Source organism: Dermacentor variabilis, chromosome 9 (genome assembly GCF_050947875.1).
Source record: "Dermacentor variabilis isolate Ectoservices chromosome 9, ASM5094787v1, whole genome shotgun sequence".
Lineage (NCBI taxonomy): Eukaryota > Metazoa > Arthropoda > Arachnida > Ixodida > Ixodidae > Dermacentor > Dermacentor variabilis.
Window position 1 is genome coordinate 94,822,970 of NC_134576.1, and position 71,502 is coordinate 94,894,471.

General features: G+C 47.6%; 3 protein-coding genes across 8 annotated transcripts in view; all 3 read right to left on the reverse strand.

Annotated features, from left to right (window-relative positions):
• Positions 1 to 315: 315 nt before the first annotated feature.
• Strip (striatin interacting protein) lies at positions 316 to 27,844 on the reverse strand. Of its 6 annotated transcripts, none has more exons than XM_075668822.1 (17): positions 27,745 to 27,844; positions 27,298 to 27,367; positions 27,149 to 27,223; positions 26,254 to 26,509; positions 24,319 to 24,494; positions 23,011 to 23,138; positions 22,744 to 22,932; positions 21,513 to 21,623; positions 19,093 to 19,455; positions 17,481 to 17,552; positions 17,284 to 17,358; positions 14,590 to 14,687; positions 13,900 to 14,127; positions 12,657 to 12,723; positions 10,987 to 11,091; positions 8,344 to 8,548; positions 316 to 7,727 (listed from the first exon to the last, which is right to left on the reverse strand). In XM_075668822.1, exons 1-17 carry the CDS (start codon positions 27,748 to 27,750, stop codon positions 7,429 to 7,431), a joined length of 2,523 nt encoding a protein of 840 aa, XP_075524937.1. In that variant the 5' UTR covers positions 27,751 to 27,844; the 3' UTR covers positions 316 to 7,428. The 6 variants fall into 6 exon arrangements, with proteins under 6 accessions (XP_075524937.1, XP_075524938.1, XP_075524935.1 ...); XM_075668823.1 differs by having other exon boundaries at positions 27,298 to 27,364; positions 27,745 to 27,838; XM_075668820.1 differs by having other exon boundaries at positions 21,513 to 21,620; positions 27,298 to 27,388; positions 27,745 to 27,838.
• An 18,630-nt stretch (positions 27,845 to 46,474) lies between these two features.
• On the reverse strand, positions 46,475 to 56,888 carry LOC142557164 (neprilysin-1-like). Its single transcript, XM_075668828.1, has 5 exons — positions 56,283 to 56,888; positions 54,702 to 55,274; positions 53,103 to 53,680; positions 49,022 to 49,337; positions 46,475 to 47,101 (listed from the first exon to the last, which is right to left on the reverse strand). The coding sequence occupies exons 1-5, from the start codon at positions 56,526 to 56,528 to the stop codon at positions 46,694 to 46,696; spliced, it is 2,121 nt and encodes a 706-aa protein (XP_075524943.1). The 5' UTR covers positions 56,529 to 56,888; the 3' UTR covers positions 46,475 to 46,693.
• Positions 56,889 to 62,023: 5,135 nt separating this feature from the next.
• The window catches only part of LOC142558460 (ATP-binding cassette sub-family A member 17-like), a 44,262-nt gene continuing 34,783 nt past the window's right edge, over positions 62,024 to 71,502 (reverse strand). Inside the window, exons 14-17 of the mRNA XM_075670592.1 lie at positions 69,918 to 70,099; positions 69,026 to 69,199; positions 66,573 to 66,795; positions 62,024 to 62,429 (exon numbers count right to left, since the gene is read on the reverse strand). Coding sequence (XP_075526707.1) covers positions 62,187 to 62,429; positions 66,573 to 66,795; positions 69,026 to 69,199; positions 69,918 to 70,099 — 822 coding nt within the window. The 3' untranslated portion in view covers positions 62,024 to 62,186. The remainder of the gene's footprint in view (positions 62,430 to 66,572; positions 66,796 to 69,025; positions 69,200 to 69,917; positions 70,100 to 71,502) is intronic.

Genomic DNA, 71,502 nt, shown 5'->3' on the forward strand with positions numbered 1-71,502 from the left:
TCTCACATTGTGTGAATCCTGCTTAACACGCACTCATCCCTCCTACTGGTCCGTGCTGTGGAGGAGTCAAGGATTGCTTTCGACGGGCAGAAGGTCGAGGGGTGCAAAAGCGTAACAAATGCACCGTATGCTCTACCTGTGGTGTGTTGGCTTCTTGTGCCTGTAAAATTGCACTTCTTGAAGGCAAGTGGCCTGTAGGAACACTTGTGGCTGTTAGCAACCATTCCTGTGTGAGTTAAACTCCTTACCTTTTCCTCTAACTCATTCCATTCGGAGGTGGACAGTCGGAGGCACGCAGACAAGAAAAACGACACGTAAGGCAGGGCCAATCTGGCGAGCAGTTTTATTGACACACGACACTAGGATCTGCATTTTTACAGAGCGCACAACACCGATTCTATGTACAGAAAGCAAGGGGAAATGATGTTGAACACGCATGTCCAAATAAATATCCTAAACCTCTGCTGCGGCAGCGGCACACGAAAATGCCCGACCTCATAGTTGTCTGCACTGGAGGCCACAGTTATCTATTTGCTAACTGCATCTAAGCCTTGAAGCAAATGTCATTAAAATGTTGTTGGCCACTGAGTGAACGGCCACGTCAGAGCACGGCCAGCAGAGGCGTGCTTATGGAAGTTGTTCTCGACATCCCATGGTTTTCTGTAATCCTCTAGGCTGGTGGGGAGGCTTGTGCTATGACACCCTCTTGAATATGCTAAGTCGACTTTCCGACAATGCCTCATTGCATCAATTAGACTCGTGGTGAATTAAAGAACCCACGCAACGAATTTCACCAAATCGTCAATCAGCATATCACTTAGTGCATGGCCATACTTTTACACCTGTGTATACTGTAGGCCACAGCCACAGCCACTGTATACAGCCACAGTTTTTAGACTAGCCATGATGCATCATACCATTGTTAAGATAAGTATTGTGTTTGGCACATTTCAGCCACACATGGCCCTCGTGTCATAAACTTGTCACTGAATTTTGTGGGTCAATCTGCAGCAGGCTTTCCAATAACTAATCCCATGGCGAGTTCTGCCTGCCAAGAGGACATCTCCGCCTGGTCTTAGCACGTCACACAAACATAGGCAGGCAACATTGTGCTCTTTTCCTTGCATTTTCAGCCAACACGGGACGCGATTAGCATTTTGAACATAACAGACAGCCATAACGACATGTGCACATTTATTTGTCAGAAATTAAAATAATCTTTCTGGGACAGGCTGCATCTGTAACTTGTTGCTGCGGTCAACCACGTATACAGTGCACCTGCTTCTTTTCCACTGTCCGATTTGATTTTGTGAAAATTCAGCGCTTGCTTTAATTCAGCAGGCCGCTCAATACCGACTGTTAAAACTCGCCGTCGAACAGCTTGGCAAGCTCATTGTTGAAGTGACAACTACACGTGCAGGCTTGTGCATTACGTTATCTCCAGAGTTTAATGCGTATGAAATTGAACTTCGTGCACTTTTTAGTGTGCACTCATGGTTTGGACGAGTGTTGCTTACACATTTAAGGCAATCATTCAAGGCAATTCAGCCAAATTAGAAAGCCGACTTAACATTCTTGGGGGGAGTCCACTGGGCAGGGCTTTTATTTGGGGGGAACTGCAATAAGTATAGAAGGCAGACCCTTGCAAGCAAACCCAAGTGACTGTGAACGACACCAGCAACAAAAACGTCTCTGGCTGGGACATGTGACAATACCATGACAACATGGGCATGCTAACCGCGGTTATGCTCAAGTAGAAGCTAGTCGCACGTATAGAGAAAATTTTGCATTTACTGAACCATATTAAAAATAATGCTCGCGACAGGTATCGCGGATTTGTATTTTAGCACCAACTGTCTCCAAATAATTATTGGAACACATGCCCTGATGTATAACTTAAAAAAAGTAATTAAAAATTGTGGTGTTCTGTTAACAACCAAATTTAACATTGCAGTCGCAACATCACAAGCTTGCGAATGCTAACAGCATGACGTAATGCTGCCTCCTAGTTTCTTTCCTACCTCCATGACAAAACTGCATCATCTGCTGCAGGCAACTTTAAAGAAATATATATGGTACACTTAATTTATAGCTCGCTCTTATAAGCAGTCACCATGGTTAACTGAATAACTGCAGCTAGTAAAATTCCTGTGCAGCAGGTCTTTACTGAGCTTCAACCATGGCTAGCATGCTCATGTAACAGCGGCGGAATCAGTGCTATCATCGGCACTAGGTACTAAGAGAAAGCTTTGACTTAGGCCCTGTTCATATACACAAGGTATGTCTCCACCAGGAAACTGCTGAAACAACCTGAAAAAGAATTGTTCCATGAACAAGATTACTGATGGTCATAGAACTTTTTTGCGGGCCTTCAGAAGTTATGAGTGAACATTAATAAATATGTAAAAAATTTTGAAGAAATGACTCGGAAATATTAAAACTTCAATAACTCCACAACGAAAACATGCATGCAAACAAGAGCATTTGAAAATGAGAAGTAATGACATACTGAAGTGCGACTTGCAAGCATCGGTTGTGTTTGTCATGCAACGTTTATAGATATCACGTTTACAGAACGCAGACACAGCTTACGGCTGCGTGTAATCTATCAAATTTGCTCACTTTAAGTGTTGTCTGCTGTTTTCAGAATTATAGTATTCTTTTTCGCCATGAAGTTGCAGTGTTATGAAAACTGCACCTGAATTTCTTAATATTAAATTTTTTATCAAATTTTGTTAAATTTTCGAGTGTCCTAATGAAGCTCGGTGACCACCAAAAACAAGAACTTGACTTCATCATTCAAACACAACAGTCTTGTTTTAAAGTGGCTGAGCAGCTACCAAACGATACTTTATCTGCACTTCACATTGCATATTTGCATAAAAATTTTGGGCGTTGGGGCTGCAAGCTGAAGCTTTGCCTTAAACGATGCAAGACAGTGGCAACCAGGCAACCAAGTGGAGTCATTTGTTGTAATAGACAATCTTTTCACTTGCACTGAGAAACTAAAGAAAAAAATATGCAGTGGCACGTTTAGGGATGATGCCGTGTGGCATCTTCTTGGACGTACAGTGAAATCCCAATAATTCAAAATCTCTTAATTCAAATTGACGGATAATTCGAGCTACTCTGTTAGTCCCTGCAAAGTCCTACATAGTACTTGAATAGAGAAAAATTCCTGCGAATTCAAACTCCCTCCAGAAAAACGGTGCAAAGTTCGTTATTTCGAACAAAATTTCTCACTCCCACGGAGCGCATTTTGGACAAACCCGAGCCAAAGGCCGAGGTTCGATGCGTTGCTAGCTGCTGTAATCTCGTGTGCCGTAAAAATGGTGAGGAATGAAACGCGGGATGCCGAGGCCGGACCCGAGCAAGCAGAGCGACGCGTGCCCTCCTTTCCCGCAAAAGGAGCAGAAAGGATCACGTTGCTACGTGCTCGGTCACGTCGTCTCCAACGTTGGACATGTGGGAGGGCACCACACATCGAGCCACCATCCTTCTCAGCTCACCCTAACACGTTTTCCCCTTGCATCCACAGAATGCGGACTTTACAATGGAACCTAGGTTTCTTCCAGCACATGTCGCTCGCTGATGGAGGAAAGATGAGACTTTCAATGCGAGCCCAGTGATGATTCTGGCTTTATGCACTGCATCGCACAATCGACTGGGCATTATACTTAAAGGTGCTATCCTTAGTTCAAACTCTGCCTTATTCGAACAAATTTCCAATCCCCTTGGAGTAAGAATTAACGAGATTCTACTGTATCACCAAGACCAAGTAAAGAAGGCAATACTCAAGCAGTATGCAGTAAACAATACTGGAACAAACACGGCCTCAGTGTGCAGCTAGCGGCAATTGAACTGTGCAGTCTGCCATGCGTGAGCCTGCATTAACAACTCAGCCTCTCGCTTACAAGAAGTTAACACGTGTAACATAAGGGCAACAGAGGCTCACTGCAGTGACACCTTGCAGCAGAAAGCTGGCGGAGCTCTTTACTAGCTAGCAGAGCGCTTTGGCCTGGAAACTTTTTGTGAAAATGCAGTGTGATGCGGCACAAGTGGCACTGGGGGTCACAAAGTCACTGTTGACACTAGCTAGCCACTAGCTAGCGACCGGGCTACTAGCTCACTAGTGAGCTAGTGTCAAGGTGCGATACAGCGGCTTCAGCTGGCAAGTGAGATTGGCCAGTCACAGCAGCGAGCTGGCATGCTATGCAGGTGTAATAAACAACCCCTTCACTGCTCCCCATTGAAAATTTTGGCTGTACACTGTGCTCCATTTCATACGTAGCAGGCAAAGCCACAAAGGCTAGTGAGACTTTTCTCATTGCTTGCATTTGCGACCTAAAAGTGGAGCATCAGATACGAAATAAAGGCAAAATTACGCGTCATGTAATTTGATGTACCATTAAGTCAGATACTTTTGTTACAAGTATGCTTAAATATATACACAAAAGGCGTCGCATATGTGAACATATTTACCACCGAGCAAGTGAAGTGACACGTTTATGTGACTAGTGGCTATAGTGCACCGCTTGTTCTTGCAATCAAAACGTATGCTATGCTGCACACTTGAAGTATAAAAGTACACAAATAATGTGTGATTTGACATAACCTTAAGTTTACAAGTTGCAGCTGTAATAAATGAGGCAGCACTACTTGTGTAGCTTTTGCAGCCTGCCAAGTATGAAATGGTGCATAGAAGTTGGGACCGCATATAAAACTTATTTTAAGACAGCGCAAAATTTTATGTGCGAGTTATGAGGGGATGCGTTATGAATAGCAGATCGAAAGTAGATATTTTTAATACCTAAACTGAGAAAAAAAAAACACGCAAGAACGAGGCCATTACCGCTTGCCAGAAGTGAGCCATGTTTCAGAATGTGCGGCTTCTTGGCATGATCCCCAAAATTAGATGCTGGGGGTGGCACCCAATTTTGGGCATGCAATGCAGTGCACTGAAATATCTTGGAGGCGGTGTGTTCGGATTTACATCACATCTGCTAACCACCACGCGCATGTGACGTCAGCTTAGGCGCTATTCAAAGGCTGCTAGCAAGAAAACTAGACAATTACCAGCCCTGCAGCTTTGCTAAGATTGCTTCAGTAGTGTGTACTGCAGTCAACGTCTGATTTTTCGGACTCCCTAGGTAGGGGCTGTGAAAGCGTATGAAAAAATGAACGTGTGCTTTTTACTGCCCTCAAGGGCTCAAAACACCACAGGCATGTCTGAAATAGCTCTAGAAGGCTGCTAGTACACTTTTTGAGAGGTACTATCAGTGGTCGTACTGTGATAGGAGATGGCGGGTACACGCGTGTAAAGCAGGGTGTCGGAATGAAATTTTTGTTTTTCCTTCTGGTTTTAGTTTCATTCCCCTGAAAAACGTTCCATTCTGGTTCTGCTCTAGAATGGAAAAAAAAGAAAAAGAAAATGATCCGTAACAGTTCATAACGGTTTTGCTTCACATGCAAAAATTTTTGAAGCAAAGTAACGATAAAAACATCACATTTATTTTTTCCGAAGAAGTGAAGATGAATTCTGCGATCATGCTCAGTGCCTTGACTCAAGGCACTGCAGCATAATCTCAGAAGCAGCACGCCATCCAATGTACTCGCCGCACTGCAAGACCGCGGTTCCGACGAAACGAACTTAAGCGAACATAAATGAAGGGTAAAACTTCGGTAACAAAGCGTTGTACCTGTAGAGAACAAAACGATAAGCTTTTCAGCGTGCAATCCCTGGGTTTTGCTAGGACGCTGATTTGCTAGTGCACCAAGCAACAGGCTTAGATTAGTGGAGCGCTCGACCGGCTGTCGTTCGCACTATCCCTGACTGAGATATGCGCTCGAATTCGCACGTAGCCTGAAGTCGGTTGTTTTGGATTGAAGACTTTCCCCTCAAACCGAAAACCGATAAATATATTTTGGTTTCAATCCGAAACAAAATAATAAATAACGTTTCGGTTACGTTTCCGTTCCGGGCAAACTATCGTTTCTTGTTTCGTTTTAATTTTCGTTATGTTCCGACACAGTAAAGTAAGGAATACATGCCGTGTCCCATGAGAATTGCGCCTTCCCACTCGTGGTATGCTTCACCGCAATACTTCGCTTATGCTACACCACTTAAAGTGCTGTATTGAGGCAAAGCTGACTTTCAAGAACTGGCATTATTCAACGCGCCGTGCTCTTTGAGCTCCGAAGCCATCGGAGCGAAGATTAAAAAGTCGGAGTCGGCGCCATTGCTAATAGCCGTCTAATTGTTGCAATAAAAAACACGCCACCGAACAGCAAGAAATTTGGTAGCGAACGTCGAAATAGCTAGGCCTGGCGTAACCGAGGTGGTGGCTACAGATGCCAGCGGTTCTACGTGCGGGAGTGCCGGTTCGAGGCGGCGAGATAATCAAAATGGCGGCGGTGGTGGCTTCAATTAATGCAGTTTCGGACCTGTGGTCATGACAAAAAGTCCAAAAAATCGGACGACGAAGGTTCTTCTTTTGCGTCCGAAATTTCGGACGTTCTTATACATTGACTCTATGGGGCTCGTGGCGGTGCCGCGAAGACGTCCGAATTATCGGGCATGGCCGAAAAATCGGTCGTTGACTGTACTCGTATGTAACCGATATATATAGCCAAAATGAAATTTTGTTGCAGCTGGCCTTTACAGCAGGACAAAACCATAGCAAGCCATAATGAACCTTGTGCAATTCATAGTATACCAAGTGTCCATATAGATGCGGAGCAGCGCAATATGACCGGGACCAAGAAGAAGAAATAACATGTGTGATCAAATAAAATGTTGCTGAAAGTTAGTGATGTTTATATGTCTTTCTTATTCTTGGTCTCTGTCATATTGCACCGCTCCGTGTCTATTATTAATCCAAACCAGCTATCTCACCAACGCGCCCTAGCCAATACCAAAAGTGTGTGTGTGTGTGTGGTGGTGGTAGGGGTTGAGAACTGCCCAACAATACCCACCATTTCAGCGCTTCTCCTACATTCTTTTTGGACTAGAGATAAAGATGACAGCACACAAGTACCAATGTGACTGTTTTTCTAGTATGTTTGTTGTGCACACAGTACGATGAACGGTACCGATGAAGCTTATGCTCCAACTGCCTACAATACCCACATGTAGGCCAGAGAACTCTCGCACGTGACACATGGGTTTGCATGCCACAAGGGGCTGTGTTTGTTTCAGCTTGTTTAACCTTCACTGGGCGCTTCTGGTGAGATGCACAGAATGTCCAATGGAAACAATGCCAGAGACTAAAATACTAAAAACAATACACCTGCACGTTTTGCTTCACTGCAAGACAGGTAAAAAAGCCAATGAGTGATGCTTGGGTTGAGCAGAATGACCAATCAAAGTATCACGATGATGAGTGTAAAGGAAAAAGGAAAGTGGACGACGCTAAAGAGCAAGCACATTCACAGGTATCCTGGGCACAGCAGCAGGTCCCAGTCGACGTTGGTGCGGAACACGTCACCTTGCAGCCACTGCTGATAGTGGAGCTTGAACTCGGGGCTCAGCTCCACCTCCCGCCCGAGCACCGAGAGGAAGCTGTTGTCCACAGGCTGGAAGTCGCCGATGAGGTCCTGTTGTTGCTGCTGTTGCTGCTGGTGGGAGGCAGAAGAGGGCTTGTCGTAGCGGCGGGTGTGGAAGTTGTTGATGTTGGCCTGGAGCGAAAACTCCTCGGCTTGGAAGTCCCATGGGCGCGCGTCGAGGTCTGAAATAAGAAACAAGACTGTGGGGTTTAACATCCAAAGCACACAGGCTGTTCTTGTTATGCGAAATATGCAGGCTGATGAATTAAAAGGCTTTGGCAGCAAATCACACACAGTGAAGCAAGATCAAAGAGGCTAACTGCAATGAAATTTTATTTTGGCTGAATTGGGTGTAATGGAGTAGTGTATATGTTACTATTGAAGGGCTGGTAAATGTCTAATTTTCTTGTTAACAGACTTTAAATAGCACCTAAGCAGACAACAAATGCAGCAGGTGGTTAGCAGATATGATGCAAATATACCAGCACATTGTCTTCAAGATTTCCAGTGCACCATAAGCACAGCCCTACCTGAAAGGCCATGCAGAGGCACTGTACCAGTTCTCAAACGTTCTGGGTTCTTTGTCAATTCCAGCGAGCCATAACGGCGGCGCTTTCTTTAGATTTGGTATCGAAGACATTTGATTTTGCTAGCTTTCCATAATGCATCCACTCGCACTTAAACATTTGGATAGAGGGTGCTCTACATCAACATTGCCTGGAACAAGGCTCTTTACACGATCCAAAATTTCACAGCAGTTGGCCTTCAAAAAGTGGAGACAGAGGGAGCGGCACGAACCATTTCCATAAGCCCAGTCGTCGTTGAGGCGGTGCCTGACTTTCTGGTAGATGGCAGACATGGTCTTCATGTTGGACTTGCGCCACTGGCGACCCAGGTACTTGGTCTGCATCTTGAGCAGCTTGAGTACGTACAGTTGCAGGGTCGCGTGGCGCACCTTCAGCGCCCGCTTCAGGATGGGCGCCGACTTGAACACCACCAGCATCTGGAAATGAAGCGGGTCAAGAGAGTCGTGTACGGTCCTGTCTGCTCTCAAGTGTCGAATCGAACTTGTAGGAGTGCGCCGTGCCATAGGTGGTGCTTGTTTGTTTTGTTAAAGCACTGCAGCAAAGTTGGCACATGTGCGCGTGTGGTGAATGGGGGCTGCATGCCACTTCGGGGGAGCATTCCCATCGTTTCCAGCTGAGGTAGCAGCCAGCCACACCCCGATGGTGCCTTACACGTTTTGCTGTTGATAGAGCGTGGGTTGTTTGTAGTGTTCACAGTCTGCATTTGTCTTGCATGGGTCTTTGCATTTGCCTTTGCCGGAACAGAAATTAAAGTTGTAAATAATGAAACGATGAAACTTGCCAGATGTGATGTCGGTATTTTATACACAATGATAGGGATAATGTGATGGTGGCTGATGTGGAGAACCCTTTCGCCAAAGTCGGTTAACCTGGTTGTGAATGCAAGCCTCGCACTCACTCCAGAGCTGCGTCTGCTGGCCTGAACGTGAATGGATGCCAGGGGATGTGCGTGGTTGTGAGTGTGAAACTGAGCAAGTATGAGTGCTCTGGTAACGGCTATTTCAAGTGCCAGGACTTGGCACACTCACTTACACATACTGCATATTGGTGGCATACTGCTGGTGAATGCCAGCGAGTGTGTGGGAGTGTGACTGTGGCTACGTGGATATATACCGTATAGACTCGTGTAAAAGCTGCACCCGTGTAAGCGCCACACCGCCAACTTAGCAGCCGAAAATTTTGAAGGGAAAAAAGAAAAGAAAAAAAGACCTTCAATTGGACAGGCAACTGCGTTCGGTGACCTGATGGCACATGTGTGCGTCGGCAAATTTTCACGCACTGTGTGCCTATACTAGATGGCAAGAGCTGCATGTTGAACTCTGATGCAATGGTACATTCGGGGATCCGGGGTGTGGAGTAGTCGCCGGCTGCGCCGGCACCATTTTGACCAAAATGTTCAGTCCCATGTGAGAGTTGCACCTCATCAAAATTCTGAAAAAGAAAGTCTGGCTCTTACACGAGTCTATACGGCACGTGAATAAAAAGAGTTGATAAGTGAGTGTCATCAAACGTTCACATGGTGTGCCTTCACACACATTCTGTGTGCAAGATAAATTAGGGAGTTACTGTGGTCTTAGCAACTGCTGCGTATGGAAGGCTACATTGGCATATAATTAATTATGTAATGCTGAAAATTTGTAGAAGAGGTTCCATGGTTTTTCTTCATGCTCTCTGAATGGAAGCTGCATATAGACAAGCAATTACTACCTTAATGTGAAAAGCAAACTCTAACGGGATTGTCAGTTTGATATCTGCAAAACTAAGTTTACAATAGAGATTAAAATATACACTCTAACCTCATTATAATGAAATTGAAAAGGAAGCCGAAATTACTTTGTTATACTGACTATTGCCCTTTACTGCAGTATATACCCACTTTTGTGTACAACATTTAACATGCAAAGAAGACTACGGCTCTGACCTGCCGAACCGCTACACCGTTGCACCTGACACGACAGCCTTTACAATAGCATCCTTATGTTCCAATGTGATGGTCTGTCGCTTTCGCTTTCCACTTGGCTCGCTCATACTGTTGTGAAACTGGCGAAACAACGACGCGGTCGACAGGAAGAGCTAACACGGTGTGACGTGAATGAAGTCTGTTGTGGTCGAGCAGAACTTGGCACATATCATGGTGCCCTAAGCGCGCAGCTAAGGCGGTATTCTCGGGCGACCTAAGTGACTTTCGGAGATAGTTTCACTTTTGCGTGATGTTGCGAACCCGTGATGTGCTGCCGACAGAGCACCAGAAGCACAGCACAGCACCAGAAGCACTTTCGGCCTGTGAAAGCGAAACTTTCGGATATGCCCCTCTCTCATGGCCTCGCCACTGTCGCGGCTTCGCTGTCAGAGTTTACTCCATGTCTGCTGTGTCGGGTGGCTCTACTGCTCTGTGTGCACACCTACTTGGCTTGGCGGGCTCATGCTGGTTTCGCACAATTTAGGAGGTCACGCCTAGCAGTGTCAGCCAGCGTGGTGCGCCATAGCGAGACAAAGAGAAGCGAAAATGCTGCTTTTTTTTTTTGCATGCCGTGTGTAATCATCATCATGGATATGCGGCATTTGAACTGCTGCGCCAAACGGGTCCAGAATGGGCCGGAAATTGATCTGCTCAATGCACCAAGGTCGGCACTTTTGGTTTCTGAGACAAATCTAGTTTGTTATATCCATTGGCAGAACCATTTTACTTTGCTAAAACGAGGCTTTAAATAACATGGGTGTCTACGGGGATTTCAAGGGGAATTACATTAACTTTGTTAGTATATCTATTATTTTGTTATTCCCTGTCTTGTTACAGTGAGGTTCAAGTGTAACTGCACACAGCAACACAGACAACCGTGACTTGGCAACTGACCATGATTCGCGAGTGCTTCCACTTGGTCAACTTGTTGAGCACTCGCAGGAGGTTGATGCAGGAGAACATGTTGCGCCAACAGTATGGCTGCTGCTCACCAATCTCCTGCGCAAGACCGTGACAGGAAACATGCCATGTCAAATACAAACAAGACACAAATGCTGCGGCCACATGAGAAAAGGAAGAAATGTGAAACTGATATTGTGTCGGATTCTCTATTTTCAGTTTTGTTATAGTAGAACACATTAAAATAAACACTGAAGAATGACCCACCAAATTTTAGATTTACTTCCTTACATCTGATAATTTCCAATTTCCGTGTCAACTGTAGGTTTGACTGCAGTAGTGAGCATTGTCAGCAACACAGTCCCTGTGAGCTGTCATGCCAAATGTGCGCAAGAGTCTGAAGCCCAAGTTAACCAGCTGCGATAAAGTTCCACAGTGATGCCTCTCACAACAACAGAGATTTTGTTTTCTTCCAAACCTGCAAAGGACGAGTGTAACAAAATAAACCGTCTTGAAGGAAAACTATGCTGCATTAATTTGGGTAGCATTCATTTTCTTGTTTTTCTTTAGCTTTATCTTTCGTGGCGGACCAACTCAGGGCTGTCCAGAGGGCCCGTGTGCTGGCAGAGGGGCTCGGCCTCTCTGTACCGACGTGGGAGCGGCCCGCATCAGTCCCAGACTGATCCCTCAGGACCTAAATAAAGTTATTCATACCATACCATACCACAAGAAACATCAGTAAGGTTCTACTGTATACAGGCTGAGGTTCCATAACATAACGGCAGAGTGGGACCTTATGAGCAACTTGTACGAATACCGTATTTACTTGTGTAAGGCCCGCACCTCTTTTCCAGATATTTGACAGGGTGTAGGCCTTGCACGAGGCAAGCGTATGGCTACTCACTGAAGCCTCGAACTGTGGTCAGACTGCTGCGTAGAATAGTGCAACTACTAGCGGCCAACTATGAAAACATTTATTCACTCATCCTTGTCATTTGCGCTACCATCCCAGCATGGCGAACTCATGTCACTGGTGCCCTTGCAAAGCAAGGCACACATTTTTCGCCCACTTTCAGCTTCTGTCCAGCTGCACATTTATCATGTTGTTCTCTGAATGTAATCCCCTAGAGTCATAAGGCCGCAGCATACGCTAAGGTGCTTCTCTATTTTCACCAGCAGAATGTGCCTGAAAGCAAAATGCCGCTAAACAATGCGCTACAGCACAGCCGATACCATTGAATGAAGTGCACTGGATCTATGCTCTATGATCTGGCGGGATACAGTGGTTGTGATGATGCCATTGTTGGCAGCACAGTAACCGTGCCATTTAGTGGTGAATTGTGGAAATTAACCAGCATGTGTGTGATGCTCAGTGAAACTGTTTTTTTTTCTTCAGCTCTTAAGTGGGGTTGCAGGCGTTGCACTAGAGTGTACCTTACATGAGTTTAATGCAGTACGTTCAGAAGGACAAGCAATAGTTCGATACAAGCACACAAACAGAATGATACTGCGCAAATCTCACGACAATGCTGCTACAGGTATTAACTGTGAATCCAGCAGGTTACCGATTTTTACTATGTAGCAACACCATGTATTCTTCTTGTTATAAATGTCATAAACTGATATGTTTATGCAGATTTCAAAGGTTAAGGATGAGTACAAACCAGTGTCTCTGCTGTCAACTCTGGCTGTTCCCCGATTACACATGCTGCAAAGTCGATCACGGACACCCTGTTCAAAGAAAGAAAGGATGGCGGAGAGGGGACCATCAGCGTTTCTGGTGCTTCTTGGTAATAGCTTTTGAGATGGCTTGGGTTTTGTATAATCTAATAATATCACAAAAACAATTTAGCATAATAAGAAGCCAATCTGGCAATGCCATCATTCATACATCTCGACTACCATGACTATGAGAGCCACCAAGACAATGACAGGAAGCTGAAAGTGCGGGTGTTTAGGTTAACTTCGCCTTCACCTGTGATGTAGAGAATAAATGAAACAAAATTTCCTGGTTATGGCTTTTGTGATGACTTGGGTTTTGCATATATTCATGTATGACATCCTATGATATTTCTAAAGGCTTGTTAGGTATTTCATCCCCCTGTCATGTATATCACTGCTTTGGTATGCAAATATCAATGAGTGTTGTAAAGTTTGTTCTTGCCATGTCAGAACTCTGAGGAGAAAAACTTTGTGAAGCTTTGTGCTTTTGTGATAAATGTCAGTTAAATATACTCCACATCTCTGATGGCAAGCTGGTGACGACTGCAGCATGCCAAAATCATGGCCTCGGAGACCATTTCACGTCACATGTTCTACAGACAACAGAGCAGTGTGATCTCAGAGGCTGTGCAAAATCACTGCCAGTGCAGTACTTGCGGCCTGATGCGTCATAGTACACTACTAGGTTCATGCCAAGCCAGCGTACTCAGCATGACATGCCCTATGGCTATTGTCACGGAAGCAACTGCTCACAACTTGACATCCTACAGATGTTTCTAGCAAAAGGTTCTGTGCACTGACCCCAATTTACAGGAAAAATAAAAGCAACACTTCACAGAAAGTTTGCTGCTCTTGTTTCCACAGGAAAACTTATTTAGCCAATGATAGTGTTGGACAAGCCAAGTCAATGTATAACAGCATCGCATGAGGTGCTTCAAGCACCAGAAACAAGACAATGAAAGAAATGTTAACTCAACCATCACGCGTGCACAGATTTTGTGTTTTCTTTCACGAGTGATTGGTACACATCGCCTTTGAGAAGAAAAAGGATAACATTCAAATTTTGCATCCAACAAATCTTTCAAGTTTAGATGTTAAAAATAAGCAGAAAGGGCAAAAAAAAAAAGAAAGAAAAAAGCCACACCACAGTCGGGAACGCAAGGGCAGCAGCAACGTTATGCGTACGTGTTCTTTGCCGCAATGTAGGAGTTGATGTTCTGGTTGAAGAATTTCAGCACCAGGGGAATGCAGTTGGCAAACATGAGCTGCTGGCCCATGTACTCAAACTGGAGCACATGGTTGATCTTGAGGTGCTTGAACAGGAGCAGCAGGATGGCCGAGATGGCCTTGATGATGATCTCCTTGTGTCGGTTCACATCTATGCCCAGCTTCATTGACTGCAGAACAGTGACGCTGCAAAAGGGGCCGAAAAAAACAAAAACATTCGTGCAGGAACCATCGAAGGTGACAGTCAAAGTCGGCGATGGCTTTCCGGTTAACCTGCTGGCGTTTCTCATGTGGAGAGGATGCAGCCTGGCGCTCACACCTCTCTCCTCCTCCTTCGTGTGCGACATCATTACCTGCACCAACCAATCCCATACTTCCCTCTATCTGATCTTCTGCACACGCACTTTCTTTTCAATTCTTTGCTCTCCTCATTCTTGTTACTCTCTATCATGTTAGACTGCCATCTGCCATCCAAAGAAACCTAAGGAAATAGCCAATGAAAGTTATTGCCTTAAAAATTGAGAGCTTCCTTGCAATTCACGGGAGCTGACATAGTAATATGTAAGCACTGTGCTTGTTATGAGCTGCTTTTGTCAGCACACTTGGTAACTATTGCCTCGTGGGAATGCCAAGTACTGGGACCCTTACGGCATTTCTTCGGGCAGCACGTCAGACATGATGTTCACAGATTCTGTCTTGGCCTTGGATGTCGGTGCGGCGGCGAGAAGGATCTTCAGCAGCGCAATCTGGACAGGTAATGAGAGCACAAGGCTGTGAAGAAAATTCTGTGCCATTCAAAAGTCAAGCAGTGCCTTACGCAGTTCAACTTTGTTATAGTGAATGTCGATATAAGACTTCTTGAATATGATGTAAGGAAAAAAAAAAATTGCCTTCTATCTGTATCTATACAGTGAAATGAAAGAAACTGCAAATTTACATGCAACCTATTTGAAAAATCTATGTGTATAGCTTTTAGCAGTTTATGTTGTCAGTTAATTCAACCTCATTCTGCCGTCTGCTAGCCTTGTCGTTAGTGATGGTAGTGTAATTGCCTTGGCAAGTGAGTGGCCCCACATTCAATTCACAAACAAATGGCCACATTCTGTAAGTATTATTTTCATTTCTTATCGTTTGTCCTGCCACTTCTAGTGAACCAATCCTAGTGACTGTGGGGTCGTGGCTTCCTGTGAAAATAATGTTTACAAAATATGGCCTTCGGTTACATTTTCTTCAAAGTGTGCTTTTTGAAGGCATTCAAACGGGTCCTCTGGCAGCATTTCGCTACAGTCGGGTTTATTGCAATATCTCCTTTTGTAGAAGTTGCTCTGCCCCCATTGAAGGCTTTGCAGCGCCTACTTGAACAAAACAAGGCATACGTCAAAACTTTAGGTCGGTCATGCATTGCTGAAGTGGTAGTTCTACTAACTATGATGCAATAGCTCAACCTTTATTAGAGATTTATAACCAAACGTGCAGATTTTGCAGCAGCTCTGGTTATAATATAGTAAAACGAAGTTTTTATGTCTGCACAGTTTGAATATGTAATTACTAGAAGAGGGATGTCACACAGTGATAAGCCACCGGCTAAGAACATGGGTCGACTGGCATACAATAGTGATTACAGTAGAAGGACTTCATAACAAATTGCTTGGGGTCTCCGGAATTCTTCGTTATACAGGTCACTTTGCTGTAGAGGTCGCACCACCACAGAGCTCACAATAGAACTAGGACAGATTTATTCCTTCGTTATATAGGTCATTCGTTGTAGAGTTACTCGACTGTAGTGTATGAATGATACTGTCCCTTCTGTTGCATACTATCATGGGCGTACCACAATGAACTGCACTTTATTTTTGTTTTCCGGCAAATGGAAAGGTGTTACATATCTGTCCGAATGTCCACTTTCTCAGCGCAATCACCCGTGAGAGCAATGCACTTCTCCCACCGGTGAGGGAGTCTTGCTTGGCGCTCCTGGAACCAATTTTCTGGAGTGCTACACACCCATGGAGTAAAAACAGGATCAGCACAACACACGACGAGCGAGTGAAGGACAAGCTCTGTCCTGTGCTCTTTACTCGCTTGTCCTGCGTTGCGCTGTTCCTGTTTTTATTCAAAAGATGAATCAACCAGCCCCATTGAACACGCTGTACATCCACGCCAGGGTAGCATCTTGCAGCTCCTGCATATGTCAGGGGTCTCTTTATAGCTCTGAAGAGGTGACAGTCGGAAGAGGCCAAAGTCAGGGCAATGCAGAGAACGTGATGCACTTGTCCTCCATAGTGGCGCCTTCCACCCGTGTGATGTTGGGTGTCGTCGTCACAGTCGGCAGCTGTCCGGGACCGGTCCCTTTTGCCTATGACACGCGGCCTGCTTTCCAGCCATCCACCCAGTTGTAGACAGATCTTTGGGATGCTGCCTGCTCAACACACACTGCTGCAAGGCGCTGGTGAATCTCTGTAGTGCTCATGCCCTCCTTCTACAAAGACTACAGTGTCCAGCAATGCTCCTGCTGGTTGCTCTCCAAGCTGCCCGCTCGGCTGCTGACGCGTGTAGGGAAACATGGGCGCTGGTGACTACAAAATGGATGCTGCCAACCTGTGCCACCGTCTGGTGCTGAACCTGAACTCCCCAATACTTGTGATAGGCATGGTGCCAGACAGATGCAGCGCATGCCGTGCGGGAGATTCACAAGTGCAATTCATTGTGGTACGCCTCTCGTAACAGTATTATTGACATTATGAGCTAATAAGGAACCAATGTTTTGCTATGAACATCATGCATTATATCCTAGCAATACCTACCAATTAGCTGTTTTCTTTGAGCAGAAGGTGATTTATTTGCTCGAGCAGTGGTGGGAAACAGAGCCGAGCAGATGTTGTTTCAATGTTGTGGCATTTTCTGCAGCTCACGTTTGTAAGCTGCTGCAATAGTTGATTGTCAGGGCCAATAACACTTTGCACAGACACCGGTTCTCTGAAGGTGCAGGTTCCATCTTGTTTTTATTGCAAGAATTGGATGCACACAACCTTTAACTTGCTATAAAATCAGATGGGCATCATACCCCAGTCGTGGGGGCATTTTCAATCGCGATAGACTCCTTTGTGTGCAATCTGTGAAAGGGAACCAATCACAGTCGAGAAATTCAATCCTGTATCGGAAGTGTCCTGCGTGACTGGGGCGCAAATCACTGGGGCGCACATCATTTGGGCACACACCATTTTCTTTAATTTGAACCTATAAAAACTGAGTGTACATTATGCTTTGGCAGCTTGGTAGAATTGAATAAATATAGTACATGAAGGTGTGATTGTAATAATAAATGCACAACTCTCTTGAGCTTACCATGTACTGCGGCATGCTAGGTAGCATGGCTTGGTACAGAATTTCAGTTGGAGTAGCTGGTATTTCCTGCTCCTTCTAGAAATAAAGCAAAGAAAGCAAAAACAGTAAAAAAAAAAAAACAAATACGTTTTGTCAGGAAGTGGACCACTGGTGTCGAGTCAGGTGGCACAACATCGGAATCATATCTTTCCGCTCACCATCGACAGGGGATGCTTTGCGATGTCCTCTTCCTTCTTCATCTGAACCTCGGCTAGTGACGTGTACATGTGCTGTTAGAAATGAAAATTGGTGGGCTCATTTCACATGCATGCAAGTGCGTTCGAAACGTCAAGAGATCATACGCTAACTCAATGTACCTATGTTTGCAGCCGAAGGGCTATACTTTCTATACAGGCAGCTGTCATGGGTTCTCCCAGCTCTAATGACTTGATGTCAATCCAACCAGACTCTTTTATCCATGTTTGGCAACAGTGTGTTCACGATCCCAGAAAAGTCATGCATTTTTGACAGTCAAGTTAGCCAAGGGAAAGTAAGTATTTTGTCCCATAGTATATATTATGGGCCCATGTTCTTGATGTGTTCAGATGGAACAGACATGCCCAATGAATCGAGTTCATGGATTCAGCTTTCTTGTTCTACACAGCAACAAAATTCACTTGTCAGACTGTCTCACTACATATACAGCAAAACTTGTGCCAGCTGTAGAGTTTTATATATTTATAGGATATTGTAATTTATGTTGCTCCATAGGGCTTAACCAGGACTTTTTCAAGTTATTTGGGAACTCTGTTTATAAAAGAAACATAAAAAGGGTCTATACAGGACAAGACTCAAAGCTCGCTAGCTCACATAACCTCTCAAGTTGCTTTGGGTGTCTGCATGGAGGTTGTCCAAATATTTAATCAAGTCAATTACCAGTGCTACACCACTAAGCACAGCAGTAAAATATCCTAGCGTAAGCATACTCTTTTTAACCTAACACAGCTAATATGAAAAGTCAGGTTATACAGTTGGTAATGTAAAGTATAATCTTAGTAAGAGATCCCAAAAGGCACCAAAGTAATGAGGCCCAAAAGTGATCATAATGGAATGTATGGTCCAGTCTTAAAAGGAAAATTCAAGTGGCAATTTATAACTGCAAAATTTCTTCCATTGCGTTGAGAAAAAGCGATTGACATGACGTATTAAGCAGACATCCATGCATAAAAAATAATTTGCGGGCCTTGATCGCACGTCTCAAATGTAGCTAATGGTTGAAAACAAGCTATCTGTACCTTTGAAGAGTGTAACATAGTGTATACATCTTATAAGCTATGAGACTATACTGCAGTGACCTGCATGGGCACGTGGTCATGCCAGTGCGAAAGAAAATATACAAACAGCCACCAAAGTTGAAACCCAGTGCTGCCATTAACAGTGGAAGCTGCCTTCTTTGCCTGGCTGTAAGGCGCAAACAGGGTTCAATCTAAATTAGGTAAATTAAATTGTTGGATTCAATGTCCCAAAGCTGCACACTGGGCAAGGAGGGAAGCTGCGGTGAAATAATTCTGACCACCTTTTCTTTGTTTGTTTTTTAACTTGTACACGAAGCAGGGTGCTTGAGTGTTTTTTGCATCCTGCTCACATCATAATGCAGCCACCATGGCCGGGAATCTAACCCTCTACCTTGTGCACAGCATGACAATGCCATAGCCACTGAGCCACTGTGGCAGTTATACAAAAGGTTGCCATGGCAACATAGTTATGGCACATGCAGTTACCATAGCAACACAGTTACATTATTCACAGTTACGAGAGGCATTACTGCACCTGCTTGAGCACCCGCAGTCCCTCGTGGATAGGCTCCGGCAGGCCCGCCAGGGAGGTCTGGTCATCGGGTAGTTGGTAGCCAACAAACTTGAGCCGCGTCGCGTCCAGAAACTCCTTAATGTCCTTGGGTCGCACCTTGGGCACCCAGGGCAGCCCCAGAGCCGCACTGGCCTGCGAGAGCACTGAGGGAAAGCCACCGGTCTCCTCGCACTGCTGTGGCTGTTCGTTCGTGCTGGAGCCTGTCGGCTGCTGGGACGGCACTTCTCCTCCTTGGCCCTCTGTGGATCCCGGTGCCGGGGTCGATGGTCGCAGGGCAGCCGCCGCCGCTTCAGGGTCCTCTGGCAAACCAGGGGCTGGGGTGTCCTGTGCGGGAAGTTGGAACTGAACTGAATTGAACCGACTTCTTCGCTTGGTTCGCCACAGTACACTGCAACAGGTGATGAAAGGACAAGCTGTTCAATAATCAACACGACCAACAGCGCAGACGATGGGACAAGTGATACAGACAGGACAGTCCTGTCTTTATCACTTGTCCCACCGTCTGTGCTGTTTATCTTGTTCATCGCTGAAGAGCTTTTCCCCTTAACATTAACAAACTTGCCCAGCTAAGAGGTCTTGTGCTGTACAATGATGGCTTGTGGGGTCCTTTGCCCCCTTTACAAACAATGACAGCAGCTGAAAGACCAAATCCAGTGTCACGGTACTTGATTGTTTTCAGGAATGTGTCACACACGGGAGGCAGGAAACCTAGTTCATACAATAAAGGGAGTCACAAAATTTTCTGCGCTTAAAGAAGTATTGACACAGCATTTTCGGCTTGCCATTCTCTTGCATAAGGGAGAAGGTTTGAATCTCTTAAAACGTATAAAAAATACTGGTGAGCATTAGGACGCCCACAATGATTTACTACAGCAAGCCCTCTTCCCAATTTGCAGGTGTGCTTCCCTGCATTGCATATTACCAATCACCATTCAAATGAAAATGAAGTGCTCGCTGCACATGATGGGGCTTGTTTCTTGCGCATAGTTTTGTCACGAGAGCCACGTCTCCATTTTTCATGTCATAATAAAACTAAACAGTGCTAGTACAGACTGTTTGCAACGCTGTTTGGATTAGTTGGAGTCACGCCTCTATTTTTCATGTCATAATAAAAGCAAACACTTCTTGTACAGACTGTTTGCAACGCTGTTTGGATTAGCTGGGCAAACTGGCTCAGAGAAAAGCTAAATTGACAATTATGACCTTGCTTCTACAAAGCGGTTTCGGTTACACATATGAGGAAGTGCATGCGTCGTTATGTCACGATACATTGGCTCGCTCTAGTCTTGAGATCGCTAGCATCGACTACTGTGTGCCCTGCTACTTCAAAATATGACACGGGTATATAGTTTGTGTACGTACAGCTCTCAGCAATTCAAATGAGATACTTGGAGTGCATGGCTTCCAGCGCACTATGTGCTGCTGGTGGTTGCTGGGGACACTGAGATGATGCAGTGTGGCATACAATTAAAGCGAAATAATTTTTGGCATCTTCTGACCGAACTTGCCCCTTCCAGTGGTCAACCCAGCGCTCACCAATGATGCAGAAAGTGCCGAGCACCACGTGACTAAGTTAGTATCACATTTGAATCGCTGAGCACTGTAGATACACTTATACTGGGTGTCCGAAAAGTAACCGTGCAGTGAGAAAACGAACTATGATGATAACTGTGAATGATGTTGCAATTTCACATGTGATATGACAGCACATGACCTCTGGTTTGTCAGATGTCTGTGGGGTGCACTCAAAGGATGGTTGTACGAGGAACAATCCTCGCGCACTGCACGAGCCACGGACAGCCATTACCCAGCGCACTGCACAGATAACCCCAGCATCCCTTGACTGAGTGTTTTGACTGTGCCTATCACAAAATTAGTGCTAGTTTCAAAACCTGTTCCAAGTGGATATGCCTTACGAAATCACTCGCTTCAATTCCTGTATTGCATAGGTTCGCTAAAGTAATTAGTCGAAAAGTTAATTTATCAGGCATTGATAATTAGTTTATTATGTGTATTGATTTCTAGTGTAAGTAAAGTATACCTCTTTGAGTACTCCAGCTCACTAAGTATACTTGTGCTAAACGCTGGGGCAATTTTTAAATATGCTGTCAATGTTAAAATAAAACACCCTGCAAATGTGTGTGTCTTCTCGTGAAGTTGTCAGGTACACTGATCATGTAGGTTATCGGACAGCGCCATTGCTCCTTGTCCTCCTCTACTTTCCTGTTTTTTCCCTTCCCCTTTCTCCATTTTCCCTTTACGCCTGTGCGGAGCATCACGCAAGGGACACACTCCTCAGACTGACCTCTCCACCTTTCCTTTTATTAAGCTCTCTCTCTCTCTCTCTCTCTCTCTCTTAGATTTGCAACAGCAGCTCTTACCATGGGTATCAACTGTCGCTCCTCCATATCTCTAAGTTCCTCGTCGGCGCCTGAGTCCCCCTCCAGGTCTTGAAAGTCATCCATGCTGCTCTGCTTCACCAGGCTTTGCTGCTGGGAAGGAGTAGACGACATTCACATGCAGATGTCACCTCATCACCAAGTGATCCACTCAGAAGACTCGTATGACAGTAGAAGCAACTAGTACAGCCCTTTAGCTGCCTCCTTCTAGTGGTAGGCAGTTGATAGTCACAACATAGTTGATACAGTGCTTTGCAATGTCAGAACACATCATCATTGATAGGGTGAAACATAAGCATGCAACGCAGGTTGGCTTTCTTGCCATTTAAATTCTACAATATAGAAGGCACTTCACTAGTGGAGGTATTTCTTAACAATTGAACTTTACTTCCCAAGCTCATCACAACCGAACTGAACACCTTTAAGGAACACTGAACAGAATCATTAAACAAACACCGAGCCCTCAAAACCCAAGAAAATATACTGACAAGCATCGGAGAACTCTAAATGGTTGAGTACAATACTTGTTTCTTCGACCCAGTCTCGGCTTTGGTATTCAGAAAGTCTGCGGGTCATGATGTCATGATGCGCTGGCTCAATACACTCCTGCGATGGTGTAGCTGAAAGAACTGCACACAGCACCTATGATTTATTTTTGCTGCGAACAACATCACCCTACTTGGCCTTACTGCCACACGGCAACAACATATCTTGCTCTGTCATGACAATGCAGACGGCGTCAGGTTCAGCATTTTGACATCAATTTCAGTATCAAATTAAAACATTTTAGAAGTATTTTGCAACCTTCATAGTTGTTAAGTGGTATTATTTGTTGTGTAAGAGGCGTATACTGGTTTTTACAGCTTCAAGAGCATGTTTCAGCACTCCTTAAAAGAAAAAAGAAAAAAAAAAGATAAAGAGCCACAGTGACTATGGATTAGTTTTGACTTCTTGGGGTTCTCTAACATCCTCCTATATCTAAGTACAAGAGCGTTTTTGCATTTTGTCATCATGGAAATGCGTCCGCCACAGCTGCAATCTAATCCGTGACCTCGAGCTTGAGCAGCGCAATGTCATAGCCACTGGGCTACCAGTGCGGTTGCCAGCGCTCCTATAAAGGGATACACCAGGTGAAAGACAGGTAAAGACAGAAGCAGCATTAGTGGCAGTGGGCCTGGCTGCCATAAACAGAAGCCCGTGAAGGAATACAAACCCGCTTGAAAGGCCGGCTGGTCTTTCGCTGCTGCTGGGCTTCAATGAGGTCGGCAGCCGAGGTCGGAGGCGAAGAGGCACGCATGGTACGCGCCACCTCCACCGTGTCCTCGGGCGCTGGCGGCAGCTGGTGAGCTGCCCGATACTGGGCCTTCATTGCCCGCAGCTGCGGCGTCCCACCTAGAGAAACCTGTACACACATTGCGTTGATGTAGGCCGGCAGCCTCGACTGCGACACAGATTACACATCTACAGGAGAGAGGCTGACCAGAATGGTTTTCCAGAGCAACAGTAGAACTTTCTTGATCGGGAAGTGAGGGGTAGCACCGCTACAGAACTTTATGATCATCTGGAACAGAGTGATGGCCAGCAGCTCTTCACCCAGGATCGGTTGGGCTGTAGGACAAGGCAAAAGGGCGTGGCACGTATCACGCATGAGGCGTGCAAACCCACAACTCATCACTCCCCTGTAGAACCGTTAAAAGGATCGTAGGAAGTAGGAAGGCTGTAAGAAGGCTGTAGGAAGTGTGGGGAAGCAGGGTAACTTAAAAACGAAACTTGACAGTCACACAGAACAAGACAGACAACCAATTGTAGACTTGTTGATGCTCGCCAGATACTACCTAGTGTTAGCTAAAATGGTGATTGATAATATGTAGTCAATGGAAGCAAAACAAGAGCAAAGTGGTTTTCGTTTTTGTATGAGAATGACAGTGCTTAGTGAGTCGCCAATAAGCATCAGAAAGTTTGTTATCTGTGTGAAGCAATTCATTGCATCCTAGTAAAATAAATGCAAATGCGCAGATATGAAGTAGAATGTCTTTCAAGTTTTATGATTTGAAATTGTGATGAGCAATCATAACATAAGGAGGCAAAAAAAAAGCATTAAAGGCATAAACAAGGTGTCTCTGAATGAATTCTAGTGTATCACACTTACCATCGAATATGGAAAGAGAACTATACCTTATGCTTTGTTTTCCATGTCCACATTTCAATCCGGTGTGATAGTACCAGCTGCTTTTGTCACTTCAGTTTGTAGAGTATAGCGAGCATGATAAAGGACACGCTTATACTGCATGTAACTCTGTGATATACTGACCTTGCCCAAGTTAAATATGAGATGCTTGAGCAGATCAATTGCTGGCATTATTTTGTAAGGCTAGATCTGTTTCTAGCTAGCGTGATTCTCCATCCTCCTTCTTTCTCCTTCAATTCCTGCAGGCTGCCCTAGAGCATTTTATTGAAGTCTGTTACACCTGAATCTTACACAACTAATTACTCGTACAAGTTTACTGATATTCTAAAACACAGTTTCACTGCTTGACGTGAGCCTAAGTTTTCTCTTCTGGTAATGACTGGTTGACAAGCAGGGTTTTATATGCACCTAAATCTATGTACACAAGCATTTCTGCCTTCTGCCTCCAACAAAATCTAGATACTACTGTTGTCAGGAAGCTAACTTACAATGACGTGTTCAGCAGCAACTCGCCCTACTCACATTCGTGAGCTGTGCAATGTAAAAACCTTCTAGCAAGGTGTGCGGGCAAGACAAAAAGATACCAGAGGCATTGCTTACCCAGTTCACTGGCGAAATTCGCGCGATCTCGTTTCATGTCGTCAGTGTCAGTCTCTGAGGAGACGCGCATCACTTCTACGAATATGTACAGGGCGTTCAGGATTGCTCTCAGGTCTGTACTGTCGCCCAATGACACGGCTGGCTTCCTTAGGGCGGACGTGGCAGCGGAGCTGTTCCTGAAGTGATGCCAAATGAAACAAATAGGGAATTACGAAAAGTGAAAGGCACAAGAAAGCCACACTATGTTCCCTAAAATTCCCCAGAAAATAATTCAGGCCTTATTGATGGAATACGTAAGTATAAAGCTTAAGGCGACACTAAAGGCAAATATTAAGTCAAACTGAAGCTATAGATTAGTGCTCGAGAATTTCTAAGGCATCAATATTATCATGAATAGAGCCTTAGTAATCGAGAAGTTGAGGTAAATGCAGGACATGATTAGAGACTCCCCTGGGCCCTTCAAGTACTTACCCAATTACGAAAGCACTCCTTTATTTTCTGCCACTAGTACTCAACCAGCTGTTATAAAAAAATCATTGTATTACATTATAAGACAAAAGAAAATGCTGCTTGTCCAGTTCCATTTCATTTTTAGGAAAAGAACTCACTGACATTACCCTTGACAAAGACATGGCCGGCCGAAAGGTTGAATTTTCGCTCGACTCTACATCGCCGGTGCTTTCACATTTCAGTAGTTTCGTTATCGTGTAATGCTGCGATGGTTTTGCTGGCTCGCGAAACCCGCACAAATTGCAAGCAGCAGAGACTTGCACTTCCATGTAATGTTGCGGCATTCCCAAACGGTCCATGCCAGCTCAGTAAAAGCAGCTGCGAATCCACCACTCTGTCCTGGCTTCTTTTTTACACGACCGCGAGTTTACGTTTCTTGCAAAAAAACTGTACCGCCATCTGTCAGGTGTCTTTCTACTTACCAACGGCAGCAAAGGGTAGTGATGACTTATGCAACGTCACCACTCCCCCGGTTAGGTGGTGGGAGATTTGAATTGTGATAAAGGTATGCAGACCCTTTGATGCAATTTTCTCGTAAACTAAGCCTTCTACTAGCGTGAAACAAGTGTTGCGAGGTTTCTGGAATCGTATTTAAACAGTTCACATCAACTTTGTCTTTGACTTTAGTGTCCCTTTAACAGGCTAGTGCAGAGCTGTTGCCGAAGTGAACTCAAACGAGAACAACAGGGAATTACAAAAAGTGAGAGGCACAGTGGACAAGTTATGTCCCATAAGACTCCCCAGAAAGCAAGCAGGACTTGTCGATTGAGCACATAAGAGTGAAGCTTAGGCACACAATTGCATGGTGCTCCCGCAATCTGCCATTAAAGACAGAGCCCAGTTTGGCCGACGCTGCTTCCCCTACAGGACACGACGCCCACTGTGCAAGGAACAAAGCAAGTCACGTGTTTCTTTTGGCCCGCGCCGTTTCACTTGCAACCGTTGGTCACGGGGCAAATTCGGGCACCAGTAGATGCGCAGGTAGTGGGGGGACATTTCGCAGACCACTGCCGTGGATGAATCTACACTGCAGCATTCAATGCTACACATGTGCTAGGTGAGGGCAAAGACCAGTCCAGCAGAGAAATTTTTGAAGCAATAGCTATTAGCAATAACCAAAACAAATGTGTCAGCGTCCCGTGCACACTACTGTCGCAAAAAGAGCTCAAATACCTGAACAAAAGCTTAGCATGTGTGTAATGGTGATACTTTTAATTACATATGTTTTATGATAGTTTTACCCACATATATTTGTGTAACAGGGAAATAAACTCCGTTGATGTCCAGCGCTTGTGCGTGTGTATTAAGCTTGCACTGCAAACACGAATGCCAAAAGTTAAAGCTCTTTTTGTCACAGTAAAAAGTGCGTGACTCCTCATTTTCCTTACCAGTGCAAAGGGGTAAGAGACGCATGCTCTGACTTACTCGATCTCCATGTTTAGCAGCTGCAGAAAAACATGGAAGAAGCCATGACGATATAGAAGAAAAACATTTTGTCGTGCCCTCTGTGGCTGTTCCTCGAGTGTTGTGCACTCCCCGAAGGCCCCTTGCATGACGTAGAGAACGGCACGTACGGCCTGCATCCGCGCGGTACGGGGGCTGACATCAACGCCATCCATCAGCCGCAGTGCAACATCTTGTCGAGTTGTTTCGTCTAGTGTGTACCATTTTGGTTCAAATCCTGGAACAGATGCATATGATGTGATGTTGGGTAACGAAGCTAAAATCATTGTTACTGCAATCAAAGGGACACTACAAAGTGAACAGATGTTTCAGTGACGTGTACACTTGGACACTCGATGGTTAACCAGTGGTAAAGAAGTGGCCAACCAGCTAACAAGTGGCCTCACGTTGGCAAAAACAACGGGAGCTCAAATCATGGGGTGCCTTCAAAGTGAGCAGGTTTTAGACCCTTCCATTAGCTCACTAGTTGGACAACCTGCGGCAGCATGTTGGCCATAAAAAGGGGAACTGAAATCAAAGGGACGCTTCGAAGGGTACAATCTTTCGGCCATGCCACCATGACCGCTGCGGGAGTGTTGCTTGAATGCAGGTCTGTATGACAAGCTGCGGCTACTTTCAGGATCCAAATGATTTCACATACCATTACGACAAAAAGGCGCATCCAAGTCTCATCAACCAGTAATACCATTTGACTGGCAAAAGAACCAAACGTGTAGGATATTGCATGCTAAGACAAGGAATCCACTCTATGCGCTGTTTCGGCTAGACGAATGAATGAAGAGACTGTCGGGAAGCCGAGCTATTCACGGAACCGTACGCCAGCTTATGAGAACATAACCACGGCTGCTGTACATACCATATTCCGTCATAGTATCCTCAAACGCTTTCATGTTGAGAAAAAATTCGGCTTCTTCCGTGTACGTGTAGAGCTCTGAAAGGGAACAGGCCATGGGTGTAAACAGCGATTGACGGGCGCAAAGCAGAGCTCGGACGCGGTCGACTCACCTGCGATCTCATTCTCGTGCGAGTCGGCGTCATCATAAACAAACTCCAGATCGGGCGAATCCCCGGACTGCTGAAAACAGTAGTTGTCTATCTGAATTTGGGATTCAACAATGAAACACGTTAGTTGAGGAAATGGACTTCCGTGCGCATGAGACGATCGATCTTGTCATTCACTGCCCAATGCTGCGCTGCGGTACATACCACTGGACATACCATGGGCCGCGAAACTCGACAAATACAATTTTTCATATGTCGAACAACTTACGACCACAACGAACACGAGGCAAGCAGCTCGACAAAACATCCCAACCGTACTGTGCAAGTGTCAACTTTAGCGTAGGCCTTCATATGCTTTAAACTGCTAACTGGCCCAACGGGATTAACGCACCGCAATCAAGAAACAGCGCCTTTATATAGAGATATATAAAAAGCAATCAGACAGCTCACCTCCATTGCGTTTTTGAGGTTTCAACTGCATCAACTTAAGACACAACCAAAGCCCAAGCAGCCGCAGAACTATTCGCTCGATGATGCAGAGAACCGAAAGCGCCGGAAGCGGAACACTCAAAACGAAACGGAGTTGTATCCATATATCCGTACAAGCAGACAGGAATGTAGCCGTTCAAAACAATAGAGTACTTTAGTTCAAACCAACGTTCGTTCAAACGTGGTTCAAACCTCGTGGTTCAAACACATGGCGTTCATGATGTCATTATCTTTTTTTCACAGGTTTCGAATCATTGAAAACCTTTTGAAAACGACCGCTTTCGACCACCCATAGAAAAGCAAAGCCTTCGAGATTGAGTTCGACAAAATATTCATTGTAAAATATTATTATAGGTTATATTAAGAGAAAAAAAGGATCACGCACACACACACGCACAAAAACAAAATCGATGAAAGGCAAAGTCCATTGGCAAACAGCAGACGACTCCCCAGTCCACTGGCATTTTTCGCAGGCAGTAACCGTGCAGCTTTCACAGGTAACTTGTTCGTGAATTTGAATTTACACCACGGAGAACTTCACGCAGCGAAGTTCTAAGTGGTGGAACTATCCCCCTTTTCAGCTGAATGGGTAAGTAGCCTTTCCTGAAGACCATATATTTACGAATTTGCTCGATTGCTGAAATGTCGGTAGGTGGGTGACACTCCTGCTGCTGCTTTTGAACAGATTGGAAAATGTACTTTTTTTTTTTTTTTAATAGAGCGCGCTGAACCATCGGAATTGTGGAATTGTCTGTAGCTCCAAAACATATTTTGTGCATTTCCCCTACGGAGCAAGATACCGCAAGTGACATTATTAAGAACAAACTAACCGCCCGGCGATCCCCAGCTAACCGCTCGAGTTGTCTGTCGCTAAGCCTAAATGCATCGCGCTATTATGTGGCGCTTTCGAAAATTTCTGCTGACGCCCACTGAGCAAAACTTATCCTCTTATAAGGTTTAGCACCACTGATGCCGCTAACTCGATCTCTAATGGCGTTTTTCACTGGTCGATTCGGAGCAGAACTTCTTGCTCCGTGGCAACGAATCCGAATTTCACTGGTCGTTTCGGATCAACTCGCTCCGCGCCGGATCGCTCTCACTTGCTCCGCCGCCGAGACGCGGATTCGGGCGGAAATAGCTCGCGTCACTTCCGTTTTCAAGCGAAATCGGTACCCGGTTGGTACGCACAACATTGTGTTGCTTCGCAAAATGGCTGCGTTCGGTGCTGCTGCAGCGCTCGCGTTTAGCGATGAGAGCGCGGACGACAGCGATTACGAAATGACGCAGGTGCTGCACGAAGACTTCTATGCACGTTGTCCATGCACAATCCTTGCGGGCGCGACATGGAAATGACGGACTATGCGACTGCCACGGTCAAATTACACACGGGGGACGGCGAGTTTGGTTGCCGTGGAAACGTACAGAACGGAAGTAGGGCATGGTTTTCGGAACCGGTTCGTGCGACGTGTACGCAGACTTCCTGCGTGATCCGCCGCGGAGCGTTCTTGCGCTCCGCTGGCCGATTCGGATTTGTGAAACCCGAGCGCTCGCTCGAGGATTTCGGCGGCCGCTCCAGATCGACCAGTGAAAAACGCCATAAGTATCAGGGGTGTAGCCAGGGAAGGGGGAGGAGGGCACACCGGGAACGTGCCCTCTCTTTTTCACTCGCAGCTTCTATACTGTTACAGGTACGTCTAAGAACGTTGACTGTTACTATGCGCTTTAACACCGACCCTGGTGAATGATAAAGCTCCCGCGCAAACCCCTGCAAGGTGTTTACTTGGTGGTGGTGGTGGTGAAAAGTTTATTTTTTCTTTTGAACATGGCATGTCTTCGCGGGTTTTGGTTCCGACAAGCCTCGCGAATCGCGGACCTCAGTGGACGGTTGCACCTTCAGCAAACAGGGCAAGCGTAGCCCTCGATTGGAATCTCTCAGCTACATCCCCGGATGTCGACATCAGTTCTGATCAGGTGGTCGAATTAAGGGGCGCTCTCATGCTACCCTTGGTGACCCCTGACCGAAGTCCCAAAGCGCGCACCGATTTCAACGGAAGCGGATCGCCACGACTACGCTGCCTGTCCACTTCCGTGATTTTATTTGGAGGCTCCACTGAGGACTCCACCCAACTCCGGACGGGCGTATTTTGGCGTGTCGTCCATGCGGGGTTACGGGGTCACGGTATAAGGGACTCTTTCCGACGTCCTTGGATATATCCACTCTACAAGGAGTCTCGCAGAACTGGGGCGCGATCGGAGATATTTTGTTCGATACGCGTTCTGTTCAGTTGCTGCAACGTCACAGAGTTGCAGTATGCAAAATTTGTGACAGCGGGGCGGAGAGAGCAGCCAATCAGAAAGCGGTGACCTCCCCGGAAGTTTACTTGAGTCGTTTGTCGTCTGCTTGCAAACAGTGTACTACAAGACCAAATGTTTCTCGTCTTCCAAGTGAATTAAATCTTTATCTAAAGAAATGTATTTTTTTCTTCTCAAGCCCAAACACGTTTTCAAATAGTAGTACGTGTGACTACTGCAATTTATAACTATTAGGTTCTTTGCGTCGTCCCTAGGTGGTGTCGCGCACAGCGAGAAGGAAAAAAAAAAAAAAACGACGGGAAGAGTGGCGCACTTTTCAAGAGGCAGCGACAACATCCCAGTGGCTCGCTGGCACCGATGATCTTGTCGATTTCTCTGTACAACCAACGAATTATTTGTTTCGAGAAACAAAAACGACGCCGGAATTCACTTTCTGCCATCTCTTAAAACGCGTTTCGCACCGCCACCCGCTCTCCTCCTTCCTCTAGAAAAGCCAGCGCAACAACCTAAGTTTCCAACGGAAGCGCCATTTTCTAGAATTAAACTATGAATTGGATTCAAACCTGCCATTCCGCAGCCGAAAAGGCCGCCTGTTGGATCCAATCCAATCCACCAGACGCGCCATGCGAAGCCGTATGATCGCTCCAAACTTCTCAACTCCCGTCGCGTTCGGACGAAATGCTCGGTGGGCGGATGATTGACAGGAGCGTGTCGTCATTTTGACGTCACCAAAAACGGGGCGGCGCCCCGCGGCTGGCGACGTCGGCGCGGAGTAGGCCAATCGCGCGCGCCGGTAACCGAACGAACGCGCCGAACAACCATCTCCGATCGCACCCCTGGTTGGGTAGTCCAACCTTACCCAGGACCTCGCGTTCATCATCGCACGGCTTGGGGGCATGGACCGACGAGCTATGCCAACCGAGCCTCCCCCCAGCAGTGTTTCCAGTTCATTGCACTGCAAAGAGCTACGTACATCACTGATACCATCGAGAATGTCGTACGGTCTCAAGGATTCTTGAGTTCCCAAGCACCAAGGAGATAAAAACTACTGCGCGGCCGCTTTGATCGCTAGCGCTGCCGAAAAGCAATTGATTCACGTGGATTCATCCTTTGCGATGGAAAACTAGTTTTTGTCCGTACAGCTTGGACCTGTAGGCCGTTTATGCACACGCTGTCCCGCGTTTCACTGTTGGAGACCGAGCGCGGCCCTTGCGCCATTCGGAAAGGTGCTATGCGTTCAGGAGTCTCGCGTTAAGTGTGCTCACGTTGGAGGTGGGCTGCGAGCATAGTTCCCGTCGAAGTGCCCATTGAAGCAAATCCCAAGCTTCGTTTCCATTCGAGAAGCCCGCAATGTGGCATCAAGGAATTTGTCGCGTCTGTTTCGCGGTGCACTTTGGAGGTTCACGCCGGCGAGACCTGCCAATTAACCCTGTAGAAAGAAACTCATATACAACAATTCCGTGTGAGCATCTGAGGATCCCATATATAAAACCAATACATTCCCATATTTTATGCGGGGAAAGTACCATATGATGCACGTTATATGGTGTGTCCCGTAAAGTATACGGGAACATATTGGTTTTTGTATGAGAGCCACATATGTTCATATGGCGATCAAATATGAGGCATACCGCACATGACCATATGCGGTTATTGGATATGGTGCATATGTTTTTTTTTTTAGACAGGGAGGCGCCCTTATCGTTTTCGGTGGATGGCTGTGAGATACTATGTGGACCTTGTCCTGATAATCATATATACTACTATGCACAAAGCCTCGGGCCGGCGTATACGCAGTGGCGGTCAATGCCACCGAAATGTAAGCGGTGGTCGTAGCGGCATGGCCATGTGTTTGCCGCGGATAGTGTGGAAGGGCAACGTCGTCTTTGACGGAAATTACGTCACACCCGCAAGCTTTCCGGGGCATTGAACCAGACTCCACAAGATGGGCAGATTGTGGACTCGAGCATAGCCTTACATTCAGTGGGGTAAAGCTAAAAAACAAAGAGAAAAATAACAACCCCAAAACAAGAAGAAAGCAAACACGAAATCCGCTACTCAGCCAGACCACAGTCAAGGGAGAAAGCAAACACGGCGTGTGTGTGCTTGCCTTAAAAATATTTTAATATTTCGTTCTGATCTGTGTATATATGCGTAAATGATACGTTGCGATGTCTTTTGGCTGAAACATTGTGACGGTGTTCCCAGTATTTTTCAGAGATAACTGAAAAATACCAAGTAAAAATTTTTTTTACTTGTTTACCTGCTTTATGGTTCCCTCTTTTACTTACGAATACAGGTGGTGTGTCTCTATTCTAAATTTCACTCTTAAAGGGAAGCTGAAGAGTCTGTCGAATTCAATAAGACGCTCATATACGGATGCGGGAACCTTATAAACCATGTAGGTAAAATTTGGGGGTTTTTTTTCAATTAGGAGCGACGTAATCGTCGGTTAAAATTGCGCTGTAGCTCCGCCCCCCGTCGAATGCTGCGCGCTGCTGCTGACGCTGACAATGCGAGCGGAGACCGGAAACCGCGATGTTGTGACGTCAACTCTAGTGTTTTGTTCCTTCGCAGCCTGCGCGAACGTGCCTGACCGTGCTTGTTTCTGCGTGCGTGCCATCGTAATCTGCTTCGATCAAGCCTGCATTCCTTTGTTGGTGCGTCTGCGTGTATGTAGAGTGGTAGTAAACGTGCGCAGCATCAACTGAAGTGGTGGGCCGATCATGCCGGCTTTCTGTGCAGCCTACGGTTGCACGAGCACCAGCGGCCGCGACGATATTGTCTTCCATTGCTTTCCACAAGACAAGAAGCTTTTAACGAAGTGGGAGGCTGCTGTGAAGCGAAATAATTTCAAGCCCTCAAGAACAACAGTGCTGAGCTCCAACCACTTCCGTGACGACGATTATCACGAGAATTTATCATTAAAACGTGCGTTGGGTTTGCCAGTCAAGTCGGCTCGTCTAAGGCCCTGCGCAGTGCCGTCAGTGTTCGCGTACACAAGGAGCTCGTCACCGCTGTCAAGGCCAGCTTTCGCGAAAAGAAGGAAGCTTGAGGTAAGAACCTGACTGCGCGAACCATTGTTCAGCGTAGTTTAATACGTGTAAGCTAGTGATTGCTACAATGATTTTTTCAGATAAATGGAGTTTGATCTGGTGTACCGGCTTTTGGTAACAGTGAGGCGTTACGCCTGAATTAAACGGCGCTTGTACGAGAACGGTAGCAAACGGCACCGTACTAAAACAAGCGTTTCAAGGAATTCGCCGCCTCTACGACTTCGGTTACGAGTAATGTGCGGATGGCGCACAGATGAAGGTCGCTACACGTACTGCATGAACCGGGAAGCTTTTCACGAGTTTAAACTGTCTTTGTAGATTGCCGACAGCTTTGGAAAGCGCACAAATGCCGACGATCGCATCCCCGCTTACGTTCCACGAGGAGGCATGCAGGAACACAACACTACAGTTGTTTGACCGGAAATGAGCTCACTAGATTGGCGAAAGATCGGCGAGATCGCTAGATCGCTTTGCAAAAAACATACTCACCAAAGAGCATTTCCAACACGAGGACATCCCAAGACTTCGCTTTCGTTCGCGTCGAAAGCACTGCTCGCACCAGCATCGTTTGCTTCTTCGGGAGGCCGGCTCATCGCAATCGGCTCGTACATGTAGGGAGTAATGCCGAACTCCTCAGAAAAACGCAGTCTCTCTAAATTTTCCATTACCTCTTAATTTTCCATTACAGCACCAAACTACCTGGCACCGCGCTTCATGTGTAACGGCAGCGGTTGGTCACTAGAGTTGACGTCACGAGGCGCCCGACCAATCACAGGCGGAAACGAGACGCGCGAGCTGGGCGTGTCCGCTGCTGCACTTTTCGTCGAAATAAAATATATTTGCACTTTCTTTCGCTCAATTTCGATACGATATTCGAATTCGGAGGGTTGAAAACCATCATGTACACATGTTCACTCATTTTTTCTGGAAACCTTTCAACTTCAGCAGAACCCATCGCACGATGACTGCCGATGGCGATGTGTTTAGCATTGAATCAATATAGTGACACAACGTATTGCCACCGCTGAAACGAGTTCTGTATGAGGCATGTACTGCAACTGGACTCCTTTTTCACACTTCTCTAACAACACTCGGCCACATGTAGCACCGGCGCCGCGAAGCCTAAGCCTGGCATCCGAAATGCATGGCGCGACGGTGCTTGCGATCGCTTAAAAACGCGTCACGCGGCAACCGGGCTTCCCTCTCGCGCTTCTTTCTGAACTCGCTGCGCCATCTAGTGGCGCCGCCGATAAGTTCGCGCATGGCCTCCGAGACGGGAGGCATGGCGCGCCGGTGCCTGCGAACGCTGAGGATTGTTCCCTCGCTTGCCGCACACCCAGGCGCACACATTGAGTGACCCAAGTTGGCGAGAGGTTCATTGAAGAGCGCCACACATCCACTGCGTTCGTGGCGTAGCTGGCTAAAGTGTTGGCGTGAAAGGCGTTCATTGAAAAGCTGAACGTAGCCAGTGTACTTGTCGTGCAGCCTGCTAAAGCGTCCTTGGGGAAACGTTGTGACGTGGGCTCGATTCCGCTCGGCAAGGGAGAAATTTGAGGGATCTTTTTCGTCATTTGTAAAGCGGCACATTCCCAGTGGCACATACTTGGTAACCAAAGTCGTCATTGTAGAGCAGCACATGGAAACTGGCCCCTAGCCAGTGACCCACAAGTAGGCATCAAAGAGGTTCACTGAAGATCGGTGCCTGCCCAGTCTCTCATCTAGTGACCGACGTCGACGTGAAAGAGGCTCGTTGAAGAGCGGCACGTATGTACACCGTGCCACGTACTCAGCGTGCCAAGTTGGTCGGACGATTGGTTTCGAACCGTTACCTAAGCACAACAGCTCCATGCACTGCTCATTCGACCAAGGGCCACCCAGTGACTCAGGCAGTCGGGAAAACGGTTACGTGCAAACATAGATAGATACATACCATCCTGAAGATGCGTGAAGTACCCAAATAAGGCTAACGTATGAAAATGTATCCATTTTTGTAGTGCATATTATGTAAGGAAGAAAATCAGCACTCTAGAAAGCGCCATCGCGTGTCTCGCGGCCATTTTCACCATCCAGCTGAGATATTTTAATAGAGAATTCTAGGCTATACAGCATTCTGTCCATATATATTCGGAAGCTTATCCGTTATAAATGGGAATAACCCATCCATTTCTGGGTCAACCCTCCATAGTGGGTAGGAGCCACATAATTGATAGGAAACAACATCTGAGCTTCCGTTGCTGCCGCTGCGTTTCCATGGCTGCCACTCGACGCCTCCAATAAACCTCATCACGATTAGAAAATACATATATTTCCACTTTAATGTCAGTACGCGGAAAATCTCTTTTATGATTTTTGTAGTGATATTAATATTCTTGTTTTAGTCCGTTATTATAAGTTTTATTTATTTCTTTGACATGAAAAGTGCATGATGTTATTGATCTTTATGAATGGGTATGCTCCTCTTGAGGAAGTTATAATTTGGATTTAGGCTGTGCAACAAACTCATTTAATCATCAGTAGTAATTCTTCCGACAAATAGTTTCGGTTTTAATTTTTTAAATTGAAATTCAAAATTAAGTTGCAGTTTCGCCCGAAAGGCGGAACAACGACTGCGATAGCATATTAGCAGACAGCCATACGAAGTAAGGATAGTACTTTTATCGGCTGTCTCAACTTGTAAACATTCGCTTGCTAACTAAATTAACAAGCATTGCATCAGCACACGCAGCAAACACGAACACATCACACTCGACGACCACGGGCACTCACTGTCAAAACGCTGGCACGAGGAAACGCGGCAGCAGCAGCGAGCGAAGCTATCTTCGCGCTGTTTATCGCTTCAACGCAAAGTGAGTGCCGAGAACACACAGCACGCGCAAAGCTACGAACTGCCAGCGCACCCAGGCTCTGCCCCCAACGCAGATCGCAAGGTAAATACACCTGGTAGCGAAGCTTCCATAGAAGCCCATACAAAATTTGGCGGTGCAGCGGTGATTCGTGGGGCTTAGCACCATCTGTGTGACGAGGGAACACTTTTGGCGGTAGAAAAATTAATGTGACGCCATATCCGTTAAAAACAGAAGTGGCGTCATGTTGTTCTCAAACGCGCGGAATTTGTCTCGGTGGTCCGATGCCAGTCGAGGTGTATATTCAGGTGTCCCGTCATTCTACTTGATGGGCGTGTCGAGCTTTCAGCGCGGAAAGTGATGCAGCAAAAGGCCAGCCCTACGGGTGTCCAAATCGCACCCCTGCACCGAACATACTTTCTTTGGAGGGCGACGAAAGCTTTAGGTGTAGAGTGCTGGTCCCATCGTTGGTCGCGAAGCCCGTCGGCCAGGGCAACCACATGAAAACAGCTAAAGTAAAGAATTATCTCCTGATCGTAACTCTCTACTTTCGACTGAACAGGTTAAGCAATAGACAGTTTTAGTTTAGCGTCCGCAGCTATAGCGTATGCTATACGCTATAATATAGCGTACGCTAAGCAGCACACGTTTTCTACAATTTTAATTGGCCGGCGATATCTTCGGATCTCAGAGGCCATATGCCGTCGTTGCGGCTATTTCGCGCCTTTAGCGACAGGTGGCGCTGACATCTCGAACGTTTCTTTCGTTAGGCTTCGACTCGTTCGAAACGAGAAGCGATCTCGAAAACACCACGAGGTTATCCATAATACTCTGTCGTCGAAGCGGCCTGCGACTAAGCCAAAGCCGTTTACACAGTCATTTGCTACGAACGAAGTGCATTTTACAAAAGCAACGCCAAATTCAATTCGAAGTGGGCAGCCGGGACCGCCGCCATGTTTCCCGCAAGCTCCACAAACCCCGCAAAAACGCTAACGCTAACTCGTTTGCGTTGCGTACGCCCGCTATACCCGCTATTTCGTTTAGCGTTCAGCGCATGCGCAGTGACGACCCGCTATTTTTTAGCGTACGCAATGGAATAGCGTACGCTATACTAAAACTGTCTAATAATGAAACTGTCCGCGTTCAGACAAGCGTCGGCAAGCAAAACATCACAACGTGTGAGGGGGGCGTGTTGTAGCAGGCAAATATTACGAGCGCGCCTTTCTGCGCCCTTCAAGAGCTGCATTGCGGTGTGACTGATAACGGCGTCTTTGCGCCCTCTTATGATGGGCGCTGAAAAAATGTATTAATTGATAATGATAAATTAAAATAGGGTTGTCCTTTCTTTTCTCGCCACGCATGTATAAAGTTGATTAGGAATTTTATTTTCCTTGAGGGAATCAAATTGTGTCCCGCATTAATTGAAAAACGCTTTTTTCTTTCCCCAATGTTTATTCCCCCCTCACATAGTGGCGCTTCAATCGCTGCTCGTATAACCACCCTTGCTGATGTCGGTGCCAATTTGTTCTGGACCGCTTTTCGCCCGAAGCTTCGCGACCTATTTGGATCTACCTTGCAGATCGCTGTCAAGATAGGGCCGCACGACCGCGCGCAGCCACCACATGTGCAGTTGCAGTCGGAGTAGTTGCAGATGGCAGTTGCAGGCGCCGTCTCATGTAGCGAAGGCCAGGGCTCGAATCAGCCCACTCAGTACACCCTAAAATACTCGGGGGAGTACCCGAGGAGTAAACGGGCCGAGCTACTTTTCGAAGCACTGCTTTACCTGCGGATGAAGTGAAATGCGTTGCTCACTTCCTAAGAAACGACGAAATGTTCTTTATGCTCCGGCCTGCTGAGAGAGGGTGGAATGTTCGTTCCACATTTTTGCGGCAATAGGGAGTAAAACCAAGCGAGTGCTCCTGCGTTAGCTGCAGGAGGCCATCCCGGGACATGACGATGTATCACTTGCGCGCGAGAGCAGGCTGCACGTTATATAGTAGGGAGAAGTGCTCACTCATCGCGTCCTAGTACTACTTCCGTGCCGCCTTTATTCAGTCAATATCACGTTGACGGCTAACACAGGCGGACGTTATAGCAGCCCTTATACAGGTTCTCTATACTTCGATTGGCTGACGTGACCCGTAGAATTTGCTTTACTGCACAAAGGTTGATGAGACGCGGTATAGTAAAAACAATCAGCCACCCGCCGTGGTTGCTCAGTGGCTATGGTGTTGGGCTGCTGAGCACGAGGTCGCGGGATCGAATCCCGGCCACGGCGGCCGCATTTCGATGGGGGCGAAATGCGAAAACACCCGTGTGCTTAGATTTAGGTGCACGTTAAAGAACCCCAGGTGGTCAAAATTTCCGGAGTCCTCCACTACGGCGTGCCTCATAATCAGAAAGTGGTTTTGGCACGTAAAACCCCAATTATTATTATTATTAAAAACGATCAGCCGAGTTTTCGAAGCTACTTGCTCTTTTACGCGGTGGACCAAGTCAGTGCAAGTTTACAATTACAAGTTTACACAGAGGACCCGGTCAGTGCAAGACCTTGATATCATTGTCCGTCCGATCGCGATTGACGCATCTGCAGGTGGCAGCGCTGTTTTTGGTTGTGCGAAAATCGGGCGTCTTGGGTTCCTCAGAACCAGGGGCGGGTTGCACGAACATTTAATAACGAAAATAATAACGAATTTAAGAACGCGTTGTTAAGTGTTCCATATACAATTCTTAGTCCGCACTAGAACGCGTTCTTAAATTCGCTATTGTTTTCGTTATTAAATGTTCACGCAAGCCGCCCCAGGTATTTAAAAGGAAGCTTTAGCTTGGGCTCAACTCCGATGCCGGCTATTCAATACATGTAAAACGCCGAACGCTTTTCTGAGATAGCCACTGGGCAGATTTTAGTGAATTTTGTTGCATTTGAGAAAGAAAGTTAAATTGTAGTGACTGTTGAAGTGTAATTTTGATTTAAGGCCTGAATCATTTTAAAGGAATTTTCAGAAATTGGTAGGTTAAAAATATGAGAACGAATTGACAGATTTGGAGCTCTGCACCAAGAATAAATATCACATCTCTGTAAACTGCGTCCGTTAGAGTATCCAAAGTGGACAAATTTGGTACATCAACTTATATCTTACGTCAATTTGTTACATCGTTTGCAAGGGTCTTGCAAAAGTCTTACTCACATATTAGTGGTTTACATTAGAGTCATGTATAATAAACTAATTTTGTGCGTTTTAGATGTGCTACGAGATGGAAGTCACAGAATTGAGCATATCGTTAGTCATTGCTTAGTTACAGAATTATAAACTTGGTAGTTTTGTTTTCAACACTTTTAATTTCAACACCTATTCGTTTCCAACAACTTTTAATTAAACATTGACGGTCTAAATCATAAATTCGGTACAAACAGTCGCTATATCTTAACTTTTTCTTTTAAATGCAACAAAGCTAATTAAATTTGGTGCAGTGGTTGCCGAGAAAAAAATGGTTTCTTTGTTCCCATGTGTTAAGTTAGGAGCACCCGAACTAACGCGTTCTCTTAATCTGTGACCATTTATTATTCTATTTTATTTTTTCGCCATGGCGCTTTTTCTTTCTCAGTGTTGTTGTTGTTGTTGGCTCGAAACATGACTTATTAGGGTTTCCGAAAACCCTAAACAAGTGTTTTGGGTTTTCGAAGTGTGTATGACGAGCAAGAGGTTCTACACTTTGGTAGTGCCCTACGTGTGGACATTCTTTTCTTGCCGGAGTGAAATTTTCGTATACCACTCAATAAAAGTTCCCGTGATTGCTTTTTTTTAATGACGCTTTTTTAAGCTCTTTCTAGTACAATAGCGTCATGCATGGGATTCGTTTTTCTTGCCCCAGCAAATCGGCGAAAAGCACATGTCCGCTATGGAAGTGGACGCGTCCTAGCTGCTACCTTTTGTGTATACCTGAATGACAGGCGGGTTATGGCTGTGGCTTTGTAGGCATAGCTCTTAGAGGCGTTCATGAGTGTGACCTTGATTCTCCCGCTGGAAGCGGGGGTTGTTCGAGAGAGAAAGAAAAAAAAGCATGTGGGCTTTGGTTTGAAATCTCAGCTCTTTTTAACTCCGTGCACTGGTTTGGTATCTTCCGGGTACGATTGTCTGCGCGGGATCTGCGCATCGCGCTTGCTTATATTGCAATGCCCAAATCTTGTGAGGAGTCCCTTAATTGAAGGCTTGAGAAGCTTACTACGCACGCTTTTGGAGTCTCGCTTATACTTACACAATTGACGCCTACTCTGGCGCTTGTGACAATTACTTGACGATCAACCGCAAGCTATGGCTTCACGAGCGTAGATAAGCTCGTTAGAGCTGACGATGCTGCGTGCACGTGGAAATGGCAAATTTTAAATAATAATTAAAGAAAAAGAAATAGTGGTGCCCGTTGGCATGAGACAACGGGGAAGGACAATTTTTCGCTACGGGGGCTCTTGGAACTGCCAGGAGCGTTCTTGCTACAGGTAGATAATTCGTACTCTCTCTTTCTCTCTCCAAGATCCTAGGAAGTAGATGTTAAGTATACGACCCTTTTGTTTCTATCCAGGACACTCGACTATTTTTGGATTGAAACACGATTATTATAAGAGATAGCGCAATGGCTACACTCATCAAAACAGAGCTATTTACATCGAACATATCTGCAGGCGTATTTAGTTTTAACGCATGTGCACAAGCGTTCGAAGCAACAACAGTAGACGTTGCTCGAGTACAAAGAGATAAACCTAAGTAGGCTTCTCCACATGAAGAGTACCGTTGAGGAGAAGCCAGATGTAAAGACATCTGTTTAAAATGTGTGCGCTTAGAAATATGAGGTCGAATTCATGAGGCTTCACATTCGCTTTATTTTTGCCATTGGGTCGCCACCTCCGCTAATATTATGTCCAGCATCTTGATTTGCTGATATTGTATTGATAGAGAGTTGCAACGTAGGAACTTTCGTGTGAATTGATTGATTGATTGATTGATTGAAACATTTATTAGAAGGGATGGCCCGTGGCCTAAGATAGGGGTAAGGGATCAGGTGAAAGGAAGGATGCCTGCCTCCTTCGCAAAGGACAGCAAAGCGTTAATTCTTCGGGTCGAATCTGCTTGCGGTGCGACCCAGTCTTCGTACGATGCCACCTTTAGAGGTCGGGTGTGCTTGTCCCTGAGGGTGGCTGTGGCAGGACAGGACCAGATCATATGTTTGAGATCGACATTGATTGCAGGGCAGTTGGGGCATTCCACTTGTGTTCCTTTCCACTTGCTCAGAACATCCGGTGTAATAGATACCTTAGCTCTTGCTTTGTGGATGAGAACCTGGGCTGTTCTGGGAAGACAAGTGGGGATGGGAGGAAGGATGCTAGGAATAAACTCCCGTAGTAGAGCCTTCCTCTCGCGTTTCAACCGGACAATCTGGTGATCTGGTACAACGAGGGCTTCACGGCTGCGATGGCGGTCTTCTCTAATTTTCTCGCCTGCAGCTTCATGGGCCGCCCTGTTCCCCTCTCCCCTCATGTTGTGACCCGGTGTCCAGTGTACGAAAATGCGTGCATGTCTATTGTCTCGCAGGTGGCGGCAGGCTTGTTTTATGCGGTGCGCTATGGTAGTCGTGTAGGATCGGGAGTTCAGTTGCTTGAGGGCTTCTTGACTGTCGGTGTAGATGTGAACCGGGTCTCCTGTGCGCGCCTCACAGACTTGAATGACTTCTTCAATGGCCAGTAGTTCAAGATTGGTGGCTGTCCAGCAAGCATAGCCGCTGTGGCTCACGGCGTGTGCTTGCCCGTTTTCTCTGTAAAAAGCGGTAGCGGCATACATTTTGCCTGAATGGTCATCGTATTGTAAGGCAGCACCAGTATATATTTTTGTTCCTTCATGCTTTTGTGGCGCGTCTAGTACACTTTGTTGTCGGTGTGCCCTGCCTTCACCTTTGGTGTTCGTAGGTAGTGGTCTGGGTTCCGTAACCCTTATTTCATCTCAGGGTGGAGGGAGGTGATCCAGCTCTGGAAAGTACAGGTTGGTGCCATGCAGTGCAGATAGCAGTCGCTGACAATTCCACGTGTTCTTCAGCCTCGTTTCTTGGTTATCCTTGTGGTTTTTAACCAATGCTTCCACCGTCGGGAGGCCGGAATATTTGTGCAGGCCTTCTTTTTTTGCGCGCATTGGTAGGCCGGTGATGGCCCTTATAGCCATGTTGTGTAGCTTCTCAAGTTGCTTGTAGTTTGCAGCCGTCAGGTCGTAATGTGGGGCTTCGTGCCTTATCTTGGCGATGAGAACAGCTACCGTAAGCCGTCGTGCAACCTCTGTTCCTGTCCCTCCGCTGTGGTGGTTTAGCCTCCTGATAAGGTGCACCATTGACTTCTATTGCTGCTTCAAACGTTGCAGCCATGTACTTGCCGTGCCGTCCTTGTTGATTGGGATGCCCAATATTCTGAGGTATCCCTCTTCCGGTTGGCGAATTTGGTGGCCGTCGAAGTAAAGGGTTACGTAAGACCTTCCATGTTTGTCATGTATCGTGATGTAGTGCGTCTTCTCCGGCGAGGGCCTCATGCCTGTTGGCTTCAGCTCCTGATCAATTATATCCAGTGCATTTTGTAGCGTTGTTACTTGTTCAGCTGAACTGAGCCTATAGGTCGTCCACAGGGTTATATCATCAGCGTACATTGTAAACCAAAGGTTTTCAACTGCGTCTAACTTCCACGCGATCTTGGTCATGACATTGAAGGGTCTAGGAATAACACGAGTGGGCTTCTCCACATTATGTATCGCATAGAGGAGAATCCAGAAGTACAGGCGTGGGCTTCCGACCCACTGCGCATGCGCTACGTCGCCTGCGGTGCCGCCGCCGCTAGAGAATGCGCTCCGCGCGAGGCACGCGTTCTTAAAAAAAATGATGGCGTTTTACGTGCCAAAACCACTTTCTGAGGCACGCCGTAGTGGATGACTCCAGAAATTTTGACCACCTGGGGTGCTTTGACGTGCGCTTAAAGCTAAATTCACGGGTGTTTTCGCGTTTCGCCACTATCGAAATGCGGCCGCCGTGGCTGGGATTCGATCCCGCGACCTCGTGCTCAGCAGCCCAACACCATAGCCACTGAGCAACCACGGCGGGTACTCGTGTTCACGCTTTGTTTCTGAACGACGAGCGCCGCAGCCGGTGGAAATGCTTCGTCTGCCGCTGCTGCTAAACGAGCTGCCCGAGCAAAGGCTCACTGCAGCCGCCGAGAGGACCCTGTCGTTCAGAATGAAATTCTTTGCCGCAATATATCGCGGATTCCAAACACCTAAACAGCTGCGCTCAAAATTCACATTAGGTAGTATCGCAATCGTCGGTGAATTTATTTCACGTGCAGTGCTATTCAGTTGCACTGCACGTGAAACCGCAGTGCAGTGCAGTGTTTTGTCAGTTGTTTATCGTTAAAGCGAAACTGGAGAATTCAAAGTGTGCTGCGTTTATTTGTGGCAGCGTAATAAACCGAACTTTGCAATGCGCAGGTTCTTTTACGGTGCCTTCTATTTTTACTTTCACGCTACAGCCTGCCGCCCAGTAAGCTTTCGAATACGGGGGAAAACTGCGATAAGGAAACTTCCATCGCTGATAACGCTCGCGCATAAAAAACAAACGGGCTCACGCACGCAGCCTCGTTTGCGCATAGCTTGGCCTAAAAGTGAGGCATACGATACCTTTTGAAATGCGGGATTTAAGATGGATCGGCTCCTGCCAGTCACCCCTTCTTTAAAAAATGAAATGGGCTTGGCACTCGCGGACGAGGCAAGCTTAGCGAGCCACTCGCGCCAGTGGAGTCCTAGACTGGAGGTCCCAACCACGGGACCTGAAATTGTTTTATTCCATGAAGTTACTCTCTCTCTCTCGCTATCAGCGCGCTCGGGAACAACAGCGCCGGGTGTCGCGACTTTGCCGCTGCGGCCACTAATCACTTGTGCTAATCTTTTTTCCTCTGCTACTGTACATAAATATTGTATACATAATGCAGGCTTCTCCGCATAATGGGTACTGTTGCGGAGAAGCCAGATGTAAAGACATCTGCTCAATTCGTGCGTGCAAGTATGCTCACGTGGTCCGTTTTTTGTGGTGTCTCGTGGCCTCGATGTGACCTGGCTGGACAGGAAAGCTGTGATAAATGCACTATATGAACTTCCTGTTTTAGTAAACACTGGAATACGGAATGTTAAAAAGTATGAAAGTGGACATTTGGTAGGACAAGGCGGTGGCGTGTTGAAAAGTCGTGCTACTAGTCCTATCGAAAAGTCAGCAGCCATTAACATTCTGGATTACCCTGTTTACTGAAACAGGACGTTGATAGAGGACGTGAGAACGCTATTCAAGAAAAAGAATCGCGCACATTACAAGCTCTGCGAGAAGTGGTGAGCTCACGTTCGGTGCAACACAAGTGCGCGAGCAGGTTCTGGTGTTACAGCATGACTATCGGTAGATACCATAGGGCAGGTTGTTCGCGGCGGCCGTAGCCGACCTCTTTCTGCCGCCTAGTCTACGCTTAAGTGATGGACGCATCTTACCGCGCGCGCGCGCGCGCGCACGCACGCACGCACGCACGCACGCACGCACAGACAGACAGACAGACAGACAGACAGACAGACAGACAGACAGACAGACAGACAGACAGACAGACAGACAGACAGACAGACAGACAGACAGACAGACAGACAGACAGACAGACAGACAGACAGACAGACAGACAGACAGACAGACAGACAGACAGACAGACAGACAGACAGACAGACAGACAGACAGACAGACAGACAGACAGACAGACAGACAGACAGACAGACAGACAGACAGACAGACAGACAGACAGACAGACAGACAGACAGACAGACAGACAGACAGACAGACAGACAGACAGACAGACAGACAGACAGACAGACAGACAGACAGACAGACAGACAGACAGACAGACAGACAGACAGACAGACAGACAGACAGACAGACAGACAGACAGACAGACAGACAGACAGACAGACAGACAGACAGACAGACAGACAGACAGACAGACAGACAGACAGACAGACAGACAGACAGACAGACAGACAGACAGACAGACAGACAGACAGACAGACAGACAGACAGACAGACAGACAGACAGACAGACAGACAGACAGACAGACAGACAGACAGACAGACAGACAGACAGACAGACAGACAGACAGACAGACAGACAGACAGACAGACAGACAGACAGACAGACAGACAGACAGACAGACAGACAGACAGACAGACAGACAGACAGACAGACAGACAGACAGACAGACAGACAGACAGACAGACAGACAGACAGACAGACAGACAGACAGACAGACAGACAGACAGACAGACAGACAGACAGACAGACAGACAGACAGACAGACAGACAGACAGACAGACAGACAGACAGACAGACAGACAGACAGACAGACAGACAGACAGACAGACAGACAGACAGACAGACAGACAGACAGACAGACAGACAGACAGACAGACAGACAGACAGACAGACAGACAGACAGACAGACAGACAGACAGACAGACAGACAGACAGACAGACAGACAGACAGACAGACAGACAGACAGACAGACAGACAGACAGACAGACAGACAGACAGACAGACAGACAGACAGACAGACAGACAGACAGACAGACAGACAGACAGACAGACAGACAGACAGACAGACAGACAGACAGACAGACAGACAGACAGACAGACAGACAGACAGACAGACAGACAGACAGACAGAGATAGATAGACAGATAGATAGATAGATAGATAGATAGATAGATAGATAGATAGATAGATAGATAGATAGATAGATAGATAGATAGATAGATAGATAGATAGATAGATAAAATACACGCTTGCAGCAACCAATCGGCGCCGCGCCGCGTTCTCCCTAAACCCCAAGAAGTCATCACTACCCCGAAAACAAGCGGCGCCGCACTCTGGTCGTGCATTGTCTTGTTACCGACGCTTTAATCAATGAAATGCGTTGCTTACACCACGGCTAAAGCATTTCGCCTTTTGTTGATGAGAACTTCTGGTGGTGACGACAAAACTGCGGCATTAGCGCCTTTATTTGCACCTCGCGAGTGTGGCGTTGCTTTGGCGTCTACACCGAGCGCTGCGCGGTTCGCCCTCCCTCGAGTTCTCTAGTGGGAAGCAAGGAGTCTCACCGTTGGCTGTACCTACTGATGAGGAGCTATAGAATATGAGTTATTAGCATAACGATGCTAATATGCTTCGGTTCTAAGGTGTGTCGCTTTTTTGCAAAGGAAAATAAATGTAAAGACGAAAAATGTAGGAGCAACGCGTCACAACGCTGTCTCTATTAAACAAAAAGACGCTTTAATAAATAAATATTAGCTTCACGGTAGACAGCTGGTCTCTCATACCGATGTTCGATTCTGCTTTTTTTTGCCAAACAATAAGGCGTTTTGCGAGAGAGGTATAATATTTGGTCTCCATTGTGTCAGACCAAAGAAGCAGATTTTTTTTTTTTGCAACGTACAAAACAACGCAAGACAAGCAAAAACGAATTGATTACGCGCGAACACCAAAAGACTATTCGCCGTAACATTGATTAAAATACAAAGCCTCCGTCTAGCCGCACGTAATCGCTTTTATCTTTCTACGAATAATACGCGCCCCTCCCCGGCACCGTCGCCCCCCTTCACTTGAAGGTGCACTTCTTGACGGGGTTCATGGGCGTCCCGGGTCGGCACCCGTAGGCGGCGGCGAACTCGGCGTTGTTCATGAGCGGCACGTTGCAGCGCAGGTTCTTGGGCGAGTAGTAGGGCGAGTTGAGCTCGGCCCTCGCCGAGCACCACTTGTGGCACGAGGCGAGGAAGAAGAGCTGGTCGTTGCCGAAGCCGCCCACCCCGGAGGCGTCGGCCCCGCGGCCCACGGCGCGCCGGTAGGCGGCGAACGTGTGCTCCAGGCCGCTGTTGTCGGCGAAGTCCTCGGACAGCGTCAGCGAGGTCGGCTCGCGGTAGCGGTTCGACGCCTCGCTGTACTGCTGCACGAGGCACTCGAGGCGGCCGATGAAGCTCAGCCGGGACGCCTCAGAGAACCAGTTCACCTGTTCGGGGGAGGAGAAGGAAGGAAACTTTAGCGTGTGCCCTGCGAGTTGGTGGGGAGGGCCAAAGCCCCCCCCTTCCCCCCTCGCCGCCAAGCGCCAAAAAAAAAAAAAAATAAAGGCGCGGTTTCGAGCGCTTCGCGGAGTTCGAAGCGGTCCTCTTTTGAACACCCGAAAGCCCTCGGATGCGAACGTGACCTTTGTTTTTAAGCAGGTGTCGAGGCGCCTTTTTAAACGTTTCCAGGAGTGCATTAAAATTGCATAATTTTGTTGCTTTTGGCTAAGCTTTAAGATCTTTGAACACCCTTGAATTTTTCCCGCAAGAGACACTACAGGCCCTGGGTTCGACATGGTACGGAGCAGGGTGTGTATAGTTACAGGGGGCTACAGGAATTAATTGTTTTAACGCCGATCGCAACGCAGGCATTATATTATAGATATTATATATAATATATAGTATAGTATAGTATAGTATAGTATAGTATAGTATAGTATAGTATAGTATATATTGCTGCAATACGTGACTGCCACTTTCTTCCTTTATGTTGCGAAATACTTGAAATTATGGTGGCTTGGATACTGTTTTGCCGATATGCTGTTGATTGTACTGAACATTCTAGAAAGCAGGCAAATCGCATAAAAGACGCCGTGAAACGGGAAATGCAGTCGGCGCAGAAAAACGCGAGAAGTGATCGATATTTTTTTTTTTTCAGATGTCTTTAGCGTTCACGTATTCCTGCCTCCAGATGAAGGAGGTTTTCAACAATTCGACTCGGGTCAAGCAGGGGCGGTATTCTCGAGCGATCGCTTTCAGAGACGCGATTATTGTCGCGGGATCTTGTGTAACCACATATCAGCATTTCTATGATCCCACGTGTACGGTACGAAGCAGAGTGCCGCATTCTAAGACCAGCTGCAAAATTACTGCGACTTAGCACCTTTCTTTGCGCTGAGGTGACGTCGGTGTAACCGCGCACAGCTAGCGGTCTTTCGTAGGGCATTTTCTTTGACGACGCGTATTGACATTTCGTACGCATTTCCCGCTTAGTCGCAGTCCCGAAGCATCTTTCTGTCTGACGAACTGTTCTCGAACAAGGCACGTAACATCTTCGTCACTGTCTCTGATATGTTACCCTAATCGATCATGTAACATTCGTAGAATCTTATCCTGCGAAAAAAGGTTCTTTTCTTGAACGGCAAACTAAAAAGATTTACTAAATTGCCTAAAACTGCGGACAGTAACACAAAACGATTTCTTTATCATCTATTTGGCGGTGAAATATTCATCACAGAAAAGAGACAATGAAAATCAAATTTCTTGTATAACTTTCGCGCCTAAACAATCGCTCTGACATCAGCGTGGCGTCACAGGCCTCACGAAACTTTGTCCTATTAGGACCATTTTCTTGCGCGAAAACCACCGAGTTGCTATAGGCTGAACCTCTATTTCATTTGAAAAGGCAGTGTAGTATTTATTGATAGATAGTTTATTAGGCCCTAGGAGGCGCTGTCAAAATCTGCTGACTTCAGAAAGAGCTGACGGCGAATCAGTGAAGTGGCGTCTTTCGTTTTCCAGTCCATTCCTGCTTAATCAAGCGTTGGCTTTCGGTAAGGCGGAGCTAACTGCTATTACAAAAGCTGTGTAATCAAACAATCCAGCCAAATACTTATCTTTACTTTGCAGTCTGACCAAAGTGAGGCCACGGCGGCCGCATTTCGATGGAGGTGAAGTGCGAAAACACCCGTGTTCTTAGATTTAGGTGCGCGTTAATGAACCCCAGGCGGTCCAAATTTCCGGAGTCTCCCACCACGGCGTGCCTCATAATCAGAAAGTGGTTTTGGCACGTAAAACCCCACAATTTTTTTTTCTGACCGAAATGAATGATAGGCCCCCAAACGGGAGCGCGTACGTGCACAGTGTACCTTGACTCCGGTCTGGTCCATGTTTCCCATGAAGGGGTCGAACACGTGCGTGATCTCGTGTCCGACCACGTGACCGAGGCCCCCGAAGCGCGCGGCGGCCGGCAGGGAGCGCGCGAAGTAGGGCGGGAACTGGATGGACGGCATGATGAACATCACGTGGTAGACGAACATGTAGAACGCGTTCACCGGTATCGGCTGCGCGTGCAGGTACAGCTCGCGGTTGATGGACCGGTTGCCGCGCCCGCCGCGCAGCAGCGGCTTGGACTGCGCCAGGGCGGCGCGCAGGGACTCCGTGTAGGCGCGCAGGAACGGCCGCCTGCGTCGGGACGCGCATGCGCGATGTTGAGCAGCCTCGTTTTGCATTCTGTGCGCGGAGGAGGTCGTCCGATATTGAAGGGACTCTAGAGAAAAGAGAAACCTCATCTGTGTTAGTGACGAACCTTTCTACGATAGCGAAAACTCCACTTTTGCCGCGACCAAGAAGGTTGGTCGACCTGGAAAAGGGGCGCAAAACGGAAAGAGTGCTGGAAACGCCGCCGCTTTGAGGTCTCCCGCACCAGCTGGCTGTGGCGTCACGAGTTTTGCAGGCGTATAGTGGCACCTGGTTAATAATTTGCGGATAAAAAAGGACTGAATTGTGTTTTAAAGCCAGAGGTTGATCGTGGCAAGCTTCTAGAACTTTTGCTGAGCCTATACGCGGTCGAGATGTGAAAAAATGTGCTTAGAATGACGTCACACTGACGTCCCAACACCCTCCCGAAACGGAAGCAGCAACCGATTCGTTATGGCGTCATGGCGAGGCACGCATTGTTTACTAAACCAGAACCGTTAACTATACAAATTCGAAATCAAAACCACCGAGCAATCACTTACAGCGCCAATCGCAAAGCCTAACCTATACACGTATGGCATTAGAGCGCAGCTTATAGGGCGCCTTGAAGAGGAAAATATAAGCAGCCTCCGTATCACGATGTCTCCAACTTCCGTGCTTTGATTATACGTAGTGAGAACTGCTCGTTTCGGCAGCCCACGGAAAGACCAGCTCGTATACGCGCCTCATAAAGAAGACACCACAAGCCTCGTTATGTGAATTCACTTGATTTTCGAACACCACCGGAGCGAGAATGAATGACGCTTCGGCTACTCGCTGGTAGCAACCATACGGTCGAAAAGCCATATTAAGAAAAAATTGGCGGAGCGGCTGCGTCAGTTTCGCGAAACAGATACATCATAACTGCTCCTCACTAAACAAGGCCCGCTATATTGCAGGTCGGAGTTGAACGTGCATCACTGAAAAAGATAACAAATACTGGTCCATGCAATTTCATGCGCTGCAAACCACTGAAAGCCTCAACCAGCTTTACCTCAAATTACCGCCGCTTAACATTAACTGGCAAAGAACGGCCCAATTTTGAGAAGCAGTTTGAAGAACAAAGGGGGCTGGCGGAATTATTTTTGACTTTGGTATTAGTTCAGTCCTCGTGATACCGACGAATGTTTGTTAAAAAAATGAAAGAAGGATGCTGTATTTAACCATCACTAACTCGTCGTGAGCAAACAAGATTTAGCGGGTTTAATGTAAACGCCGCAGAAGACATACATAGCCAGCGTTTGTTACATGCTTGTTGCACCACGGCAAGTATGGTCGCTTAACTGGGCTGTCCTATCCAACTTTTTCGGTGTTTATGCTTCTATTATCCAGACGAGTTACTGCTGCAGAGCGTAGAACGATGCATAAAAAATCCGTACCGCGCTGGACTGAGCTCCATCGGCTGGCATTGTAACGTTGCCTTTGAGCAATATATTTTTGCCTAGAATTTTGACAAACGCCATTGTGATAATATATTTCACAGGAGCGTCATAAGTGTACTGGCATAGGGAACGAAAGCGAACAAACGGAAACACTGCAGGAGGCGCCCGGACACAGCCCGAAATGTAGCAGATGACAGGCGCAAGTCGTTGCGCTAACGTCACGCGAACAGCCATAGCAGCGCCCTTGCAGATCGTCTTCGGGGTTAATGCGTAGGCAGTGGCACTATAACGTAAAACTATTCCAAACTTTTCTAATCCAATTCTGCAATCAGCCCTCTGCGATTGGTCAAACACCTTTTTGGACCACTCCCACTTCACCTGTCTGTCACGCGACGTCACGAAAACCGCGATAGCTCCCCATCTGATATGATGTGAACACACTGATTATGCATGAGCTGACCGAAAAAAAAAGAAACATAGTTACTTTTGATTCGACGCCTTTTCACCATTAGCCCTCGGCTGTTGGTCAAAAATTTTCTGGCAACACTCACTTCACCTGCGTGTCACGCGACGTCACAAAACCGCAAAAACTCGCGGCGTCAAAGTGACGTGTACCCATTAAAGATGCATTAATATGCCGAACAAAACTGAATTTTCTTCTGAATAGCCACAGGCTGCCCCGTTCCGAAAGGAATAAAAGATGGATGCCGCCGATCGCTCAGGCACTGGCTACTCGCAGCTGCCGCAGAGCACGGGTTTATTTGCGTATAATTAAACTTTTTGCGTGACCGTAACGTTTTCCTTCACTTTCGGCACGTTTAAGACCTCGTTCTGCCAACTCTTCTTTGCTGAAGATCCGTTTTAGCGTCATTCTTATGCTTCCGTTGCATGCCGCCGCGATTTTCGACCAGCCCCCGCAAGCTAAGTAAGGGAAAGCGGACGCAGTGGCTCGACCCCGTCGATTCCTTTTCCACTTGAGCGTGCTCCTTGCCCCTTGTCAGCCCATTAGATAAGACAAGCCGCTCAATGTAGGCAATGTTATTCGTTTTTAAAGCAAACAAAAGTGACCGCCTATAAACGAGGAGAGCGTTTGATTTGTTTGTTCAGACAAACGTGCGGATGAGCGCCCGATGCTTGCGTCGGCGGTTACGCAAATTTGACCTCAGAGATTGGAATAAATCCATATTGGAATAGTTTTACGTTATAGGGTCCCAGGATAAATATTCAGGTGGGTCAATGCTGACTAGTGCATGGCGGGTGCCTCCGCAAGGGTTCTAGCACGGTTTGTAACGCGTGGATATCTCGTAGGCACTGTTACCAAAAGTGTAGGTGGGTGAATTTTCATTGCAACGAGTATGTCTGTCCTTCCAAGGGCGCTTAGTTGTTAACACGTAGGTGAACCGCTGTTTAGACATACATTCAGAGCGTTGGTTGCAACCGTGTTGTTTTTTTACTGGCGGTGCGTACATAATGTAATTCAATATATATACAAAGTAGCATATCCGTTCAAAGTCAGCCACAAGCGAGAAATAAATATAAACGGGGACATACGAATGTAAGAGAAAAAAATCTTGTAGTTTTTTTCCAACACACATATCGGAGTGACATTAGACGAAGCTTTGCCTAAATTTGGCCTTACTGGCTTGAGGCAGCCTTGTGACTTCGCAAACTGACAAGATTACAGCGAAGCTGTTAGCCTTTCGGCGGTCAGCATTATTTGTTTCCGGCCGTGAGCAGAAATTATCAGCAATGACTCATGCAATGACTCACCCCCATCGTATTGCAGAGGCTACAAGCACCCAGCAAATTGAAGCGAACAGTGCGTATATTCATTGAAATCACGCATGCAACACGCAGAGCAGCGTACGTTTCAATAAAGAACAAGCTCAACGCAAGCGTCTGAACCATCATTGAAGCCTTGCATAGCTCCCCAGCAGTTGCGGTGACGGTTTTGCAACAGCTTCGCTGAACGTCCACCTTCGCCGGCCGGAAATGACGAGTAAATTTCTTTTTTTACCGAAATATTGCGCTACAAATACAACAATTCGTAATAATTACGCATACTTGCAAAGAGTTGCTGTCTTGCTGCGTTTCGTCAGAGAAATCGCCATTCTGACCAATCATACGAGGGCAAGCCAACGGTTCGCTTTCCGAAGCGCTACAAGATCGCCCACCAAAATGGCATCCTTGGCTGAACCGGCCTGCTTGAAGCTCGCATAGACACTAGCGCCGGAGTTTAGTTATATCTATAGGAAACTCCATAGAGGACTTGTTTTCTGTGTTTCTCCGCGGAGAGTACCGAAAGGACTCCTTTGACGCGCGTCCTGACCTGAGCTTCGGCAGGTAGGAGTAGTGGGCGTCGATTGCCTCGGCCGACGACAGCTCCTTGGGGAACGCGACGATCTCGTGCAGCGAGGAGAGCTTGTTGACGGCCTCGCGCCGAGTCGCGTCCTCCATCCAGGACAGGTTGCGGAACGCCAGCAGCGACGAGTCGCGGATCGCGTTCACCATGTGGTCGGCCGTCTTGAGCGCGCCCGCGGGCAGGAACTTGGCGAAGAAGAAGTGCGCCAGCGCGAAGGGCGCCATCTCGGACACGCGGCCGATGCACGACTCCAGGTAGGCGACGGCCATCTGGGCCTCGCTCGTCTCGGACAGCAGGGCCTTGGTGAGCTCGTACGAGGCCAGCGGCAGCAGCGAGCGGGTCACGTGCCAGCCGACGAAGAGCCGCAGCCGGTCGATCTCGCGCGCGTACTTGCCCAGGAAGCGACCGGCGACACCCAGGTAGGCGGTGCCGATGATGTACAGCTCGTTGAGCGCGCCCATCTGCGCCTCCTCCGGAAGGTGCCGGTTGATGGCCTCCAGCCAGCGCTCGGACGAGACGCGGCCCGCGCTCAGGTCGCCCAGCTCCTGCGTTGCATATACCGTACAAGTTGAGTCTTTGCGCGAGGCACGTGTAACATTTGTTTCTAAGCGGGTTTCCACAAGGAGTGCAATGTCAGAGTCGCTGGGGCGCGCGTGACGCCTGTGGTAGACACTCGCCTCGTACGGCTAAACTTATGTGCATGCGGACCTGCTTACAAAAGGGATATCATGTTGTAGGCGATTGCTGGACTGCTGGAATTTGAGCAGCCGATTCCTTCAGAAACATCTCGACAGCTATCGCTGATGATAGGACACGCCGCTGACAGCGAGGATGTAGTGCTACCACGGAGTCACGGTAGCCGTGCTGTAAACAGCACAAACTCACGGAGGCTCTATGCTTGTGTGAGAGCTAGTCAAAATACATTCGAAGCAGCAAACCTGTGCCTGCTTACGTGTGCTCATTCTTACCTGAACCACAAAAGATATCTTCAAACGACATAGTTTTCTGCAGTGCAGTCGGTGTAATTCATGCTTCTAAGCGGTGGTTCTGAACAAAGCCAGTACCTGTGCGGTATACACTCACTGGTAGATTGAAAGCGCTCTGGAGGCATTCGCATTACTAAGAGAACGCTAAGGCATTTGCAAGCCGTGTGCGTATGAAAATTTATATCAGTGCTTGTATTTTAGCAACTCGCACTGTTGAGCAAGCTGGCTCTTCTCAAACTTTAAGATGGCGCAAGGCAATGTGGCAGCTAGTAACTGCGACATTGTAAAATGGCGCCTGTTCTTTATACTTCGCTCTGGTGTTCGGATCTGTGACTTTAGTAGCAATATTTATTTACTGAGAAAAAAAAAGAAAGACGTCCTGATCTCTGCCAAGACGTCTAGTTTCGAATAACATGAACTGCTCAAAGTTGGCCGTTCTCCTGAGTGTGGTGCCTTTTTCAGTCTTGCGCTGAAGAAAACTTTTTTATAAGGTGTGATCCGGCACAACAGCTCAACTGGTCTCTGGCGTTCTTAACTGGCTCAAGAGATGACCTCTTTGACAGCGACTGGGATGCCTCACCTGGAACTGCGAGTAGCCGATGAGGTCCTTCTCCTTGTACTCGAAGTACATGGACATGAGGTCGGTGTCCATCTGGACCATGTCCTCGACCAGCGACGTGTAGTCCTGTCCCGCGGTGCCCAGCGCGGCGGCGAGCTGCAGCAGCGTCTTGCCCAGGGCGGCGCCGGGCAGGTGCAGCGCCCGGTGCTGGAACCAAAGCATGAGCCCCTGGTTCTGGCTCAGCGACAGGATGAGGCGGTCGTCCTGCCTGAAGTTGGGCACCAGTTTCACCTGGAACAAGACGTGCACGTCGGATTCCAGGCTGAGCCCGACGAGCGTGTCGAGCACGTTGAACTCGGCCGAGTCGAGCGGCGCGTCGGGCCAGCCCAGGCCGTGGTCGCCGAGGAACGCGCGCAGCCCTTCGAGGTTCTCCTCGCGGTTCGCGAAGATGTCCTCGCACATGCGCAGAGCCTGCGCCGACTTCTCGCCCGAGCGGCTCTGCGCCAAGCTCGGCTGGCGCCGGATGTCGGTGTACAGGCTGAAGAAGATCTTGCGCTGCAGGCTCGTGAATTGGTTCGTGTCCACCGGATGCACCTGCGCCACGAACGCACCGACGTTCTCGTCACGTGAAACGATGTTTGGTGGTCAGGTGTAGGAACGAATCGCTGAATCATTCTAGAGGAAGGCCATGACGTGACCGAGATAGATGCCAGTATAGCGCAGCTGACAGCTCATCTGCGGAGTGATCCGGCGGAACTAAGCCACACCCCGATTGCCCTCAGACTGAAACAGCTATTCGCCCTGTCGGGGAGGATTCATGTTAATCAGCATTGGCGTAGATCTCTAGCAGACGCCAAATGCTGATGAATTTCTTTTTGCCTGAGAACAGTTCAAGTGTCAACTTTTAACTAAGGAAATGAAATAAAATAAAATCACCTATTTCCACTTGTATTTCGGAGACACTGACAGGGCACCTGCAGATAGGACTATTTGCAGCTTGAAGCCGCAGCCCTATTAGATTTTCCTGACTGCCGCAGCAGCACATACATTAAAACTGCTGTCTGGACATACTCGCACAAACAAGTTCCAGAGGTACAAGTAATACTTATTAGTACAAGCAAATGATACTTATTTGTAAAGTACTGTACTAGCTCGGGAACGGAAATTGTGCCGAGAACATATCGTACGAGGCCGGAACTAGACATGACCCATTGATCGGTATTTCACATAATCTATTGTGAGCGTTTAAAAACGAGGGATGTACCGCAAGAATTCATAGGCCTTCTTCAATTACGTAAGTGGACCTCAATGGACGACGAAATGGGGCAGGGCCCTATCCTTTCATACATTGCAAATTCCATCACGTTTAGAAAAACAAATGTATTTGCTGCTGACAAGTCTTGCGTTCTGTTCGTACGTGCTCTGTGCCCTAAACGAAGACAGAAAACACCGTGAGGCACAACGACATTCAAGATGCCGCAATCAGGGCAGGTACGTTGTTCCACCGTTACCTGGTACGAAACTTAGTTACGACATAAATTTACGTAGAATACCCACCGGCCATACCCCAACCACATCCAGCAGCGTATGGGCGAGACGTACCTTGCTCCATCGGCCGCACGAGAACTGGTAGAAGTCGGTGCACGGGTCCACGCTGGCGTCCATGGCCATGGCCAGCTCGTTGGGGAAGTCGTAGCAGTCGGGCGCGAAGCAGCGCGGCGCCACCACCGTGGTCACCAGGTGCGGCACCAGCGCGTACAGGCTGGCGTACGCCAGGCTCGCCACCAGCGTCGCCACGTACGGGCTCACGTTCGTCGCGCACCAGGACAGCACGCCGGCCGCCTGCATGTCGTCCCCGTCGTCTTCCAGCGTGGCTGCTTGCTCGGCGGCCCACCCGGTGGCGAAGGAGAGTGCGCCCGACTCCCAAGCCCTGCAGCGCGGTCACTGCGGAAGGCGTTCGTCCTGGTGCAGGCTTCCCGAATGGGTCACCGAGGGCAGTGGAAAGCAAAATACCAGGACGAGGCGGCAGAGTAGCCGGCGGCTCGGACTCAAACGTTCTCTGTGCCGTGTCGTCTCGACGAGCAGCTAGTGCGAGTCGAGGCCGGAGCAGGCAGGCCTTCGGGTCGGCTCTGAATCGGCGGCTTCCGACGGGAAGGGCTGAGCGTGCGCTGGCGACCTCGCGCTTCGCTTCTTCTGTCTCGTGCGCACCGGCCACGGTCCTTCCGTGCAGAACGTTGTCGATGTTGATGCCTTGATCCGTGGAACGTGCCCACGAGTGGGATTTGCCACACGAGAAAAAGAAATGAAATAATTGCCTAGAGATGACAAAATAAGAGAGGCAACAAACGAAGGTGTTTGAGAAAGAATTGTAATTAAATTTAAGATTAGCGTATAATTAAAGAAAACGGCATGTGGTAAACATCGCAGTAGAGATGGTGCCCCTGAAGCGTAACTTGCTAGATGCTTTTTTTAAATTTATGAAATGCCTTGCAATTGCCCTGGCGCTGATGCCCAACTGCACAGCTCCGAACGAAAGCAAATTTGGTGGCCATCGAGAATGCAAGATGCCGAAGAGGGATGCTAGAGAGAGACAGCACAAAGGGGAAAGGCAGAGAGGTTAACCAGATGGGTAGATACGGTTTGCTACCCTACGCCGAGGAGAGATGGGAGGGGGAGGTAAAGTGATAGCAAAGTAGAGATAACAGAAAGAAAGCAGCATAGACATACTGTCACAGTCAAATACTGTCATCGCATACCGTCACCGCACAGCACAGTAGCACTTGGAGCACTATAGACACCTGGTCAGGCTACAGCCGCTTGTCCAATTCTGTTGCCCTTAAACAGTGCAACAGTGCCCTCGTCGCCCTCCGCTGGGATGCATGCGAAGGAAATATTTCGAGCAAGGGGGTGACACGGCGGCAAGAAACAAGGAAGTGGTCAGTGTTTCTTCTTTATAATAAAGAAGGAAAGATTGCAATAGGAGGTGTCGGACCGATACAACGGCCAGCATTTAGGGAAGAGACTCCACATCGTAAGCTGGTCACTGTAACCTAGCATTGACGTAAGAGGTATTGATCCGAGTCCCATGGGTACGTACGTGTTGTTGTTGCCTCGGAACATGCTGGATGTCGACTAACGATATTAGGATGGATGTATCCGGAGCACTTTAGCGATAGAAGCTTCCTGAGGAATTGTCGTTCATGAAGAATTCTTATAGAAGTGCCACTCGTTGTCAAGGCGTGAAAAGAGAGGCGAATAGGCAAGGAGGTCGGCCTGGGGGGCTAGTATGCGCTGGCCTGCTGCCTTGAACAGGGAATGGAAGAAAGCGGACCCCCCTCCCCTCCCACCCCCCAAAAAAAGAAAGAGTGACGAAAGGCGATGACGGCAGGAAGAAAGAATGAGTATGTACAAATAACTACGCAATGACAGTGGCTTTTCTAAAATCTCGAGTCTGAGTCCGGTACCCTATGTGTGCAAGGCCGGCTGTCGTACCGCACTGTGAACAGTGTGCGGTAAAGAGGTCGGGATATATGTGACTGCATATTTGCGGACAAGGGAACGAATGGGTCGGGAGGCGGCGCGACACGATTTGCTGGAGCTTTCGTGAGTTTGGGGTGCGCTGGTGGTTTCGTCTGGCGGGCGAAGCGAGGCGCAACACCATGCCAGAATTCGGCAGTTTTTTTTTTTTTGAAGCCGTGAGGTGGCATACGAGCGTTTTGGCCCAGTTAAAAAAGGAAGGGTTGGTTGTGCAGTACATATTTGCATTACATGTTATGTATGCACCGTGCCCCACCGGGGTAACAACACTACTTGAACGCTATCTGACGGCGCTTTTCATCCCACCAGCGTTGCGAGGGAAGCCCGGTGGGGCACTCTTCGTCATGCACCACCGCAGTTGGCTTGCGTGCTTCGTCTCGCTGACGCGTCGAACCCGCTTGTAGTTAGAGCGTCATCCGAGAAATTCGAGCGCCAACCCTAAACCAGGCTATCGCTGTGAATGATTCGCCCTCCAATCGAAATTGCGAAGTTATTTTTTTTTTGTAAAATTTTCTCGCCAAGTTTATGCTCGCAGCTTTGTCCGCCACGGATGTCACCTGCTGTGCCCTCCGAAACACTTGTACGGCCGATAAACCGCTCTCAGAGCCTGAGAGGGACGCCAAACGCCACACGAACAGCGAGGCACAACAGCAAGCTCGACACGCATTTCGTGCCCCCTCGATGCCGTGAGAGGTGGCGTAGAGTAGCGCGCCACCTCCCACCCAATCAAGGGTTAGAACTGTGGGAACTGATTGGCTGACACGAGCACTAGCCTTCGCCGCGACAGATGGGGAAGTGGGCGAGTTGGTGTGCCTCGTTCGTCCATTGCCCGCCTGTAATCGCCATCCGGACGATGCAGACGGATTGGAAGCTTGTCTGACGGATTAGGAGCGCACAATAGACCTCCTAATTAAGTTAGCGTAGTAATGGTAATTATTCAAATAACATTTTGTATTTGTCGGTAGAAGTAACGGCCGCCTCATCGAGTAATTAACTTAAATCAAGGGTTAGAATTGTGGGAACCGATTGGCTGACACGAGCCAGTAGCCTTCGCCGCGTTGCACGGAGTTACCGAGACAGTCGCCGAACGGAAACGAGGAAGACACGTGCCAGTGAGAGAGAGCCCGCGGAGCGGTTCAACAGCGTCAACACTGGCCCGCACTTCAACACACGGGGAAGCGGGCGAGTTGGTGTGAATTCAGGATTAGGAAAGCGCGAAGAGTTGATATTCGGTCGGATATTATAAAAATTTCCGGCAGAGGGACTCCCCAGAGTTCGTTTCTCTCACCCACCCTGTTCAACGTGGCGATGGCAAAGCTACCACCGCTCCTCGACAAACTTCCGAACGTCCAGCACGCGCTTTACGCCAATGATGTTACAATCTGGGTGATCACAGGGTCAGACGGCGCCATTCAAGACGTACTAGAGGAAGCAATAAATATAGTACAGGAGTATGCAACAGCCGGAGGACTCACCTGCGTAGCTGAGAAGTCGGAGCTCCTGCTTGTATTTAAAGAAACGCAATAAGGCCGATATTCCACCAGCCATCACAATGCATCTCAATGGCAACTTTATTCCAAGGGTAGACAGACTACGTGCACTAGGCCTTCACATACAACACAACGGGAAGGCCACATTTACCCTACACATGCTCTACCAACTGCTTACCAAAGTAACGCACATGATAAAGCGCATTACAAACCGCCGACAAGGACTCCAAGAAAATGATGTTCTCCGAATTGTGCAAGCCCTCATAATTAGCCGATTAATCTACCACCTCCCCTATCATAATCTGACTCAGACTGAGATGCACCAGATGGACACCCTCCTCCGTACGGCACTAAAGGCAGCGCTGGGACTACCCCAACGTGCGTCTACCCAGCTCCTACTACGACTGGGGGTGCACAACACCATCCGCGAACTAGTTGAAGGTCATTTTAGCAGCCAATTGCAACGTCTGCAACGAACAATGCAAGGGTGCCACATTCTATCCCGGCTAGGATACCAGACACCAAAAAAATCACAACAGGAAAACCGCACACTCGCTGCGCTTAGCATTCGCAACAAAATTCACGTAGCCCCAATTCCCCGGAATATGCACCCTGACCGTCATAAAGGCCGAACAAAGGCAAGAGCACAAGCCCTGGCTCGACTCTTTGGCGATGACACATCGAACGCACCGGTCCTATACACCGACGTGGCCCAATACCCACAGAAACGTGCCCTATGTCTAGTCGTACTAGATAGCGAAGACATTCCGAGGGCTTCGGCCATGCTGAACACTGTGGACAGTGGCACGGCGGAAGAGGCTGCTATCACCCTAGCCGTCGTACACGCTTCAACCATGCCGGCACCGGATGGACCCATCACAGTGGTCACCGATTCACAGACTGCCTGCAGGACTTGGGCACTAGGGAAGGTGACACCCTATACACACCGTATCCTTGCATCATTACACCCCACCGCGTTACACAGGGTGCGTATCGTCTGGACACCTGGACACGCCTCTCTCCATGGTAATGAACGCGCTAATGCGGTCGCCCGAGAGCTCGCTAACCGGGCGCCGTTGGAAGAGCTGTCCAACCCAGACGACGCACCGACAGAACCACTGAACTGCACAAACTCTACAATATTACAGAGATGCCAGGGGACACTTCCCGCCCCCACATAATTCCCTTAACCGAGAAGATGCCGTCGCGTGGCGACCCAGCTTCAAACTAATTCATTTATCTTTTATCTTCACCTCTTCCACCCCACCCAATATCCCTCATACTGTCCCTACTGTGGAGCAAAGCCCACAGTATATCATTGCACCTGGGAGTGCCAACACCCTCCGGGTTAGTCCCCTATTCCTTCACATTCCTCCTGGGCGACTGCGCCGACCAGCTCAGAGCCGCAAAAGCAGCTACGGCTGATCCAGCGGGCACGCGGAGTGGCGCGAGCCATCGGGGCCCTGAACTAAGGGCTCCACCCCTACGAGGAAGTAACCCAATCTCATTACAAATAAATGTTTTCTCTCTCTTGTTAAGAGGAAGCTTCAGCTCGGGTGCTCGCATCTAAATATGCGAAAAAGAAGCATTCGTTTTTCTCGGCAACCACTGCCCCAAATTTTACGAGGTTTGTTGCATTTAAAAGAACCGTAAAATCTAGTGACTGTTGGTTTCGAATTTTGGATTTAGATCGTTAAATTGTTATTAAAAATTGACAAAGATAAGAATTTTCGGAACACGAAACTATCAAGATTACAACTCTCTAACTCGGCAAGCTAAAACGATATCGCAATTCTGTGAATTGCATATGATAGTACGTCCAAAGCGGACAAAATTGATGTGTTGCACATGAATCTGAAAATGCGGAGTAATATGGAAATACAGCTTTTGCGGAACCCTGGTACACAACGTAACAAGTTCACCTAAGATATATATTGACTTACTGAATTTGTCCGCTTTGAATGATCTAATGGATGCCGCTTACAGCACCGCGATATCTGTTTTTGGTGCAGAGATATGAACTTATAAACTTCGTGCGTCTATATTATTCAAACTTTCAAATTTTTGATAATCCTTGTCATAAAATTCAGGCGCTAAATCGATATTACGCTTCCAGCAGTCACTGAAATATAATTTTCTCTCTCAAACGCAACAAATTTCATTAAAATCGATCCAGGGGTCATCTCAGGAAAAACGTTTTTGCGTTTTGCATGTATTTGAATAGGCCGCGTCGGAGTTGGGCCCACGCTAAGGCTTCCTCTTAAGATTGTACGTATACGGGCAGGGAAGTGTGGTAATTCTGCGGAAAGCCCGCACGTATTTTCTTTGCTTTCTTTTAATGTCAGCCGACAAATGTATCTGTTCGACCCGACGGGAGCCCACACGGCCAAGCTTCCTGGTGCGTGGACACAGCGCTTGCGCGCGGCGCTCCAGGCGAGAGTGAGCGCAACACGGCAGAGGGGCGGCAGCCGCTCTCTGATCAGAGTCCCAGCGTTGTGCCCAGGACGGGCGGCAGTGCGCCGGTGGCTGCCGGCGCGGCGGCGGCGGCCGCGGCGGCAGCCTCGAACGCTTCCTTTCGCGTCACGCTCGTGAAGATCTGTTCGAGCGAGGTGTCCGAGATGAAGAAGTCCTGCAGCTTGAAGCGCTGCTTGATGCGCCCCATGCGCATGAACATCTCGCTCCACTGCATCTGCACCCGCGACATCCGGAACTCCAAGACACCCTGCGAGTCGTTGAAAGACAATATTATATATATATATATATATATATATATATATATATATATATATATATATATATATATATATATATATATATATATAGGTACTTTGCTGAGCTAACCTGCGATAGGCGAAAGCCTATCTATGACTGACGTACTAGTTCTGCGGAAACCAGCAAGGGGGAAAGAATTAATATAGGGAAAATCAGACATCCACCCGTTCGTAGCAATTGCTACAAAGGAAACACCCATACGGGTTTCCTTTCGGCTGCCCCGGAAAGGCGGTGGTCCCGGGTTCGAGTCCCGGACCAGGACGAATTTTTCTTCAACTGTGAGGCTGTTCTTTCGAGGAACCCGTATGGGTTTCCTTTGTAGCAATTGCTACGAACGGGTGGGGGTCTGATTTTCCCTTCACCTATCTGTGACTGTCGCGGTTGCTGTTGTCTGAACTGTTCTGCGAACGGACGCCGCCGTGGCCGCGAGCATGGGAGGCAATCACAGCCACGTGACTGCAAGGTTTGTCGACGATGTGCGCGCACCCCCACGCGCATGTCCGCCCTCTCCCACGCGCCCACTCGCGCAGCGCTACTGGCATGGCGCCTCCTCTCCTTGCTCCCCTCGCCGGTGATCACCGCTTTCCTGCGACCACCACGGATTGCGCCCGGACACTCATGAGCCACTAAAGGCTTACGCCTTAAAAAAAAGAAAAAAAAAGAAAAAAAAAAAGGAAAAGGTGGGAGTGTGTTGTCCGTGGTGGTCTGAAGTGCAGCGAGCGGATTACCGGATCGCGGTTACGCGAAAACGAAGTGCCGAAGCATAGAATTAAAAATGGCTGGAAAATGCATTTGCAGCTGCGAGCTGCCGCTCGGCGTAATTCTCGCGGTAGTGCGACGTGCGAGGAAGCGACTCGCGCACATTTCGGCTTCTGTCAAAGGGCTCTTCGCAACACTCCGTCGAAGCGCAAGCTGCACACAACTATAGCATAGTTTTACAGCGGGGTTGTTGCTCTGATTAGAACCGTTCCAAGGCGTAAGCGCAAGGTGTGAATTTCTCCGAATGGAACCACAAGCCGTAGCGTGGTGAAAATTATAACTTGGAGGTGGTTGGTCTTACTTGGCACGTTGTGAGATTACAGCCAATTGGAATGGGGCTATCACGTCACCAGGAATCGACCCCGCGACTTGATGCGCCGCATCAGTAAGATATACAGCCCACTGAGGCACCGCAATACTCACGATGTTGACGTCCGCAAGGCAGGTGAAAGGGCCAGATACTCGCAGCGCACGTTCTATTCGGTGCAGTGTTCCTACATGCGGTTAGGCGAAATAGCACTCGCCAATAGAGCAATTACACCCCCTCCACCACTTCCCTCCTAATAAATAAATAAATAAATAAATAAAAATAAAACTGACAGGTCACGAAACTTCCTGCCTGGTGAAATGCTCATAACGCTAAGGAAGTCGAGACGCAACGCTAAATGTGCACAGAGCGGCGGCTGGGCTTGTTTATTTATTTATTTATTTATATTATTTTACTTATTGAATACTGCGCACATGCGGCCCAAGCAGGAGGGCGACATATGGTACATACAAAGAAAATCAGATTGACAAAAGAAACAGAACCATGAAAAACAAGATTAGGAAGTGGATTCAATTTATACTACTCCATTCGGTTACAGTTCGAGAAAAAAAAAAGAAACCTTATATGTGTTTGTTCTTGCAAAGTAAGGGATTAATGCATCATGTTTGCGGTGGCGTGTAGTTCTGTTCGATAGCTGCGATAAATGTTCAGATGGGTCACGGGATAAATTGTTAGCGTGAAGTAGTTTGAGGAATTCAAGTCTCTGTTTTTTTCTTCTAGTTCGAGTGGTTCAAGGTTGTTAATTTCCATAAGTTCGGGGGGGGGGGGGAATCACATCTGGAAAATTTGTTCAAATATAAATCTGACTGCTTTTATCTTAATTCTCTCAAGACTATTGATATTAGTTTTTGTGTATGGACCCCGAACCATGCAAGCTTATTCCAGCTTAGGTCTAATTACGGAGATGTAGCATAGCATTTTAACGTTAGACGCGTACCATACTTTGCTGGAATGTGCTGAAGACTCTGCTGAATGGAATGCTTCTTAGTGACTTAAATCTAATGAACGCCTCTTTATACTTTCCAATAAAAGAGGTGTATAAGACTTTGACACCTAAGGGTGTTCCGGTCCATATTTTCTCTTCCGCCACGAAGAAAATTTGTGTGTGCTCATTATCCGGCTAATCTTTGACTCGCGTTCACGTTCAGCCTCGTTGGCAAGACAGATTTAGGATTGTTTAGGCGCACCAATAACGCGCACAAGCAAATGAACTCGCAGTATAGCGCTATGTGTGTGTTCACTTGCTTGTCCTCATTGTCAGTGCGCTTTTAAGTGCATAATTTTTCTCAAATTCAGGGCGTGGATTTTGATGGGAAAGCTTATTGCGTCCTGAAACAATCCGCTCACTCCTTTTCACCGCACCACGTCGTGCTTAATCATTGTTTCTGTTTCCCCGCGCGCTGCTCGTAGCGCGCGAAAATACCACAAGTACCGAGCGACTGCGCGCGCACGCACGCACACGCCAATGTTCCCCAAAAGTGATTTGAAAGAACTCGTTTAACTCCACTCACTGCCCCGACTTGGCAACCGTCTGGACACGGCAAGCTAATAGAGAGTTTTAGTTTAGGGGACGCAAGCGGCTTGCGTACGCAAGAACTAGGGGCGACGGTACTGCGCATGCGCAGAACCCCCTGCGCATGCGCAGTACCGTCGCCCCTAGTTCTGGCGCACGCAAGCCGCTTGCGCTCCCTAAACCAAAACTCTCTAATGCGTTTGGCTTCCGGTTATCGCGAGCTGCGTGTTCCGTGTGACTAATATCGCAGCCTGTCGCAATGACCAGGTGGTCGGGTGCCGATTCAGGCAGTCGGCGGAGTTGGTTACTGCAAACCGCGCTTGGGACCGCTGGCGTCGCGGTGCGCGGTCGCACAATCACGCCGCGCTTTTCGTATCAAGCCCCGCCTAGCCACCTTACCGGAAAAAACGCGTGCCGCGGAAGCTGCCGCGCGGCAGCGTTTTTTCTTGCTGCGGCAGGTTACAAGGGTTGTACGAGTAATGCGTGGAGGAAATCATTACGCCGGACGTGGCATCCGAAAAGCGACTCAATGGGTTGTTTTTGGACGCAACGACAGGTTTCTCATTGGAAGCCACGTGTGCTTAATTAAAAGAGATTAAATTAATTTTATCTAATTAGCCGGATAATGAGAGCACAAAACCTTATATTCCTAGTTTTTTTTATTAACTTGGCTACTTAACTGGGACAAGATGTTGTACTATTTCGCATGTTTAACTGCAAAATTGATCGATAAGGTTACGATAAGCTTGAACCTGTTGGTTTATCTTGCGCTTCTCCTTCCACTTTAGCTTCTGTTTTTACGATCGTAAACTGTACGCAATTTTCACGTATGTTTACGTATACATTCAACAACGTGTACGTACCCGCCGTGGTTGTGGTGTTGGGCTGCTCAGCGCGAGCTCGCGGGAACGAATCCCGGCCACGGCGGCCGCATTTCGATGGGGGCGAAATGCGAAAACACCCGTGTGCTTAGGTTTAGACGCCGGTTAAAAAACCCCAGGTGGTCCAACTCAATGTGGAGTACCCTACTACAGCGTGCCTCATGATCAGAAAGCGGTTATGGCACGTAAAAGTTTTTTTTTTTTGACATCGTGTACGTATGTGGGACTATTCGCTTACGTGCCACTGTGTTCCTGTTCCGTTTCTTCCAATGTTATATAGTAACGTACACAGGCACCAAGGTAAAACGCGTTGCTTATGGCACTGAGGGACTCGGAATAAGTGAAATAGAGAAATTTTTTTTTATACACGCCGGAAGCATTCGATGGCCGTTTCTTCAAACGGTGCAACGGGAGGCCAAGCGTACTCACGCGCTTACTCACGCGCTCCTGCAACGAACGCCCCCTACAACGAAATGACCTGTATAACGAAGAAATAATTCTGGCCCGCTTGTGAAAGGCGCGGTGCGCTTCCTATACAACGAAGTCACCTCTATAGCGAATTATTTCGAAGGCCCCCTCAAGTACTTCAGTTACGAAGGCGCCAGACTGTACCTCGCAAGTGTGCACCATCTCGGCTTCCGGGAAGGCCTTGCACACCGCTTCGGCGACTTCCTGCTGGTACCCGAAGTCCTGCTTCCTGTCCGGGTACGTCTTGACGCTGATGGTGTAACCCTTGCCGAACTTCTCCTTGAGATGCGCGAGCGAGCCGAGGCACTGGAGACGCCCTTCGCCCATGATGGCGATCCGGTTGCACAGGAATTCGACGTCCGACAGGCTGCGACAATGAATTGACGACTTGTGTGCCCCGCTTCGTACAGCTTAGTTCCTTGTCGAAAAAAAAACCCACATCCAAAACCTTGAAATAAGAATATTGGGACCCCGTCCAAAAATCCCTTTGTTCCTATATATGGCTTGGGATACACTATCGAAAAAAAAAAGAAACAACTATATGCTGAATACCTCTATGTTCAATATTTGAACATATGAAGATCATATGAGAACCCCTCTGTTCCCGTCTATCTATAATACGCGGCATTTGTTTATCTTTTTTTTTGTGGGACACACCCCTTATATTCCTATTTATCACATGCGGCATGCGGGTCATAGAATGAGGACATAGAATTTCTTACACGAGATGCGCACATGTTAATACATTGGAGATGAGAATTAAGGTTCTTATAGCTTTCTTTCTTAATAGGCTGTCCCATATGGCATATGAGAACACACGGAGCTTTATGTGGAATACCCATATATTCGCATGGGATTACCGGATATGAGACGCTTTTTTTCCATACTGCAAACAAGGCTGCGGACGCTAGTAAAGTATTGCCGTTCATAGAAATCTCACCGCGCGTTTCCCAGTGCAGTTCCTGATATGCGATGCTTTCTGTACTGAATAACTACTTTATACATTACAACTGCATATTGTGGATGTAAGGTTACGTCAGATCACGCGTAATTTGGGCTGCACGCGTTGTGCATCAAGTTCACGCGACGCACTACATTTTGGCAAGACCGAAGCGCCAACTGCGGCTGTTTGTGTCACTCCGCTCGTGCGGCGGTAAACACTTCCGGACCTGCGTCGCCTTCCGCGCAGTAAACGCGTCCTATTATTACGTGAAAGTGTGGAACCCAATGTTGCGTCGAGTTGCAGGACGCTACACCTGCATATATGTATTTCTTCCATACGCTTTGCACACTTTCTTTTTGGTCGCAAATTCGAACAGTGAAAGTATAGTCTCCCTATGGGCGCTGTAGCAATCTTCCTGCGCAGGCGAACTTTCCGCCGAACTTTCGGGCAGGCTTCTCAGCCGCCATCTTGTTTGAACAAGCCATCCTGCACATTTATTTTGCCTATGATGCTCTATTCGCAAAATTGTCTTGTTTTCTTGCTGGCTTCGTAAGATGTGATGGGAGACGTAACATTGCAATGCCCTGCGTAAATACGCTATGCAGTTTTGATACCTTAAAAATGCGGACTTAGGCGCGGAAAAACTTAACGCACAACTTGTAGTAGGGTTCGTTACACTCTGGAGTGAGTTGTCAGTTGTTGCTTTATTATTTATTTACGAATCGGTTGCTTAGCAAACCGATTCGTAAATAATAATATAGTAAATAAGTTGTAACTCAAATAACATTTCCCTATTTTTCTGTACCAATGCAAGCTCCTCGGAGAAATAAAGGGGGAAAAAGTTGTTCTAACCTTTTTTTAATGTGGAACTGTGATTAAGCTCTACAGTTGTTGCATCATCATCTTCATTGCGCATGATCCTCTGCTATCACCGAACCTTGCATATCGCGTGACTCGGGTCACGAGCATAAAAAGAAAAAAAAAAGGCGCTCTCCTCCTAGACCGGGTTGTGGTCGCCGTAGCCGCCGCTCTGCTGTCCACCTTCCTATATAAATGCAGGGACGACTACAGGACTCGATCGGACACCATTGCGTCGTCTTCCTACACAATGTTAAGACAGCCGCTGCCTGATCTGCCGTTTATTTAAATAGCCGTCTACACTGAGTATAGGTGGTGTACGGAACATGGCGTCTATATGACCTGTTTCCGGCTCCCGCAGTCGCTTGGGGGCGCATGCACAACCTTCGAGTAAGGCCCCTTAAACTTCGTAAAGTAGCGACACTCTCCTCCTCCGCCTTTACTACTCCTAGTTTCTCTTCTCTTTAACGCTCCCTCCCCGACCGTGGCGCCGCCTAGACCGCTAGAGCGTAGCAACGGCGCCATCATGCGTTTCTCGCCACTCCGTAGACGCTTCTCGAGCGAAAATGGCCCTGAAGCTTGGCGCTAGGGCGCACATGATGCTATTAGGCCAATAGCGACGCGGCGTTGGCCTCGGCCAGAGTGCGCGAGGAGGAGGCGGCATTCTTCAAAGCGTGGCGCTACTTTACGAAGTTTAAGGGGCTTTAACTTCGAGATCTATGCCTGTCGGCCAGAGAGACCCATCTTTGGGGGCGTGGATTTGGGCGCCGCTGATTGGAAGCAGCACTGCACCAACCTGTGCGAGCTGAGCAGTATGGACATCTTGCTGACTTGCTGCAGGGCGTTGATGTAGTTGACGATGCGCTTTCGCGCCGCCGGAGCGATTGTGGCATACGGCTCGTCCAACAGCAGCATCCGGGGCATTCCCATCATCGAGACGCAGAGGGAGAGCTTGCGCCGGTTGCCAGCACTGCGCAAGACCCGTCGTATAACACAATAGGTCATCGAGATGAACGAGAATAAGAGGAACCAGGAACCAGAGAGCACACTTTTTTTTGTCAGTCAGAACCGCATGAAAGTGGACGAAAGAACAACTGGCCCGCCGGTGGGAGCAGAGCCCAGATTAGACGTGCGATGCTGAAGCAACTCAGTTAAGGCAGTGGCTGTTCCCGCGTTCGCATTTTTTTCGCGTTCATGCAGATGTACTAAATCTGACACTGGAAGTGTTAGTCGGCGCCCCTCATGGCCCTGGCGGCCGATGTGGCGAATCCTCTTGACCGCTGGCATGGCGTAGTACGTGAACTTTAGGAGCAGCCAGCTGTCCAATGAACCTGTCGTATCAATTGTACACGCACTGCGCTGAATAGTTTGTCGCGACGGATAGAGCAAAAACCGTTCTTTCTTATCACATCCGCTGAAAAAGGCCCTTGTGGCGTTACGAAGATATTGGGCGAGCAGGCGCATGGCTTCCTATGAGCTCCTGACCATGAAAAGGTCAGTCTGTTAGACTTCAATCTGTCGTAATGTTAGGAAAGAAGTCACTGACCGTACAGTCTAAACGAAGTGACGTTTCGAGATACACAATGTGTCCTTGTTCTATCGTGAACAAGGATTGGTATGGATATCGACACTCAGAACGGTAATTCAGCCTCAACGACCTCACCGGGTATATGTCATTGGCAGCTCACCTGAATGTGATGACGAGCTGTTCGGCGAACTCCTGCAGGCGGAAGATGAGCAGTAACACGTGCAGGTACTGTGGCGTGACGGCGATGCCCTTGAGGCGCCCGAACAACTGCAGCGTCTCGGTGCCAGTCAGCATGTCGAGTACGCCGTCTCGTTGCGGGCAGTAGCCGACGTAGCGCCGATACTGCGAGACGCGAGCATCTGATCATGTGGAAGAAAAATTGTCTGGAGTATAGAAATTGCCTCGAAGCTCCCTTTACATCGGTATACCCCGTTCATACGGCTTTAGGAAAAAAACCAACCACCTCATAAACGTTGCCTCCAGCATTATCGATGCTGTTATTAGCATTTCTCAAAATTTTCAGCCCTACTGGGGCGCGCAACTGGCCCGAAATGACACGCCTCCATAGAATCCTGCGGCCCGTCCGCGGGAGCCCGGAAGGAAAAGCGCGCGAGGAGAATCGAGGAGGAAAGCGCAGTGAGGAGGAGAGTGGCGCTACTTTCAAATTATCAAGGGGCTTTAACAGGGTAGACGGCCGAACATAGAGATACTTAAGCCGTACATTGCGTCGTCACCGTAAATTAAACGCTCAGAAATAAGTGAAGGGGTAAAAGTCGAGGCCCGATGGTAAACGTGCGAGAACGCGTCAGGCTATTGTTCGTATATTAAGTGCATTATTATGATATCCGTGAATATTTTTGTCTTTCTTTTTCTTCACTGAGTAGGGACGCCAAACACGGATGAATACATTGTCGGAGTTTACTTTCCAGGTGTTTGTGTGTGCACATGTTTGACATTGTTGGCCGCTGACCCTGTCTTATGCTTACGGAATTTTGTTTCTTAGGAAAGCTGTTCTCCCTGGATGTCGCGCTTTGGATTTCCTGGAGAACTAGACTGTCACATTACGTTTTTCTGTGGTGTTGCTTTAATTAGCTGGGCGCATATAGTTGTCATGCAAGTGAAGGAGTAAAACAGTGCTCATAAAGTGTTCTAGGTTAACTGGCATGGCCGCCTTTCTTAGGTCGGTGATGCAGTATACAATTCAACTAAATCATCCCATTTTATGTCTGCAATATTTTTATCGCCACGTAAACGATTGTGGAAATCCCTTATGAACCTTCACTAGCTAACTGTTGAGCTAGTTCATTTGATTAAAAGAAAAAAAAATACTGACTGAAAATACCGTTTGCTTTGCTTATCGTGTCTTTCGAGATACTTTGTTTATGCCCAAAAATTTCCGTTTTATAGATAGCTTTGTTGCCCATAGGTGACGTGTACGTTCTCCAAAAGCCGCTAAACATTCTCGCGAACGCGCTTTTAAATTAAGCGCGAACAATTTTCACGAGAAAGATTTAACGAGAAAGTGTGTCATAATGGACAGTCCAAAAAAGACTCAACTCCACAGCATGCGCTGAGCCCGGCTAGGGCGGAAAATGAAGACTTACCGTGCCACGGTCACATTCTGGGCCGACGTTTTCAGGATTGCGCTTTTTAAAACGCGTGACTCTTTCTCCCTCCCAGTTCAATTCCTTGCTCCACGCATGATGTAGGTACAACTAGCTCGTCAAAAATGCTCGCTTATCGTA

Coding starts and splice junctions, on each gene's coding strand:
- Strip (XM_075668819.1), bottom strand. Junction 22,933..23,010: donor TGCTCTGGAAAACCATTCTG/GTCAGCCTCTCT, acceptor ATGTGTGTACAG/GTTTCTCTAGGTGGGACGCC. Junction 17,359..17,480: donor CAAAGCATCCCCTGTCGATG/GTGAGCGGAAAG, acceptor CTTTATTTCTAG/AAGGAGCAGGAAATACCAGC.
- LOC142557164 (XM_075668828.1), bottom strand. CDS start 56,528: ATGCAGGCGGCCGGCGTGCTGTCCTGGTGCGCGACGAACGTGAGCCCG. Junction 53,681..54,701: donor TCGGCTACTCGCAGTTCCAG/GTGAGGCATCCC, acceptor TATGCAACGCAG/GAGCTGGGCGACCTGAGCGC. Junction 49,338..53,102: donor TCCTACCTGCCGAAGCTCAG/GTCAGGACGCGC, acceptor GTCCCGACGCAG/GCGGCCGTTCCTGCGCGCCT.